The sequence below is a fragment of the Podarcis cretensis genome (genome assembly GCF_951804945.1).
Source record: "Podarcis cretensis genome assembly, chromosome: 11".
NCBI lineage: Eukaryota > Metazoa > Chordata > Lepidosauria > Squamata > Lacertidae > Podarcis > Podarcis cretensis.
The window spans coordinates 43,504,134-43,574,081 of NC_137180.1; the positions used below are offsets into that span (position 1 = coordinate 43,504,134).

Consider the following 69,948-nt stretch of genomic DNA (forward strand, 5'->3'; position numbering starts at 1 on the left):
TGCGGTGGGCTAGAAAGACCACTAGTCAACTAGAAAGCAGCTTCTGACATCAACTGACACGCTGAAGAAACACGTAGGTAGGGTTGTGGTGCAATGATCTGAAATAGCTAGCAGGCTTGCTAAAAGTCACAGCTGTCCATTGAATCTGCAAAACAAGTTTTGATGTTCAAGGATTTCTGTAGTGTCCTCGAGATTTGGCAGCATGCACACTCAGGTTTGTTTATACAGTATGTCATGAAGACTTCAAAATCCATAATACATGGCAACTGTGATTAATCATACTCCAATAATTCCAGGGTGACATTCATGAAGTTCACTGGGTAACCTTAGGCTAGTCACCATCTCAGCCAACATACCTCACAGGATTGTTGTGAGCATTAAAAAAGGGGAGAACAATACATGTTACCTTCAGCTCCATGGAAGGAAGGTGGGTTGTGAGTGTAATTTTATTGATTAGAACAGTGGTTCCCAAAGTGGAGTCAGGATCATCACATTTCTTCACTGGAAACACATGCTTCCACCAGTCTCTGAGGAAAGCAATGAAACAAATTCAATTCACATGCCCTCCACTCTGCCTCACTAGGAACTAAATTTTCTTTCACGACCATTTTTCTGCCAAATGCAATTTATTCCTTCCAACTGAAAGCTCTTTTAATAGGATGAAGCAGAAATGCCTATTATAATGAAATAAAGGCTAAATGCCTGTTATAATGAAATGAAAACCCATGCAAATTAGATTCAGGAAACTGCAGCTATTAGCTTTAATATTTCCCCTCCGAGACAACACAAAGCAAAAATATTGGCACAGTCCATAAGAAACACACAGAGTACATAGCAGCTGTAGGGTTTTTTAAAAAATAAAATAAAACCGGCATTTCTATATGACTGCATAACAATTATAACACCAGAGAATGAATATATTTGTCATGCTGAGCATTAAAACCACAGTGCTATTTCACTGCAACAGAAAATGCTTATTTAAAGTAAAGTACTTGTTTGAATGTTATGAGCAGTTTGTTTCAGACACAGAATCTCCAACATACCAGTCTCCACTGACCTCCTATGCCCATGAGGGCTTTCCCATTCATTCTGGCGAAGGAAGATTATCCATGTTTCACTGAGTACATATACAGTATGCTTCCTCCATTACAATGAATGGGAAGACAAATGTGCTAAAAATCAAGGGATGGTATTCAACAAAGTTTCACTCAGAGCAGATACACTGACATTAACGATGATGGATAAGTAAGGCCATTAAATTTAATGGAGCTCATATGAGTAAATCGTAGTTGACTGCTGCTCCATATATTGTGGCACTCCACACAAATCTCTGAACAGTGTGAGATTCCAGGGGTTACCCAGGGTTTGTGTTTCCATTTGTGACTGAGGCACAAGCAGAGAATGTGGTGTCTTTATGATATATGGCATATTGTAGAATTAATTATATATATATTACATAATAGTGTAGAATTTATCAACCACAGAACCTTCATTGCATAATAATAATAATAATGATAATAATAATAATAATAATAATAATACAAAGGAGTTTAAAGGAGAGTTCCAAAAGCAGCAGAAATCTCTATACCAACAAAATATATCTACTTGAGAGAAAACAGACGGAATATGGCTCTTTTTCAAAACTGTTGGACACTTTTCACTTATGAAGATGGAACATGGATATTCCTAAGTGCAAGGTAAAGGTACGGTAATTAAGTCCAGTTGCGAATGACTCTGGGGTTGCGGCGCTCATCTTGCTTTACAGGCCGAGGGAGCCAGCGTTTGTCCGCTTCTGCAGGCAGTTTTTCCGTGTCATGTGGCCAGCATGACTAAGCTGCTTTTGGCAAAACCAGAGCAGCGCACGGAAACGCCGTTTACCTTCCCGCTGGAGCGGTACGTACCTATTTATCTACTTGCACTGCGTGCTTTCGAACTGTTAGGTGGGTAGGAGCTGAGACCGAACAACAGGAGCTCACCCCGTCGCGGGAATTCAAACTGCCAACCTTACGATTGGCAAACCCAACATGCACAGTGGTTTAACCCACAGCGCCACCTGCATCCCTCATTGCTAAGTGTAGGAATTTTCAGATGTTTTTAATTGAGCTAACTGTAAATGGCATTGGATTGGTATATAAAAAGGTGAAAGGTAAAGGACCCCTGGACAGTTAAGTCCAGTTAAAGGCGACTATGGGGTGTGGCGTTCATCTTGCTTTCAGACCGAGGGAGCTGGCGTTTGTCTGCAGACAGCTTTCCAGCATGACTAAACTGCTTCTGGTGCAATGGAACACCACGATGGAAACCAGAATACACGGAAACGCTGTTTACCTTCCCACTACAGCAGTACCTATTTATCTACTTGCATTGGCGTGCTTTCGAACTGCTAGGTTGGCAGGAGCTGGGACAGAGCAACAGGAGCTCACTCCATCATGGGGATTCAAACTGCCGACCTTCTGATCAGCAAGCCCAAGAGGCCCAGTGGTTTAGACCACAGCACCACCTGGGCTCAAAAGAAAGGAACTGGTATTTATGACTTTGATGCCAACTTAGGTGCTTTAAAATGACTAGCCATGAAGGCATGTTTCATCTCCATCGCTGGAGACAGTATTCCTCTGAAAGCCAGTCTTGGGAATTGCAACTGGGCAGAGTGCTGTTGTGCTGTGCTCTGGTCTTGCTTGTGGGCTTCCCAGAAGCATCTGTTGGGCCACTGCAGGAACAGGATGCTGGACTAGGTCACAAAATTACAGAGCTGGAAGGGACCCCAACGGTAGGCCAAACCCTGCAATGCAGGAAACCTGCCCACAGCCATCCCAGGGTGGGATCGAACCACCAACCTTTTGGTTAACAGTCAGATGCACTAAATGGGACACAGGTGGCGCTGTGGGTTAAAGCCTCAGCGCCTAGGGCTTGCCGATCGAAAGGTCGGCGGTTCGAATCCCTGCGGCGGGGTGCGCTCCCGCTGCTCGGTCCCAGCGCCTGCCAACCTAGCAGTTCGAAAGCACCTCCAGGTGCAAGTAGATAAATAGGGACCGCTTACCAGCGGGAAGGTAAACGGCGTTTCCGTGTGCGGCTCTGGCTCGCCAGAGCAGCGATGTCACGCTGGCCACGTGACCCGGAAGTGTCTCTGGACAGCGCTGGCCCCTGGCCTCTTAAGTGAGATGGGCGCACAACCCCAGAGTCTGTCAAGACTGGCCCGTACGGGCAGGGGTACCTTTACCTTTACCTTTTACAGATGCACTAACCCATTGTGCCACAGGATACATCCTTCCTTTTTATTACATTGTTTGGAATTATGTTATTTATCGTGAAACACTCTTACTTATAAATTTGCTTGGTGTAATGTTGTAATGTTTGATGCTTATTTTAAGGTTTACTTCTCCCTCCCCACCCCCACCCCCCAGCAAAGTGCATTTAATTTAATTGAGATGAATATCTGCCTGGGCTCAAGGATGCTATTTTAGAAGTTCACTATTATCCAACAGGACAAAACTGAAATGCAATGTTATGCAACAAGTAAGTTGTTATGAACACACTTTTCATAACACTTTTTGCTTTGTTTTGTTACAGACACACTGTTCTATCTGCTTTAAAAAGAAGAAAAGTATTGTTTTATACTACTACATCATGGTTTTCAGCCTTGGATCGCCCTCCAGTGGTAATAGTGGCCTATATCACAACCATGGGGTTTTAACTTCAGATATAAATCTGCTACTGCAGAACGTTTGTGAACATAACTGAACAGGATACCAAGCAGAAATAAATCCCTCTCCATGGCAACTGCTCCTCATTGAAAAAGAAAAGACTTAGAAAGTATGCCATGGATACTTCAGCAATTGCCAGTGTTGTCTTAAAGGTAAAGGTAAAGGGACCCCTGACAGTTAGGTCCAGTTGTGGACGACTCTGGGGTTGCGCGCTCATCTCACTTTATTGGCCGAGGGAGCCAGCGTACAGCTTCCGGGTCATGCAGTTAGCATGACTAAACTGCTTCTGGCAAACCAGAGCAGCGCACGGTAACGCTTTTTAAGGTACCTGTTCATCTACTTGCACTTTGACATGCTTTCAAACTGCTAGGTTGGCAGGAGCAGGGACTGAGCAATGGGAGCTCACCCCATTGTGGGGATTCAAACCGCCGACCTTCTGATTGGCAAGCCCTAGGCTCAGTGGTTTAGACCACAGCACCACCCGCATCCCTAGTCTTAGGGAGGCCTACTTTCCACTTTTGAGAACCGTGAATATAATGTATAACATGCAAATACTTTTCAGAATTTGCAAATCATTATTTGTATATAAAAACTACGAAGAGCCCTGTGGTACCTTAAAGACCAAGAAGTCTACTATGGCATAAGCTTTCATGGACTAGAGTCTCTCCATCATCAGATGTATGAAGTGTCATTCTGAGCTACAACAATAGAGGGTTTGCATGTGTGTGGATAGATCTATCTATAGGTGAACATGAATGAATCTCTTCTCATTTTTATACATATACCTGTAAGTCAGAGTTAATACTTCATGCATCTGACAAAGAGGACAATAGTTAATGTAAGTTAATGTAATGTAATTAATGTCATAATTTTGTTAAGTCTTTAAAGTGCCACAAGACACTGTTGTATTTGCAAAAACAGGCTAGCAGGGCTGCCCCTCTGGAAATTGCTGTTTGTAGACACTAAACCACTGTTTGCTTCAGTTCAATGGGCTCAGACAGTCATCAAATCTAAACCACAAGAAAGAGTGTCTGCTCATTTTATATTGGCTCCTGGAAGATATATTAATGTCAGAGAGACTGAACTGAATCAAGTATAGCTCAGTAAAGAGTGACCAATTCACACAGTTGTTGTCCTGCTCTACAAAGAACAAACGCGATTTATGAGATTATAGTTAGAACCAGTGAAACGTCACAGATTAATTGAAAGCAGAGTATAATCCCACAAATAGCTACGAGCAAATGAGCTTTAAAAAAGGAATCCAGTACTAAGCCTGACACTTGAGGGATGCTTGTCGCACAATAGCATTAATTTGAGCTAAAACATGTTGGCTGCAATCCTATAGACCAAGGGTGCCAATTTGAACAAAATATTGGAGGGGCCCAGGTAAGCTCCACCTCACATAATTGATCACATTATGTGGTGCACACACACCATTTGAATGGCAATGCCTATAAACTGTGGGGACCCAGTCCCCTCAAATAATTTATTGGGTGGTGGGCTGGGAGTTGGTTCCTATTATGTGGTCCTTATTTCTGAGCAGAAATACATCAGAATGCAGCAACAAATTGGTTAGACTGATTTTTTTTTAAATGTTGATTTTTAAAAATTGAAATACATCAGAATGCAGCAACAAATTGGTTAGACTGATTTTTTTTTAAATGTTGATTTTTAAAAATTGAATTATTTTTAATGCACATACTTATGAAAAACATGGTGGGCGGTTATCACAGAAGAGGCATCTGCCTGCCCCCACCCCCAGAGTTCACCTTCTCCTTCAGAATTATTTTGTATCCACAAGAAATCTTACGTCAATTTAATAGGTTGTTAAATGATTAATCAGTTAAAAACCTGGGCAACTGATGGACTGAGAAGTATTTAATCAGGTGACAGCTTTAGCATGAAAATTCAAAGGTGGAAGGTGTATAACAATGGGAGATTCTTCATGAATTGTGAGAAATGCAATTGTATAAAGATAAATGACACTGGCTGCTTTGAACCACCTGAATTCGAAGATCTATTATTATTATTATTATGGCCCCTTACAGTCTGTCACATATTTTTGAGCAGTGACAGGCAGATGATCAGCAGTGGTTTACCAATGGACTACATTCAGCTATCTAGTGCAGAGGTTTTCAACCTTTTTGATTCCACGGCTCTCTTGACAAACTACAGTGGTAACTCGGTTTAAGAACAGTCCTGTTTACGAACGATTTGGTTTAAGAACTCCGCAAAACCGGAAGTAGTGTCCTGGTTTGCCAACTTTACCTTGGTCTAAGAATGGAATCTGAACGGCGGAAGGGCACTGGGAGGCCTCATTAGGGAAAGCGCACCTCGGTTTAAGGACAGTTTCGGTTTAAGAACGGACTTCTGGAACGGATTAAGTTTGTAAACCGAGGTACCACTGTACATTCTTTCTGCGGCACCCCTGTGGGGCTCAGGAGCCCAGTTATGTCACCCCTTGCCTGCAGAGCTGGCGGCCTCTCACCCTGTTTTGAAGACCCTTCTTTGTGGAGTGTTCCCTCAGCCTCCTCTCCTTGGGAGTCCTCTGGGCAGCTGCTGCTGCCGCCCCGGTCTCTGAGCTTCCTCGCTACCACAAAGAGAGGTGCCTCCTTCCACTGCCCCACAGGGGTGTGGGACTGGACGTGCTGTTGGGAATGGACAGACAACAGCAAGGGCTGGAGGACTGGTGGCTAGGCTCCCTTGCCTGCTTGCTTAATCCGAGGCCACCTCAGCTGCTGTCAACCAGCGCCCCCTGGCCAGCCCCCCCCCCAGGCACCATTCGCCCAGGGCGCTTGTAGCCAGGGCTGCTGCAACAAACAACTGTGCAAACCTTTGGAAGGCAGAGATGCAAGAGGGCATCAGAGCAGAGAGGGAAGGAAAGGAGGCCCAGAGGCCAGTGTTGTCCATGGCACCCCTGACCATCAGTGTTGCCCATGGAACCTCTGACCAAGTTGAAAACCACTGATCTAGTGAACAACCCACAGCTGAGGCTGTAACTTTGCAACCTGTTGCTCTCCCAGTAACCCTCTGTCCAGCCATGCTGTAGTGTTTTATTATAAGAGGACGATGATGATAACAATAACAACAACAGGATGCCGCGTCCTTTGACTTCGCTCCCTTTAGAACCAGGCTTGCCCTTACAAGAAGAAAAGGTTCCGGGGCTGAGCCCAGGCCCAAACGCAGTCCAGAAGTGTAGCCCATGTGTTCTGGGAAAGACCTGGCGAGGAGCCCAATCTCTGCACCGCCCGCCCGCCCGCCCCGCTCTCCCCCTTTCCTCGCCCCTCTGCTGTGTAACCTGACCTGAGCAACAAGCCCGCCAGCAGCAGAGGCGGCAGCTGTCGGCGGGCGGAGCTCCCACTCCCTGGCGCTGCAAGCGGGCGCCGCTCCCGGGGGCCTCCTGTCGCCTGCTCCCCTTTCCCCGGAGACGGGGCGGCGGCATGGCCCCGGGCTGGGCTTCAGGGAGCGCCCTGTTGCTGCTGCTGCTGCTGCTCTCCCTTAGCCGAGAGGCGCTGGCAGGTAGGGTCAGAAACCACGCTGCCTGGTTGGGGGTGCCCGCGACACCCCCTTTTCCCGCCGTCGCAAAAAAAAAGTCCGGGGACGAGGAGGGAAGGTGGGGGCTGCGCGGCGGATCTGGGCCGCGCGGCTTCTACGGGCTTGCAGAGCTACCTTTGCCGAGGGCTCGCTCGGCTCCACCCTTTGGCTCCGCGCTCTGCGCTCCCACCCGTCGGCCTCTGCGAGCGATTGGCCAGTCCCGGTTGCATTTTGCAAGAATGCGGCGCATGGGGCAGGCTGGCCCTCGAGGGCTGCGGCTCGTGCCCGCTGTAGCCTGGCAGCAGACACTTGGCTGGAGGAGGCGGGAGGGGAAGGCGCGCACGAAATGATAGTTTGGGGGCACGAAGCGTGCTTGTTGCGGCGCGCGAGCCTGGTGCCAGGTGCCCAGGCTTGTAATCGAAGCTAAAAGAAAACAAAGAAGACGCGTGTGTCTCCTGGGAGCTTCAACAAGTTTTACAACCAAAGCAATCTGCAGCTTGGCTGTATAGTATTGTTAACGCCAATAGTTTGGATGCAAAACTTCTTACTGAAATGGGAGATTGGATAAATAGACACACGCACACACCAGTGCGGAAGCAAAACTTGGTTTGTAAACCGGGACCTTAATCTCAGGTATTTAGGAGCAAGCCTAGGTATTTAGGAGGAAGCCTAGTAGTGGGATCGGACGCAGGTGGCGCTGTGGGTTAAAGCCTCAGCGCCTAGGACTTGCTGATCGAAAGGTCGGCGGTTCGAATCCCTGCGGCGGGGTGCGCTCCCGCTGCTCGGTCCCAGCGCCTGCCAACCTAGCAGTTCGAAAGCACCTCCGGGTGCAAGTAGATAAATAGGGACCGCTTACCAGCGGGAAGGTAAACGGCGTTTCCGTGTGCGGCTCTGGCTCGCCAGAGCAGCGATGTCACGCTGGCCACGTGACCCGGAAGTGTCTCCGGACAGCGCTGGCCCCTGGCCTCTTAAGTGAGATGGGCGCACAACCCCAGAGTCTGTCAAGACTGGCCCGTATGTGCAGGGGTACCTTTACCTTTACCTTTACCTAGTAGTGGGAAGTTGCACTCTGCACGTGTTCAGATGCCTTGCATTGCTTCTCGTGCTCAAAGACTAAGACCTGACATAATAACTAATTTCTGGAGTAGAATCCTGCTAGAACCTGAGAAATAATCTGCTGAGCCAAAGAGTGGACAGAGATGGCAAGTGCTCTTTTCCCCCCTCCCCCATTCTGGTACTTTGGTTGCTTTTTGACAACCAAGGATGATATCAATGTCATCAGCAGTGAATGCAATGAAGTGACTACACCTTTTTGCAGTGTACCAGCATCTAGCACAGTGCATTACATCAAGTTTGGAAACCCATGTACCAGGCGAGATGTTGACATGAGTTTCTTCTGCATCACACTATACCTGCCCCCACCCCCACCCCCGTCAGTGCCCTTTTTTTGGACAAGTTGTGTTAGCAAGATTAGCAAGTATTTGAGTTTCACAGGACTCTACCTAATGGATAACTTTGTGCGACTTCAAGCTTATTTACCTTGCCAGGTAAGTCCCTTAAGAGTCATGCCTTGAAGCAATCTGAGGCTTTTGGAATTACTTCAGAGTAGTCTTCAATAGGATGACATCAGGCTTAAGGCAAGTGCTCTGTTCAAACTGGTTTGCAGGCTGAGCTGTTCATCTTGCAGTTCTCCATTCCAGGAAAAGAACTTGCAGGATCAGATTTCTGAATAATTAGATTCTAAATTAATTCATGCTGAGCCTTACAGTATGATAGATGAGGCTTTAGCTATTTGACCATAAAGGACAGAAGATGTATTGCCTCTTTGATCTTTAGTATTTATGCTGCATTTTTTTTTTTAATCACACATCATTAAAAGGTTTTGGAAGCAAATCAAAACAGTTGAAATCAATAGTAGTTTTTTCATTGACAGTAATGGGATTTAGATTGCACCCTTTGGACGTGATTCAGAGGTACATGCCTGTAGCACATCAAATATATTTTCTGCTTTTCCCAATCAGTCAGAAGCTTCATCCCCAGCCCTATACCTCAAATTGGCTTTTAAAACACCATTGAAAAAAGAGCATTGTGGATTTCTGTTACGAGAGTTGCTGAAAGTGGCTGCAGTAAGTAGGCAAGTTACTGTTTTATTTATTCACACTAAACGATCAAGTGCTTACAAATGGGTGTTATGTGGCACCTGTATTAGTGCCAATTCCACTGATCAAAGCAGTCAAATGGGTACATGTAGGTCAGGCCATCTCATAGGTGAACTGCTCCCAAGTTGTTAAGGGCATTTGTTATGTACTGAGTCGAATAGGATCCAAACTGCAGCAGTCTGATTGGACCTAGAACAATAGGATCCAAAAGGCAGCAGTCTGATTGGTCCTAGAACAATAGGATTCAGAATGCAGCAGTCTGATTGGTCCTAGAACAATGCAGCAGTATGATTGGTTGGCAGGAACCACCCAATCATGCTCCAGATAGAAGTGAATCCACAACCTGATTGGCTTACAGTAGAATTCCGGAATTAGCCAATCATGTGCAGCCCATTGTGTAAATAATGTATATAAAGCAGATACTTTGAGGGGACTTTCATTCATTCCTCCTCACCACTATGAGCTGAATAAAGAGCATGAAATCACTTTGCGACTCTGAGTATATTTCAGCATTATATACTAATAGTAACATCTTGGCTTTAACCCACAGCGCCTAGGACTTGCCGATCAGAAGGTCGGTGGTTCGAATCCCCGCAATGGTGTGAGCTCCTGTTGCTCGGTCCCTGCTCTTGCCAACCTAGCAGTTCGAAAGCACGAAGTGCAAGTAGATGAATAGGTACTGCTCCGGCGGGAAGGTAAACGGTGTTTCCGTGCGCTGCTCTGGTTTGCCAGAAGCGGCTTACTCATGCTGGCCACATGACCCGGAAGCTGTACGCCGGTTCCCTCGGCCAATAAAGCGAGATGAGTGCCGCAACCCCAGAGTCGGTCACAACTGGACCTAACGGTCGGGGGTCCCTTTACCTTACCTAACACCTTGAGCGCAATCTGGTAGCAAATGGGCAGATCTCTGAGCGCAGGTGTTCTATACGCTGCAAGACCTCACTCCTGTTAGCTATTGTGCTGCAGCATTCTGCACTAACTGCAGCTTCTTGATGAAGCGTGAGGGAAGCCCCACATAAAGCGCATTGCAGTAATCCTGTCTGGAAGCAAACCAACACATGAACTACTGTGACAAGACTTTCCCGCTCCAGTAATGGCCATAACTGTCAAGCCAGGCTCAGTTGGTAAAAGGCACTTCTAGCCATTGAGGCTACCTGAGCCTCTCTGGTGACACAGCTGGAGCCAGAAGCACCCCCAAACTGCAAACCTGTTCCTTCAGGGTGTGCACAACCCTATCCAGAGTAGGCAAGTGGCCAATTTTCTTCAGCCAAATTGATACCTTGTGTTCGAACGTCTTAGTACTAAAACAAACCAAAAATGTCATGGGTAGGGATGTAAGATGGCATAGTTTTTGTTCCATCCTATATTAACTGTATGTTACAAGGCATTTGCAACCCTGTGAACATTTGCTGAGGTTTAAGACCCACTGAATTTTCCTGGACCCTATTTTTGGATAGGCATCCCCAGGATTGCTTTGTAAACGTTTTCTTTTGAGTATTTTATATTTTTTAATTTCTGCTTTGCTGTTATTTTGAAACATGCTAGAATGATGCTTGAAGTCCAGTTTGGGAGTGCAGGAGGACCAGGCAGGTAGACCTGAGGCAGCTTGGTTGGATGTGCCACTCTAGGGATGAGAGTGCCTTTTGTCTCCTCAAGCCCAGCCAGGGGAACTGGATTTGTGACACACAACTCCCAGACTTGTTGTTTTCATATCATAGAATCATAGAGTTGGAAGAGACCACAAGGGCCATCGAGTCCAACCCCCTGCCAAGCAGGAAACACCATCAGAGCACTCCTGACATATGGTTGTCAAGCCTCTGCTTAAAGACCTCCAAAGAAGGAGACTCCACCACACTCCTTGGCAGCAAATTCCACTGTCGAACAGCTCTTACTGTCAGGAAGTTCTTCCTAATGTTTAGGTGGAATCTTCTTTCTTGTAGTTTGGATCCATTGCTCCGTGTCCGCTTCTCTGGAGCAGCAGAAAACAACCTTTCTCCCTCCTCTACGTGACATCCTTTTATATATTTGAACATGGCTATCATATCACCCCTTAACCTCCTCTTCTCCAGGCTAAACATGCCCAACTCCCTTAGCCGTTCCTCATAAGACATCGTTTCCAGGCCTTTGACCATTTTGGTTGCCCTCCTCTGGACCCGTTCCAGTTTGTCAGTGTCCTTCTTGAACTGTGGTGCCCAGAACTGGACACAGCACTCCAGGTGAGGTCTGACCAGAGCAGAATACAGTGGCACTATTACTTCCCTTGATCTAGATGCTATACTCCTATTGATACAGCCCAGAATTGCATTGGCTTTTTTAGCTGCCGCGTCACACTGTTGGCTCATGTCAAGTTTGTGGTCAACCAAGACTCCTAGATCCTTTTCACATGTACTGCTCTCAAGCCAGGTGTCACCCATCTTGTATTTGTGCCTCTCATTTTTTTTTGCCCAAGTGCAATACTTTACATTTCTCCCTGTTAAAATTCATCTTGTTTGTTTTGTCCCAGTTCTCTAATCTGTCAAGGTTGTTTTGAAGTGTGATCCTGTCCTCTGGGGTGTTAGCCACCCCTCCCAGTTTGGTGTCATCTGCAAATTTGATCAGGATGCCCTTGAGTCCATCATCCAAGTCGTTGATAAAGATGTTGAATAAGTCCGGGCCCAAGACACTCTTCTCCAGGATGAAGAGGAACCATTGATGAGCACCCTTTGGGTTCGGTCAGTCAGCCAGTTACAAATCCACTGAGTAGTAGCATAGTCAAGACCGCATTTTACCAGCTTCTTTACAAGAATATCATGGGGCACCTTGTCAAATGCCTTGCTGAAATCAAGGTAGGCTACATCCACTGCGTTCCCTTCATCTACCAGACTTGTAATTCTGTCAAAAAACGAGATCAGGTTCGTCTGACATGACTTATTTTTCAGAAATCCATGCTGACTATTGGTGATCACAGCATTCCTTTCTAGGTGCTATATATAGACCACTTTCAGCTCTTCTTTGTGTTGCAACCAAAACAGCAGAGAGGCTTCCTATGGCACCTTACAGACTAACATGAGTCAGGTGCACATTGTATGCACGCAGGTACACATCTGGACAGGCTTCAAGCTTGAGGGGCCCTGGGCCTAGCTCCTTTGTAACCTGGGCCTGTCCTCTGTGGACTGTAATGTAATATAAGCCTGTAATAGATGCTGGGGAACCACCATTTTTATTTCCTTCAATGCCCCTGACATTTTTCCACTGGAGGAAAAACAGCTGCAGGTGGCAGGCAACCTCTCTCTCGAAGCGCTGATTACTGTTATTATGGTAGTGTTTTGGAGATTTGCAAATGCCATTCATTTGCAACGTGCTCACTAGAGGGTTTTACGGTATTATCCTGGTTGCTGTTATGCAGTAAAAAAAGATCCGTTCAGAGCTATGAGGTGCAGCTACATCGTTAACCAGTCTCCTAACAAACAGCTGTTGTGAGACCTATAAAACAAGTAAACTAACCGAGGCATGATTATTTAGGAGACCACCTTTTGCCACATACTTGTAATCTCCTCTGTCTTCTGTGAGAGAGAATGAAATAGCACAGAAAAAAGTGGTTGTAAAGTGCTTTGCACATATAAAGGCCGCAGCATATATGATTAAAAAATAAATTGCTTCCCATATTTCAAATGCGCTGTATTTCAAAACCTACCTGTTCAGCTTTCAGACAGTCTTTGGGAGAGTTAAATCAGCAACAGATGGGGAAATGAGATTGGTGGGTTTTATTTTGTTTTTCTGAGGTTATTTGACCCAAGTCTTTGGGGTGGCTGGTTGATAAATAAAATTCATTAAAAACATGATGCATTATGCGTGTATATATTTGACTAAAAGAAGAAACAATTTATTTCCTTTTAACTCATGTAAGCAGATGTGAGCTGTGGCCAGGTAGATTTCTTTTTTGTTTGTCTAAGCACAACATAGCAGTAGAGACTGAACCATGGTTACAGTTCAGACGTAATGGGAAACTGTGGTTCTGCAAACCTGGCTGTCTTGCAGTGAGTCCAAGGACTGAGCTCCACATTCTGAAAAAGGATTCTACCATTTCTGAATGCCAGTGGTGGTGTGCATGGAGGAAAGGTCCTGATTAACCACATCTCCTTGTTCATGGGAAGCTATTATGGCAAGGAGAATACTAATCTAGCATGCTAATCTCCTCTGTGCTGGTAGAGGGCCCTACGCACTTCTGAAGCCTCTTTCTATTCTTCCTTGTTTGACAAAAGCTGCCACTCTAGAAATTGCCACTCCTCAAGTCTGTCAGGATTAAGGAGCTCACCTCATCACAACCTATGCTGTTAATGGTGATAGAATGTGGAACACAAACTCATAGTAAACATCATGCAAGCCATAAAACTTGTGGACTGGGAGGAAGAATGAATTCTGCACATTTTTTACTGCTAGGTGTACCATCTGCATATAATGTGTGGACTCCATTATTTATAGGCAAGCGTGCAATAACGCTCTCTTCTGATCTTTGCTTTTTAGTATCATTTTACGGCGAAAGCTATGTGCATTTAAACATTGCCGAACCATCCTCAACAACTTCACTGAAATTACATTTTCAAACAAGCAGACCAGATGGGTTACTTTTTCTCGCTGCAGGAAAAGACATTTATTTTTTGGTGGAACTACATTCCGGAAATGTGCAGGTAAGATTCTGTGTGAACAAAGGTGTCTTATGAGCCAGACAATTTGCCTGTCTAACTAAGCACTGCCAATTTTGAAGCAGCCTGACCTTGCCATTGCTCTGCTTTGCCCGCACACCATTCAGGTAAGCAGCAATGGTGCTGGCAGCAGGGGGGTAGTTCCACGGCACCGCCTTACTAGTTTGGCTCTTCCTGAAGGCCATTGAGATCCTTTTTAACTGGTAAGGCCAGGCATTGAACCTGAGGCTTCGAGCACAGAAAGCATGAGTTCTGGGCCTTCCAGCATTAGGTAATGCAGGCTCCATTTGATTGAAATTAAAGCTATAGGAGCAGATTCTATGGTGTATTTATATCTCAATATTAGGACCAAATGGGACGCGGGTGGCGCTGTGGGTTAAACCACAGAGCCTAGGACTTGCCGATCAGAAGGTTGGTGGTTCGAATCCCCGTGACAGGGTGAGCTCCCGTTGCTTGGTCCCTGCTCCTGCCAACCTAGCAGTTCGAAAGCACGTTAAAATGCAAGTAGATAAATAGGTACCGTTCCGGCGGGAAGGTAAACAGCATTCCTGTGCACTGCTCTGGTTTGCCAGAAGCAGCTTAGTCATGCTGGCCACATGACCCGGAAGCTGTACACCGGCTCCCTCGGCCAATAAAGCGAGATGAGTGCCGCAACCCCAGAGTTGGCCACGACTGGACCTAATGGTCAGGGGTCCCTTTACCTTTACCTATTAGGACCAAGGCACAAAAGACTTCTTATGCCCTTGACATTTCACACGAGCGCTAGATATGTATACTGGAGCAACTATTGACACATTTCCTTCTCGTCATGAAGCAGAATGCTGTTTCTAGGACCTTTCAACTATAAGCCATCTGTTCTTCTAGAATAAGAGCGTTGTTTCATGGTACAGACAGGGAAGCTTTGAAAGTGGTTAGGACCTACAGTCATTCACATAAGGCCATGGCTGCTTGGGTGAAGTGGTGCCAGTTGAATGACTGCAGGAGGTTTTGGAGGGGAAAATGTAGATGGCACATTTTATGATTCATTTGTACGACGTCAACTGACTTTGCAGAGTTTTCAGAGCTGCATTACGTATTACGTCCTGATCCAAAGGACTTTGCATTCTAAAGTTCTGTGGCTACTCTTTTTCAAATGGCAACCCAAAAAGAAAATGGGAAGATAAGGTCATCTTGAGCTTTACCAGCGCTAATTCATACAGTTCATGTGACAAGGATAAAATGCCATGAACATGGATGACATTATATTTGTAAATGCATAAATAATACAGAAAGCACGTTTTAAATTGCAGTTAAGTGATCAGGGCTAAGATTGCATCATGCACTTGAAATGCTTATCGATTGATCTGAAATATTTATTTACCACCTTTCTACTTTGTTTTAAAGTGCTTAAGGCAAGTTATTTCCTTTATTATCCTAGTCTGATTCAGATGCAATGCTAAACTATGACTTAGTGTAGGGGGTAGGCAACTTTGAAGATCTGTTTCTTTTAAAGGCAAGGTGTCTGCACTGATCCCAAGAGTTGCCTCGTATCTATATCTATGTTTCATGCATGCAGTTAGTTTAAGCTGCAATCTTAAGTGCACCTACCTAGGAGTAAGACCCATCGAACCCAGTAGGACCTACTCCTGATTAGAAATTGTTGTGCTTATGCTGTTTATTAGCTTTTCCTTAATGCATTTCCTAACTCACTGGAATAATTAAAACTATATCCTTTTTTCTGTAGGTGAGAATCAATCTTGGAGCAGGAGAACAAGTCCTCCGTTCCCAAGGAAGTTCCCAGCTGAATGATTTAACGCGGCACCTTATAGAAGTCCATTGTGAAAGAGATAACGTTATACTGGTGACTAACAAAAATGATCAAGCTGCCACAAAATTGCCCGGTGTCCTGTTTGAACTAAACTTTCAGCACGGCCTCTATGTTGGCGGAAGTGGTGACCTTGATGTTCCTTACCTTGATGGCGCACAAACAAATTTCCGAGGATGCATTGAAGATGTGATATTTAACCAGCATGACATCCTGTCATCCCTGAGACCTTCTCCTAGGTTTAAAAATGTCCATGAAGTGTCACTGGGCTGCAGCGATGAATTTTTTGCAGGCGAAGAGGAACCTATTAGTTTCTTTAGCTCGAAGTCGTATGTTTCTTTTCCACTTTGGAACACCCAGACTGAAAGGGTCTTTGAGTGTACAGTGCAGACCACAGCTCAGAGAGGCTTGCTGCTGTACAGTTCTGGTCCAGCAGGAGACTTTGTTGGAATGGAAATTGAAAATGGTCTAATTAAAGCTCATCTTGGAAAGGGAAAGAACAGATTTCAGCTTTCTTCCCTTAGCCCTGTCAATGATAGCCAGTGGCACTCTGTCAAACTGAAAATCTCTGCAAAATATATTGAACTCATGCTAGGCAAGGAAACAGTGAAAAAATCATTACCCTCGCACACTAAGCTTCCTGTCCTCAAGGAGGCCTTTTATATAGGTGGAGTGAATGATATTATCCGTGCCAGAATGCTGAAGCTGGGGTTAACCTCACTTTCTGGGAGATATGCTCAAGGGGGATCATTCATAGGCTGCTTGAGAGATTTGAAAATTAACTCGGAAAGGAAATCCTTGAAGGATGTTCTTGTGACTAAGGATATTTCACCAGGATGCAAAACCAAGAGCGCCTTTAGTACAAATCCAGTTGTAGCGCCTGAAAAACAACCCGTTGGAACAGCAGCTTCCATGTCTGCTGTCAGTGCTGTAGCATCCAAACTCCATGGGAAAGAGAGTCACGACCACTTCGTAGTTGTAAACAACTTGATTGTTCCAGAGGGTGGGCAAGCAGCGCTTGAATCTAAGCACATTAAAGTCAACGTCGAATTCAAGAAATTAGGGATTCGGCAGTCGCAAATCCTTTTTAAAGTTAAAGACCAGCCATCTCATGGCTATTTGAGGTTGGATGTTGAGCCAGAGCAGGAAGAGTCTACATTCACCATGCTAGATTTATGGCAAGGCAGAGTTCTGTACGTCCATGATGGCTCTGAGGAAAGCTATGATTATTTTACTTTCTCAGTTTCTACGAGCAGTAAAAAAGAGATGCCTCCATATTTGCAAGGAAACAAGAACTACATGTTCACCATTACAGTGAAGCCAATAAATGATGCTCCAGAGCTCTCACTCCCCAATGGAAACTTGTTTCTTCTTTTTGAGCACTCAAAGAAATGCCTGGGTGTAGATGCAATAAATATTTTGGATGATGATACAAGTGCTGCTGATCTCAGTATTACAGTCCTGAATGCAGATGCTGGATTTCTAGAAAATTCGAAGATGCCTGGCAAGGCCATTACTGCCTTTCCTTACAGAGACTTACAAAATGGTAATGTTTTCTTTGTCCACACTGGAGCCAAGAACTCCAGGATTGTTCTGCGAGCGAGTGATGGGGAAAAAGTCAGCAACACAGTTGTGTTACGTGTCATGGCAGTTCCCTTAGAGTATAAGTTGGTCAACAACACAGGGGTGGATATACTACAAGGCGAAGCAGCTTTGATCAGACCCAGCAATCTGGCCATCGAAACAAATGCCTTCCAACAAGAGTTGGATATACGATACGAGATCACAGAGCCGCCCCGTTATGGAGAAATTCAGAGACAGCAAGCTGGTGGAGAATGGAAAGAGGCAAACTCTTTTTCTCAACGCTCCATTGAACGTGGCCGCGTGAGATATGCTTCTACCTTCAAAGAAATTCTGCAAGATAATCCCCTTGAACACTTTAAATTCAAAGTTAGCATTGGCAGCAAAAGAAGCGAAGAGTTTCTGTTCCCGGTCATGGTGAAATGGTTGAGGTACAATTTATTGAGACATGTGCCACTAGTAATTGACAAATCAAAGAGGGAGTACCTTAGCTCAGATCATCTTCTTGCTGTGATAGGAAAAGTAGAAGTGCCAGGAAATGAACTTTATTACAAGTTGCAGTCCTTGCCTGAGAAAGGAAACCTTCTGCTTTATAACACACCTTTGCAAATAAATTCAGCATTTAGCCAGCAGGACATTTCCGATTATAACGTAGAATATCAGTTAAACGAGTGGCCCCACGAAGAAATGGAAGACTCGTTTCAATTCTTAATTTCTACAAAATATGTGGAATCAAATATCTATGATTTCAGAATCAGCATTAAAGTAGACCCACGAAACATTTTTTTGACGAACAATGGCCTCAGTGTTACTGAGGGTGAAGGGAAACTGATCACGAAATCAGAATTATTTGCACAAACCTTCACCAATAAGACCTTCCAGTATAAAGTTACAAAGAGTCCGCGTCATGGAAAGTTGATGCTTATTAATCTTTCAGATTCCCAGGAAAGTAACAATAACATTAGCAGTTTCACAGATCTGGATATAGTTGGTAGATATCTCATGTATGTACACGATGGTTCTGAGACGCAATATGATGAAATCCATATCACAGCAACTGCCAAGGAGTCGGAGGAAAAGGTGAGCTCAGACTCAGAAATGGAACCCCCTTTATCGGCAGAGATCAAATTTAACATTTCTGTCCAGCTGAAAAATGATGAGAAACCACTTCGTGTCATAGATAAGGTATTTCATGTTGTTAAGAATGGAAGGAAACTGCTGACCTTGGCTGACCTTTGCTACCATGATCCCGATACTGATTTTGATGATAATCAGTTATTGTACACCAGGCGTGGCATTCCTAATGGAGACTTGGTTTTCGTCAATGAAACGTCTCGTAGGCTGTATCAGTTTAAGCAAGAGGACCTGGCAGAAGGGCGAGTGCTGTTTATGCATCGTGGGGCAGACTACGGTCGCTTTGTGCTGTTTGTAACTGATGGGAAGCATTATACTTCCTCACTTCTCGAAGTAAGTGCTTCCGACCCTTACGTCCGTCTAGCGAACAACACTGGGTTATTGATCCAGAAAGGACGAGAGGGAGTGATCACCACAGCTAACTTGAGTGCTGCCACGAACCAAGATATTAGAAGTGAACACGAAATTACGTTTGAGGTCTCTTTACCTCCAAAGTATGGACAGGTCTTGGTGAATGATTTAGCAGTGGGCACTTTCACTCAGCATGACCTCAAAGTAAGGCACGTGACGTATAGACATGATGATAGTAACAATTTGGTTGACACATTTAACTTTACAGTTTATGCTAAAGGTGCCCAGTTGGATGCCGAAATGAACATCCGCATATTCTTGGAAAGTCATCAGCGTCCACCAGTGATCGTAAATCACGGCAGACTTTTGGTTGAGGAAGGGAAACCAGTCAAGATCACTAAAGGGAAATTGCTGGTAAGCTGAAGTTGTCTAATCATTTTAACAATATACAGTGGTACCTCGGGTTACATACGCTTCAGGTTACATACGCTTCGGGTTTCAGTCAGACCCAGAAATAGTACCTCAGGTTAAGATCTTTGCTTCAGGATGAGAACAGAAATTGTGCTCCGGCAGCGCGGCAGCAGTGGGAGGCCCCATTAGCTAAAGTGGTGCTTAAGGTTAAGAACAGTTTCAGGTTAAGAATGGACCTCCGGGACAAATTAAGTACTTAACCCAAGGTACCACTGTATTTTAAAGCCCAGTGTCAGGTGGTAAAGGAACCATCCCCCTACAGCAGGTTGCCAGGAACAGATAAGACAAGGAAAAGTCCTTACCGGCTGCTTTTTATTCAATATTTACAGAGAGATGTTTGGAATGCAGCCTCTTGGAGTAATGCTGTTGTCCCAAGTGACTCTCCACCCCCTTTTTCTCCCACTTCCTCATCTGTCACCACCTCCCCTATGGGTGGCCCTGAGGGCCCTTTGCTTCTGAGCCCTTTGCTTTCCCACTTTCAAGGCTCGCCTGGTTCTTGGAAAGGGGGGTGGTCTGGAATGCTTTCTAAAGACACTGTCCATCAGCTGTCGCCCCCCTGGTGCTTCCTCTTCCTCCTCTCTCATTATTTCCCAGCTTTCCCCCTCATCTGCCTCTGATCTGTGACCTCCCTCAAACCCCTGTTGTAATTCTGAACTGTCTCCTTCTTCTCTGGAAGGGTCAGGCTGGAGAGGCGGTCTCCCCCATTCCTCCTCTGCCCAGTCCCTGACACCCAGAGGAAAAGCCAAGCGGAAATGTGACCCATGAGCTGAAAAAAAAGGTTCCTGTCCCTGTTATTAGTAGGCGTGATGCTTCTTGTCTTAATGCTCACTATTTTGCAAGCATTGGTGTTTGAGCTGGAGTGAAGGATTGTATGGTCCATTTTTAAAATACTTTGGGGTTGTTGTTGTTTTTTAAATAGTTCAGTGGCTGAATACACGGTATTCGGATATCGCATAGCAGTGCTGGAGAAAGGAGCCTAGAAAGGAAACCCTCAGAGTGGACAGCACTGGGCTACAGGGACCAAAAGTCTGACTCTGTATAAGTCAGCTTCATACATTTGTATTCTGTGCCAGAATGCAGATTATACACATGCATAGTTTAGCAACAGCTGCCCAAATGGTGCTGTGTCTCTACCAACTCTCCACCAGCAAGCAGCTTTTACAAAAAGCCTTGGACAGACTCAGTGAATAATCTCATAGATGGAGGAGTGTTGTGTTGTACTTTCTAAGGATTAAATGTGAAAACTGTTTTAAAAGAAAGAAGGTGGTTATTCTATGCTTTTAATGCACTGTACATGTAACTTTCAAGGTCGTTCATGAAAACAGTTTGCCATCAGAGATAGAGTTCAAAGTAAGGTCATCTCCAATGTATGGGTACCTTCGGAAGTTTGCATCAGAGGAAGGCTACCTCGGAGCAGAAGAAAATCCAGTTTTGTCCTTCAACCAGGAAGATATCAATGATGGTAACATCCAATATGTGCAGACTGTCTCCGGCCAACTCCAAGACTGGCTTTCCTTGGACGTGACCAATGGAATTCGGGGACTCAGTGGAATAGAAATTGCTGTGGACATCATTCCAAAAGTGATCCCATTAGAAGTACACAACTTCACAGTCACCGAAGGGGGTTCAAAAGTCTTGGATGAAGACGTTATAAAAATCCCTAATAGCCATTTTGCAGGGCTCAAATGTGAATTTGGTTTGATTGAGCCACCGAAACATGGGTGGATTGCAAACTCTAACTTTCCTGGAATGGCACTGGCTCAATTTACCAGAAAACAGGTGAGATTACTGAAAACACAATTCTGTTTTAAATTATTCTTTAAAAAGCAGTTCAGATTATTATTTGGGAACTGTATAACTGGGAGTGGTCAATATTCCATTGATCTCGACAGTATGTTGCTTCTGACAATGAGAAACCTCCCACATTTTAAAGAAACATATTGTCTTCTATTATTGTATATTGTATTGTTTATTGCATATAAAACAGGACAAGAATGATGTGAAAAGTAACATGACAGTTACTTAGGACCATGTAGTGGTTGAATCCTTGCAGTTTCATTTTTGGAACAGGCTAGATTCTTAATTTGGTTACTCTCCCTTTTCAGCTAGAACAAGGATTCATCTTCTATATTCATGATGACAGCGAACAGCTACTTGACAATTTCACCATCATAGCAAACAGCACAGAACTGTGGAAGCAAAGCTTGCCTCAAATGGTATTTGTGACTATTTCACCAGTAAATGATGAACCCCCTGTTATAAGGCGAAACAAAATACTTCGGGTAAGACCTGCATTATTTCCAAAGTTTTTCATCTGGGTTATTTGTGACTTATTTCTGTAAAAGACAGCATGCACAGCTAGAATTGAAAAGGTCGTCCTAAATTCTGTAGAATTACCTTACATGCATGAAAAACATTGGCTAGTATCCAGTTAAGTTTTATTCAGAGTGGAGCCATTGAAATTAAGGAACCTAATTTAGGCCCCATCTGCGCTACACATCTAAAGCCATTTCATACCACTTTAAACAGTCATGGCTGCCCCTAAAGAATCATGGGAATTGCAGTTTGCTAAGGGTGGTGAGAGTTGTTAGGAGACCCCACAGAACTATTATTCCCAGACTAACCTGGAAAGAGAGATTGAGTCTTAAATCATGCTATGCTTTAAAATGCTTCTCCATATTTAATACCCCAACCCTCTGGTATTCAATAGATTTGCCCTTTTATCCCTTCACAACATTTGTAACCCTCCCCTGAGTTATTTCCAACTTGTGCAATGTGCTGTTAGATATTCTGAAGGAGTGGTTAGTTCAGCAACGATCAGTCATTTTGACAATTTACCATTTGAAACTTTCTTCACCTTTTCCTTTTTGGAGGAATAATCCATCTGAGTGAATGATTCACAAGCCCTTTTTAATCAAAAGATTAATCACATGCTCATGATTGGCCTCTTGGGGAATGATATACGGTATGTGGCTTCTGTTTTGGATTATTAAGCCTTTGAATATATTCTAAGCAGAATTGGTCTCCTATATCCTGCCTGTTTCAAGTTAGCAGGAATGCAATTTTATCTAGATGGCATCAACTTGGATCCTCACCAGCCTTTCATGAGTGCAAGGCCTCCTTCCATTTCTGGAGGAAACTGGGACCCTGTTTCTCGGCTAGAGAAACCAGGGGTAGTGCAACATTTTTCACTTATCTCCCCTTCCCCATTCAGATCATCTGCTTTGTGTGCAGAATATCCCAGGTTAAATCCCTGACATCTGCAGGTAGGGCAGGGAATATTCCTTTCCTGAAAATCTTAGAGAGCTGCTGCCATTCAGGGAGACAGTACTGAGGTAGTTGGACCAATGGTCTGTCTGGGAGCCAGTGTGGTGTAGTGGTTAAGAGCGGTAGTCTCGTAATCTGGAGAACCGGGTTCGCGTCTCCGCTCCTCCACATGCAGCTGCTGGGTGACCTTGGGCTAGTCACACTTCTCTGAAGTCTCTCAGCCCCACTCACCTCACAGAGTGTTTGTTGTGGGGGAGGAAGGGAAAGGAGAATGTTAGCCACTTTGAGACTCCTTCGGGTAGAGATAAAGTGGGATATCAAATCCAAACTCTTCTTCTTCTTCTGCCCCAGTATAAGAGAGCTTCCTATGCTCTTATGTCACACACTACTCCAGAAAGTTCCCCAACCTTCCAGAACAGATTTTCAAGAAGCCACAGGAAGCAGAGGGGAGGGAAGATCTGCTGCTTCCCATTCACTTAGTTAGGATCTAAGGTGGCCATCATTTCAAGCATAGGTACAGAAGTTGATCAGTAGTTCAGTAGTATAGTATATCTGTATAACCACAAGGGGGCCATATTTCATTTTTGTGGAAGCTTCTCCAGTCATCAGAAAACAGAATCATAGAATTGTAATGTGAGAAGGTGCCCTGACGATGGTTCATAGCATTTTAGTATTTAATTTAATTGTACAGCAGTGAGGCGTAAACACCCCCACCCCGTTGTAGAAACATCCCCATGGAAGCAGATTCAGTTCAAAGCAGGTGACTTTTAGAATTTAAAGAATAAATAGACAGAATTAAATGATTGTGGATACATTTTGAGCTTTGGATATCCATGAACTCCAACAATCCCTTGTACGGTGGCATAATTTATACTCCCTCCCTCAGATCCACTCAAGTAAAAAAAAGAGAGAAAAGAATCTGGTATTATATTTGTAGAATGTGTTGAGACAAAACTAGGAAAACAGATAATGATCCTTTTTTGGAATGCCCTGAAGTTTATGGGCTGGGCCATGAGGAAGGTAGTGATGTAAAGATTGGGAATCCATGGCAGTTCACATGTTGTTGGGCTCCCCCACTCCCAGAAGGCATGGACAGTTACAGCCCCACAAACTCTGGACAATAACCTCACAGATTCGCCAGCCCTGCTTTAAACCCGTTGAAATCAGGACTCAGTCATAAAAAACATGTCCCATCGATTTACTCAGAACAGACCTGTTGAAATTAATGCACCTAACTTAGCCATTAATTTCCATGGGTCTCCTCTGAGTAAGACATAGTTGACTATGACCTATGTAACAGAATACAACAATAACACTGATGAAATCAAATCAGTAGAGGTGGAGGGAGGAGTTTGGGGGTGGGGGGGTGAAGTGAAAGGGACAAAAAAGCCTGGTTATAAAGGAATATATATATATATATATATATATATATATATATATATATATATATATATGCATGCCAAAAATAGGATCTTCTTCAAGCAAATGTCTCCCTGTATGATGGCTACATCCATTTCTAAGGGTTTCCTGCCCATGTTGGATTCAGTGACATCTGGCATTTCTTAACCAGTTATGGTTGGTTGGTAACCACTGTAATACTGTAGTAACACCTTTCCAGGATTTGGGGAGATGGTAAACACCCACTGTGGTCCCAGAGTTACATTACAACAATAGAAAAATTCAATATTAAAATCATTTCATCATTTTGAAGACATTGAAGTTTTTAAATTTTCTCTGGGCATAGGAAAGCAGGAAGCTGGAGAGTTAATTTTAAATTTAGTTAATTTTAAGAGTTAAATTTAAGAGAGAGTTAATTTTAAATTTGCAATACTGGATCATTTCTTATGGCAAGAAGGGGTTCCTATTTGCTTCCCGTCAAGAAGGGTTGCAACTAGACATTTCTGCACAATAACCTACATTCTTTTTTCTTTCCCTTTTTGAGGCAGGGGCTACTTTATTGTCTCACTCTAAACACACATTCTGGTGATCCCATTTCACAATTAAAGTATCTGTTTTCCCTTAGCAGAGGCATCATCAGGTATCATTTGATGTGGTGGCGGTGTTTCTATTGAATTCAACATGAGAATGAATTTTGTCAAAGATTGCTGTGGTTCTTTTAAATATTACATGAAACCTTATTGCCCAACAGCAGCTTAACATCGGACGCGTTAAGCTACAATAAAATGGGACTACAATAAAATGTGAAATTATAAGTATGTACAAAGGATGAAAGACAAAAGAGGGAGACATTAGCCTTTTCATGAAACAGTGATAATCAGCATGTGAGCAGATCCACATTGATTAGTTCTGCCTCTGACATCATGGATGCCAGATTACCTCTCACCCAATATCTGTACATCTAATGTGAATGTCGGGTGGGGCAAGCCTGCTTGCATGATATAACTCCCACTCACCCATTGATTCAGCCCAGGAGCATTTCTTGTGAATGGTGCTATTGGGCGTAGGGTGTCTTTTCTCAGTCGTTAGCTTCATTCATTTTCTTTTGCAAAGCTTGCATTTGTTCTGAAATGTTGTGGCCAGGGTACAAGTAACTATGAGTGCAGGGGCAGTCGTTTGCACTTCTCAAATCGCAGTCCCTGTTTCCATCCGAGGCCACCACCACCAGTGACGGGAATTTCCGAAACAGTTTGTGATAACAACATACTGATGGGACAGTCAATGAGGTGTCTCTTCCGGGTTTATCCTTATATATTTATAACCAGAGGAACAATATTTAGTTAATTGATCAGAGTAATTGATTAAAAACAATTTGAGGGGATTGTGCAGAAGTGGAGACTTTGATACTGTCCCAGGAGAAGATTATCTTGGAGGTCCAGAATTAGGTGTGAGCAAGACCCCCTAGCATGAAGCAAGTTTCCATGACTGTTTTACCAGTGACGTGGAAGAGACTGGGGGTCGGCGAGGTGGTGAAGAGCTGGAAATCTGTGTTGCAAGCAGTACTGAGGACCATAGCAAGCCTGGTCTGAACAAAGACCTTGGATTCTTATCTCATTATACATGACAAAGCCATTTTTCACCTTCTCACCCCTTGCTTTTTCCTGTAAGACCTATTGCAGTCGTTAAGAGTCGTCAACAGGCTCATCACAGCTATCTGCCAATCACCCATTCCCACCACCCTTCTGAGTAATACCCCTCCCCACCTTCTCACTATATAGAAGGGTCTGGAAACTTCTGTTTCAGTGTATCTGAAGAAGTGTGCATGCACACGAAAGCTCATACCAAGAACTAACTTAGTTGGTCTTTAAGGTGCTACTGGAAGGAATTTTTTTTGTTTTGACCATAGCAAGCCTGTTATTGTGCCAGAAAGCAAACCTACTGAATAGGGAAGCCAAGGTCTAGTTTGGGAGATATTTAGCTCTTTGAGGCATTGCAGAAATGCTAAGTGGGCTCAGAGTAGTCTTATAAGAAAGGGAGTTCCCCTCACATTTTTAATGAACTAAAAATATGGCCCTGATTATACAGTCATACCTCGGGTTGAATGCGCTTCAGGTTGAGCGCGTTTGAGTTACGCTCCACGGCAACCCAGAAGTAACGGAGTGCGTTACTTCCGGGTTTCGCCACTTGCGCATGCGCATGCGCAGACGCTCAAAATGACACACGCAGACGTGCCATCGCTAGTTACGTTTGCTTCTAGATGCGAACAGGGCTCTGGAACGGATCCTGTTCGTATCTAGAGGTACCACTGTAATAGGGCAGCAGATTGTATTTTATCTTTTAAAGTAATTTTTACTGTGAGTACGTATAAAGATGTTTAGATGTTGAATGAGGGAAGTATTGTTTCCTGTGCATGAGAAAAGGGGGAACTGGCCTTCAAAGGTGATTTGATTTATTAAATCTGCATAAATTTTTGCATTAGAAAAATAATAGTTTTAAAGAATAAAACCATACTTTGCTGTTAGATGATGCACACAGAAGACATCAACTTAGAAGAAGCATTCTCCCATCTTTCTCACACAGAATGGAACACCTCTTCAGGAATGACATACATATATGCAGTTTAAAAAGTTAATTAAAATCTGCTGCCCCCATTTTTTTTTTCAGTCAGTCAAAAGTAACATCTCCAAAGAGCCATCACGAGCTGACTTGTCAAACAGTAATGAGGTGGCCTTTCTTTTAAGCCAGCTTTGTTATTTGCTCTTTGATGTTGCAGACACTTTCCCATAATTGTTACACAGCTGCTGCTAGATGGAGCCAGCTTCATTGTGTGGCAGGGGGGAAAATGTCGCAAACTGGAGAACAGAGCAGCCTCCGAAAAAACCAGAAATTAGTCATGTCTGATGAGTATGCATTTATGACAAGGCTTAGCGGATTGGCTAAAGAGCGGTTTGGGGATGGGTCAAGAGAGCTTGCAGAACAGCAGGCAAACCCTGGCCCAGAGGGGTAACTTCTTTTAATCCCTTGCATCAAGAACAACAAAATGTTGTGGCACCTTAAAGACTAACAGATTTATTGCCGCATCAGCATGTGTGTATGTTTCTTTCCCCCTTTTCCCTTTTACTATCTTGCGGCCATGTGCACATTGCAAGCGGATATCCAAGGTATTATTGCTTCTGGCATTCTTCCAAGCCATTTTCTCCTGGCGCCTTTCTTTTGACCCAGACTGTGAGGTGCAGAGCATCAGCATTAGCCCATCTATTTCCCTGTTTGTTTCAGTCATAGATTGGCCTGCAGTTCTAGACTTCAATGAAACACTGCTGCTATTGAGATAGGTATCGAGACAGAGTGAGTCACGCAGACTATCTTTGTAAGCATTCAGCTGCTCTCAGGCTATACACAATTCCTTCTCCTACTGGTTCAATATCTTATTTAAGTCTTTGTAGTTTGAAATGATTTTAATGATGGACCTTCCTAGGTCTTGCCAACCTGCTTTAGTTGCAAAGCTGTACATTTAACCACTTGGGGTAACCGGAATCAATTTGTGTAATTATTTCCTGTTTTTCTCTTGTGTGTGTGTGTGGTTTTTTTTAAAGGTCTGGGTGGGATCAGTCACTGAAATAACTGTGAATGACCTCTGTGCAGAAGATAAAGATTCTTCTCCTGCAGAACTCTTGTACTCTATTTCTCCTCCAAGCAATGGTCACTTGGCACTCAAGTCTTCTCCAAACAAAAGTACCCTTAATTTTACCCAAGCTCATATTGAGGAAGGACAGTTAGTGTTTGTCCATAATGGTATGTCATGTTCATGTATCATCTGTTGAGTGTTGTGATTTATTTTTTGGATATATCTCTTACATTTTAATTCATTTAAGGATGCCGGTATAACCCAACATAATAATATAGGACAGCCTTTGCAAATCTGGTGCCCTCCAGATGTTTCGAACTACAGCTCCCATCAGCCCAAGCCAACATTGATGTCAGATGGAAATACATACTAACAACTCAGAAATCAGGAAGCTAAATTTTAAGACAAGTAAAACCCCCATGGAAATTATTCTGTCCATATTCCATTGATATGAAAGTGGGATATGGGAGGAGCAATGGTATACTATATGACACTTCTCAATCACCTTACAAAGATTGCTCAAATTTTCTTTTTTCTTTTGCAAGCCTAACAATTCCAGAAGAATAAGGGTGCTGAATGAAAAGTGTAGTCGTGACTTGCTACCACCCGAGTCGTGCAAACCAGACCTCCACCACCCATCCCAGTTTGCATATAAGTGCTAAGCCAAACCATGGCATAGTGTGACCGTCTGAGTGTGAAAGATTTTGGAGAGGACATCCCTGCTACTTTGCTCTGCTTCCAGTTCTGGTACTGGTGTGAAGCTGTGAGCTAAGCCATAGGTTGGCTTAGCTTGTTGTCTCAACTCAAGCTCATGGTTGGCCTCCTCCAGACAAAACAAGATCGATAGGCAAGGCTTGTTTTTGGTTTCCAGCTTGCAGTTTGACTGGAAGAGACCAACTACAAGCCTGGGTTTGGATGACAGACGAAGGCAAGCATGGCTTCTCTTTCTGCAGTCCATCAGGATGAGCAAACTTGCCATGATCTCTTCAGAAGCCCACATTCTTGTTCATATGTGCTAAGCTATGGTTTGGCTTAGCAGTACGTCCAAACTGAGCCATTGTCTGTCCCTTTTCCACTGGATCTCTTTTGAATTCTGAAAACTTCTGATGCATTACAAACTAATCCCACCTTCTGTAGATAATGCCACAATAATTTGTCTTGTTTACTCCACTGAGAAGGAAGTAGAGTCAATCACCCACTCAAATCTTTCACTTCGATATGGACACCAGAACATAGGGACCCAGTCCACATGTCATGGTAAACCATAGTTAATAAAACACAAAAAATACATTTCCTGGACTGTATGTCTCCCTCTGCTAATATGTGGAGAAAACAAACTGCGTTCCCTGGCTTATCATTATGACCAAACAAGGCATTTTGGTTTGGTTTGCTTGCAACAAATGACAACCAGCGAGTCAAGAACAAACCTTAGCTACTTATCATGGCTTGTTGATGGTAAAACAAACCACAATTCATGGTTCAGATAACGATTAGCTGGGGATCGTGGTTTGTTTCATCGGTATGCTAGCAGGGAGGAACAAACATACCAGAAAGGAGCAATTGTGGTAAACCTTCAATTATGGCTTACCATGATATGTGAACGAATCTGCTGACTGAAAATACTGAAGTTCAGATTTTTAAAAAAGAATAAAAAGGATTCCATTGTCCAAGGTCCACTTGTAGGTACAAAGATTGTCTGTACATAGAAACCCATCATAGTCATTCCAGATTTATATATTTTTTCTTAGTTACTTAGTTTTACTTTCAGAAGTTTCTGGATAATTTTTGTTGTTATAAGAGTCTATCCATCTTCCCTCAGGGGCCATGTCTGGAGGCTTCAATTTTCAAGTGACAGACGGTCTGAACTTTGCACCTCGACAAATTTTTAGCATCACAGCTCGAACTCTGGTTATTCGCTTAGAAAATAACAATGGACTGGCTGTCTTTCCAGGTGAGACTTTATATTTTTATTTTTAAATATCCAGGAAATAAGAATAAACTCTGGGGCTATGGAATGTCTAACCCAATATTCAGTGTTTAGCTCTTACTTTATGAGAAAGGAAAAAGGGTTTTGGGTGTTGCAAACATGGAGCTCCCACACCATGTTATAAAACAGGAAGCTGCTTTGCATCAAACCAGCCCATTGGTCCAACCTGTTCAGTATTGCTTGCTCTGATTGGCAGTAGCTCACAAGAGTTTCAGAAAGGAGTGTTTACCAGCTGCACCTGGAAATGTCAGGGATTGGACCTGGAGCCCTTTATATGCAAAGCATGTGCTTCACTGAACTGTAGCCTGCCCCTAAGCTGGGGGTTGAGGGCCTGTGGTCCTCCAGATGTTGATGGACTACAGCTCCCATAATCCCTCACCATTGACCATGTAGACTGGAGCTGCTGGGAGCTGGAACCCAAGAACCTTTGGAGTATCACATGTTTCCCATTCCTGCCTTTCCCAACCTAGTGTCCTCCAGAAATTGGACTCCCAACTCTCATCAACCCCAGCCAGCTTAGGCAATGGTCAGATATAATGGGAGTTGAAGTTCAATGGGAGTTGTAGTTCAAGTTGTAGTTGACTTTAGGTCAACAATAATTAATATCTGGTAATAGTCATATGCACATTCACTCAAGTCACGTATGAACTCTCTCAAAGACTATATATTGTCAGACCCTATAGGTGGATGCTGCTAACATGAGACATTCTGTATGTTTCCCATTATGAATCCTAAATCTTGGAAGCAGAGGAATATATGAAATTCTCTCTCTCTCACACACAAATTTACTTAATTTGCGTAATTCAGTATGCTTACAACATTTGGGTTTTACTTTGGTTCAGCATATTTTTATTTATATATTTATTTTATTTACAACATTTGCACAATTCACAATAACTTAATGTTCTCTGGGTGCTGAACAGTAAAAACTACCAACCATGAAAATAAAATGCAGAGCTGCTCATAATGAGCTGATTTAACAAAAGAAGCAAAGCATGAGACTTGGGTTTCAGTCTGAATAAATGTGATCGTATTAAGCTGCATGGGTAAGGCTTTTAAAATCTAAACCCCTGTCCCCGCAGTTGCTTTTGGTCTTCCGAGATAGCTCCAGGCATAAGCTTTTATAGGGGTTTTTATGGTAAGCCAAAGATAATTATAAGCAAACTATTCCTAGTGCAGTTTTGAAGGAGCCATTCCACTATTCCACTTTCCCCATGTGAGAATAGTAATGGATCTCTCCATACATTCAGCTCTGCTCTGCTAGGGCTGCAATAACTGCCAAGATTTTCTCTTGAGCACTTTTTGAGTTAGAAAAGTGCTCATATAAATTAAACACAGCTTTGGCTACTTTGATTCACCTCTCAGTTGTCCTGCATTTCTTAGACCAGGCTCTGCCAAGATGGCGCCTTCTATATGTTTTGGACTACAACTCCCATCACCTCCTGCCTGCCCGCTCTTGGTTGTTGTAGTCCAAAAGTTGACAAAAGCTGTCTTAGGCTTTCTTGCAGTCTTCCTTCCCCCCTGTTTTTGCTCAATTGTTATTAAACAAATGAGAATCTCTCAAATATTGAAACAAAAAAATGTGCTGTGCTTCTATCTTAATTCAGGTTCACTTTTAAAGTTTACTTTATATATTCATCTGGATATCAATCCTGCAAGTTATATATGGAGCTGTGTCTGCTTGTTGGCATTAGATTGGTATTCAGTCTTCAATCCATGTTGCTTCCACCTCCAGAACAGTCAAAGATAGGGCCTTTTTGGTGGTAACTCCACATTTTTGAACGCTATCCCAAATGAGAACAGTTCCATAAAATTGGGCCCACATTACTGGGCACACGCTTCCTCGTGAACATGAGCCGTGGATCTTAGCCACAGGGAACCAGTAACAGTGACCTCCTGAAAACCTCAGTGATTGGGCAAGAATATCAGGGATCAGGCAGTCCTTGAGATGTCCTGGACCCAAGTTGTAAAGGGCCTTGTAGGTTAATGCAAGAACTTTGAACCTGACTGGTAGCATACATCATTTTGCAGCAGCTGGAGGCTCTAGAGCAGACCCAGTGGTAGTCCCACATAGTAAAGTACATTGCAATAATTGAGTCTATGGCACAGCTAGCCATTGGGGCTACCTGAGCCTCCAGTGATAAAGATGGATCTAGGAGCACCCCTAGACTCCAAACCTGTTCTTTCGGAGTGAGTGCAGTCCCATCCAGAACAAGCAATGGGCCAATCTCTCGGACACAAGAGCCACCCCACCCAAAGTGTCTCCATCCAGAGTTCAAGCTCAGATTATCAGCCCTCATCCAGTCCATGATTTCACTCAAGCAAGAGTCTCTAGATCACACAGCATCTCCTAACTCAGATATTATGGAGAAGTTGTGTGTCATGAGTATGCTGATGACACTTTGCTCCAGAACTCCTAATGACCACACCCAGTGGCTTTAGATGTAGGGAACAAGATTGTACCCTGCAGTACAACATAACCCAAGGACCGTGTTGGTTAGGCTGGTCCTTTTTAAAAAAATCCTGTCCTTTTTCTAAGTAGTTGAGGCTGGGAAATGTAGTATCCCTTCCTTTTATCTTCATGATAACCCTAGGAGGTGGTCTTAGTTAAGTTGAGAGAAGGTTAGCAGTCCAAGGTCTTCCAGTGGCTATTATGGCTGAGTAAAACAAAGTTAACTGAATAACATCCTAAAGCACTGCCTGTTTCAAGACACTAAAAGCATATACAGTGGTACCTTGGGTTACATACGCTTCAGGTTACATACACTTCAGGTTACAGACTCCGCTAACCCAGAAATAGTGCTTCAGGTTAAGAACTTTGCTTCAGGATGAGAACAGAAATTGTGCTCTGGTGGCACGGCGGCAGCAGGAGGCCCCATTAGCTAAAGTGGTCTTCAGGTTAAGAACGAATTAAGTACTTAACCTGAGGTACCACTGTACTTACATCTATGATTCTAAAATACATGATTCTGTGATACTGCCAATTTCAAGACAATTAAATGATTTGCAGTTCATTTCTTATACTAGTTTCTTATACTAGTTTAAACTGAACTAGTTTAAAAGTTTTTTTTTTTATAAAAAAAGGTTTCTTTATTCTTACTGTCCTTTCTGTAAGTTTGGTTGAGTTCCTGCTTGGCCTCTTTGACCCATTATATAATAGCCATCTGTTGAGTGCATAATGTAGCAACAAAAAACGTTAACCACATAAGCATGGATGTTATTATTGGTGAAATACATCATTGTGGATTGCAGACAATATTTTGCTGGAGCAATGTATCAGTTTTGTTTTAATTACCTTGATTTCTCCAACCCAATATTGCATTTCTAGATTTCGGTTTAATGCTTTATAATTCTCGGTAGAAATAAAACAAGTTACTTAGTAGTTCTCCTGCTGATCAATTTCCCCTTAAACTTTGCTGCACTGAGCTTCTACAAATGAAGAGAGAACCTGTTCTGAACAGTAACAAAGAGCTGATTCAAACATGCAGAAATTATGGGTGGTATTCAGTTAAATTATGGGTGGTATTCAGTTAAGTTTTACTGAGAAGACACCCACTGAAATTAATGAACTTATTCATGTTCATTCATTGCAGTGGGTTTACTCTGAGTAAAACTTAGTTGACTACCACCCTAGAAGTTGAACAGTTCTTCCTAGACCATACTACTTCAGACTGGGAGTTCAGTTGGCTTTTGTACATTAAATTGGGAGGGACCACTGCCTTGTCCTTGGGTGGCAAAATGTCTTGAGCCAGCCAATTACAATTGCACGTTAAGCAATTTATATGCTAAAAAGTGCTCAGTGCAATATTAATATACTGCTTATAATTATTCAGGTTCTAAGAAACCCATTACATCTCACCATCTAAAAGCTGTCACCAATGAAGTAGCTGAGTCGGAAAACAGAACTATACTATTTACTGTTGCAAAATCCCCGAAACTTGGAAGACTCATCAGTGTCTCTGGTAATAGCACACAGGATATTACAAGTTTTACGCAATCCATGGTAAGAGTCCGTTTTACTATGGGTGTCGGCAATATGGCTTTGTAACAAATACTTCTCTGCTGTCCGTTATGTTTACACACTTATTCGAGGGGAATTAGACAGTATTTTCACAGAAAAATTCCTACCCTTTTCATTTGATCAATATGGGCAGAAGCTTGTTAGGGACAATATTATACAGCAGGGATTCCCAAAGCGTGAGCCATGGAATTCAGATGGTCTGTGTGGCTTGCCTGTACAAATACAGTTAAATATCACACAGTTGCTACAGCAGCCAGAAGAATTACTAAGTGTTCCACCAAGACCCACAACAATTCATGAATGGTTTGGGGGTTGGGGGCATTTGGGAACCACTGTTATATGGTGTGCTAAGTTTAATGTGAAGGGTCAACATTTACTAAACCTATGTAAGAAAAGGGAGTGGAAGATTATGGCAATATATATATCCTCAACGTTATAGAAACCAAGTTTGCATTTGTTCTGGGGAAACCTTATAAATTTGAGGGAGTGCAGTGTATAGTTGCTAAGAGGCTGAACTACAGGAAGTTTCTAGTTCAAATATTGCCTCTGCTGTAAACTGATTAGTAGAACAGTTTCAAACAAATTTATTCAGAAGTAATAACCTTTTTTTTTTAAAGAGGGCTTTACTACCTGCTAATTTAAAAGTATGATTGCATCCCAAGTGACTTCGGGCAAGTTACTCTCTCCTGAGCTAAAATGTGCATATGAGAAAAGTTGCTCTAAAGAAATAAAACAGACTTTGTTTCTTGGTAATATGATGCAACAGGCACTATCTTAGAAGAAAGAGGGTTTCCCCACACTATCGTCTTACACAGGAGGGAATGCGTATTTTAAGTCAGCACTTGCCACCTGTAGTTTTCATAAGTGCTTGTGTTGGTTTTAAAACAAGTAAAATTCTGCTGAATTTCTGAAGGTTCCTTAGATCAGAGTTAATCAAAATATTTAAATGAATTAATCAGCTAAATGTTGTCGCCCTAAGAATACGGTTACAAGATTGCTGTAAAGGGGTGTGGATCCGAACCCCACATTGGGCAAAAGATTCTTACATCGGAGGAGGTTGGACTAGTAGATGAACCTTGAGGTCCCTTCCAACTCTACAATCGCAGTAATGGCCTGGCTGGGACGTACCTTTCTCATCTGATTGACCATAGTTTCCTGGTTCGGACATAATGAGAAACTATGGTTAGTTAGGTCAAATCCCATTTAGAATAAAGCAGGGAAGAGGCAATGCAAGGACAGCACACAGGGACAAGGCTTGAGCCTGTCTCAGTTTATTAAGCTGAGATATATACAGCCAAACCATGTCAACAAATGTGATGTATTTAAAATATTCTAAAGCACAATATTACTGACTCTAAATTCTGATTATTGACTTCAGTTTTAATTAAGACAGTCTTGTCGATCCTTCCTTTACTTTTCTGAAAGCAGCACATTTCCATAGTCATGTTGCAGGCAGCAGAAGCAATGGTGCTGCCAGGTTGTGAGGTGGTTTGGGGCGCCAGCATCACTTCCTTTACCCCCCAGCCCCCTCATGCTGCCCAAGTTGCTCCTTCCACCCTGCTTTCCAAGTAGCGGCTAGATGTTTCTTCCTTTCGTTTTGCAGTGGGGAGGGGATAAAGGAAAAATAATCTGCTTGTTACCTTCCTGCTACCAGGATGGTAAGAGGAAGGGGGGAGAATGGATCGGCTTTTCCTTCTTTCCCCCAAAACAGAACAAAGAAAAAGGGGCATATTCTTCCACCACTCCTTACCTGCCATGTGGGGAGTGAACAGTGTTAGCATTTCACTCCTCCGTTGCTGGATGTGTGATTGTTACATCACATGTCTGTGTTTCCTTTCTAGGCTTGGAAAGTGTGAGAACGGAAGCTAGTCTTATCTCTTCTACTCTATTGTACTGTCGTACTTTCTTTCTTTCTCTCTCTCTCTTGGAGAAGAAAGAGGAGAGACACCATGATTGCTTTTTGCTGTATATGTTGTTGTTGTTGTTTAGTCGTTTAATTGTGTCCGACTCTTCGTGACCCCATGGACCAGAGCACGCCAGGCACTCCTGTCTTCCACTGCCTCCCACAGCTTGGTCAAACTCATGTTGGTAGCTTCAAGAACACCGTCCAACCATCTCGTCCTCTGTCGTCCCCTTCTCCTTGTGCCCTCCATCTTTCCCAACATCAGGGTCTTTTCCAGGGAGTCTTCTCTTCTCATGAGGTGGCCAAAGTATTGGAGCCTCAGGTTCAGGATCTGTCCTTCCAATGAGCACTCAGGGCTGATTTCTTTAAGAATGGGTCGGTTTGATCTTCTTGCAGTCCATGGGACTCTCAAGAGTCTCCTCCAGCACCATAATTCAAAAGCATCAATTCTTCAGCAATCAGCCTTCTTTATGGTCCAGCTCTCACTTCCATACATCACTACTGGGAAAACCATAGCTTTAATAATACGGACCTTTGTTGGCAAGGTGACGTCTCTGCTTTTTAGGATGCTGTCTAGGTTTGTCTGTCTAGGTTTGTGCTGTATATATCGCTTAATAAATACTTAGAATGCACACACCAACGCTCCACTTTGTTTCTGCTAAACTCTCCTGAGTGAGCGTGCACATAGTTTTCTGATATGTGTCGCTGGAAACGTGCTGGGACTGAAGATTTATGGACGTCCCGAGCTGCGCTTCATAAGGAAGATGCCCGGAGAGGTTTGTCTCATTCCGGGGGCTGCGTGTGCCCCCCCGGCGTGTTTCGACAAACAGATCACTTTTTCTAATATTGTTTTCAGTGCTTTAGGTAGAGATGGTTAGTGCACCAGCTTTGCAGAATTAAAGATGTCAGGCACGACTGTCTGCAGCATCACTCAGACGTCTTTATTGCCTCCTCTGTGAAATGTTTAGGGGGGGGGGAGCTGCTCAGGGACTGTCACTAGTCTGACCCTAGTGGTGCCACTGAGAGGAAGGAAGCTCGCTTGTGTGCTAATGTGCCTGCCTGTTCTTCTTGCTGTTGCAGTTTACAGTGGTACCTCGGGTTAAGTACTTCATTCGTTCCGAAGGTCCGTTCTTAACCTGAAACTGTTCTTAACCTGAAGCACTACTTTAGCTAATGGGGCCTCCTGCTGCCGCTGCGCCGCCGGAGCATGATTTTTGTTCTCATCCGGAAGCAAAGTTCTTAACCTGAAGCACTATTTCTGGGTTAACAGAGTCTGTAACCTGAAGCGTATGTAACCTGAGGTGCCATTGTATATTGTACCATATGAAGTATTCAGACATGAAGACACCCAATAAAACCACAATGTAAAAACTAAAAATGCACTCCCTTATGGGTTTTCACCTTCCCGAACAGTATTCCTAGGTAAGGGATTCTGGATTCGAAGGCATTCTTCCTTTCACTTGTGAAAGCACCAAGGTCTCCCACTGAGCACTCGTTGCCATGAACCAGTGGATTTGTTAGCCGGCTTGAGGGTAAACCTTTTGTATTACACATAGAATTAAGGTTTTGCGGTCATGGAGTTCCCACAGCACTTTCACAGGATTATAGGTTTTAACTCTGAGGTTTGGCCCAATTCCACATGTGAAGTAATTCTTTTCTGTAGGCCAAAGAATTAGCTGGAAACTTGTTTTGGACCAGTTCTGCTGTCTTACCTGCATGTTCCAGTAATTTGTTTTTCCTCTCTCCTCTGGACAGGTAGATGAAGGGATGCTCATCTATGAGCATGCAAATAAGGAGGCAGTTTATTGGAATGCACAGGATTATTTTACCTTTACAGTCTCCTCCCCACCAGCAGCTCTGGATCCTCAGGTGTTTCTCATTAATATTTCTTACGAAATTAAAGGACATGATCGGACCACTCAGCTACTTGCAAATACAGGTAAAACCAGTATATTGTTTTCAATCACATTTGTATGATTGAGGAACTCACGACAGCTCACCCCTTTCTCTCTCATAAAACTAGAATCTCGGGCCATTTAAGGAAGCTGAAAGTTTGACAGTGAGTAAAGTACTTCTTCACACAGTGCATAATTAAACTATAGGCCGCAGGTGGCACTGTGGTCTAAACCACTGATCCTCTTGGGCTTGCCGATCAGAAGGTTGGTGGTTTGAATCCCTGCAACGGGTTGAGTTTCTGTTGTTCTGTCCACTGTGGCAGGAAGATTAATAGTGTTTCTGTGTGCTCTGGCTTCCATCACGGTCCTCCTCCGTGCGCCAGTAGCACTTTATTCATGCTGGCCACATGACCCAGAAAGCTGTCTGTGGACAAACGCCGGTTCCCTCAGCCTGAAAGCGAGGTGAGCACCATAACCCCATAGTCGCCTTTGACTAGACTTAACCACCCAGGATCCTTTTTTTTAGTTAAACTATGGAATTTGCTTGCATAAGATTTAGCCACCTGCCTAGATGGCTTTAAATGAGGATTAGACAAACTCATGGAAGATGAGAAACAATGACTTGCTCTACTGCCAATGTCTATATATCTGGTTGCTGGGAATCTTTAGTGGGGAGAGTGTTCATGTACCCAGGTCCTCAATGCGCGCTTCCCACAGGTATATGGTTGGGCACTGTGAGAACTGGAGGCTAGACAAGATGGGCCTTTGGCCTGATTTAGTGGGAGTCTTTCTATGGTCTTAGGTTCTTTTTATCTTCATGACTACTCAGTGAAGTAAGAGGAATGAGTGGCTCAAGGTCATTTCATGTATGTGCAGGGACTAGAGCTCAAGTTTTGCTGACAAATTCGAACACTTATCTTACTCCACACTGGGCCTCCTATTTATTTTGGCTAGTTAGAGCAACTCCTCTGCGCAAATTATTAAAAGTATAATTTGTTTCCTTCCATTCCAATGGCAAACTAAGTAAACGGCTACTTCTTTCCCAACATTTCCTAAACTCGTTCTCCCCCTACATCTCCTTTTTTAGTCTTTTGTCTAGTTTCTGTTTTGGAAATTATAGATCCTGCCTCAGATAGAAAGAACTTCAGAGAGAAGTTTGTGTTTCCCTACTCATTAAAATATTATAATCTATCGTAGCCCTCTAAATCATTATTTCTTGCTACTGTGAATTAAAACTACTTTTTCTTTCTTTGAAAAAACAATAGGTGCTGTTGTCCATGAAGGAGGCAAGGTTTTAATTGACAAAACTAACCTAGATGGTTCAAATTTGCTCTTTAAATTACCCGAGACACAACGTTCTGCATATGAAGTATGGTATCAAGTGATATCATTGCCCCTGCATGGCAGAATTGTGGTGGGAGAAAGAAACATTACTAGGGAGAAACCCAATTTCTCCCAATACATCCTTAACAAATTTGGAATCACCTATATACATGATGACTCTGAATCACTCATGGACCAATTTATTTTTGCTGTGTGGCTAAACCAGAAAGGCAAGTCTGCAGTGAAACCCGATTCTGGTATTTTAGAAGAGACATTTAATATCACTGTTGTGCCCGTGAACGACCACACTCCAGAGCTAAAGACAAAGCAGCTACATTTGAATGTTTTACAAGGAGATACAGCAGTTCTAGGACCAGAAAACCTAAAAGTGGAAGACTTGGATAACACCCCGGAAGAGATCAAATACACTATCATAAGCAATCCCGCGAATGGCTACCTAGCATTGCAGATGCATCTCAACGAATCCATCAAGGATTTTACACAAGCTGATGTCGATGGTGGCAGAGTCTGGTTTGTGCAAGATGGAACTTCTTCCTCTGGGGTCTTCTACTTTAGCGTGACAGATGGAAAACACCGTCCACTGTACAAGCTTTTTAACCTTGAGGTGACACCCATGTCCGTCACCTTGGTCAACCTAACAGAGGTGGTGCTTTCACAAGGGCAGAGCAGTGCTGCTATTACGAATGTACACCTTTCGGCAACCACAAATGGGAGAAACGCTGAGATCAGTTTTGAAGTAACAGAACCCCCCAGATACGGGCATTTATTGATCGGCAACGAGCGCGTCACCAAGTTTTACCAAGCCGATTTATATGCAAGTAGATTAGTGTATTGTATGACGGACCTCACCGCAACTGGCGATAGGCTGGGATTCATGGTGTCCACATTGGACAGTAATCTAACAGGACAAGCTATGAACATCACGATCCAGCCTCTTGTGCGAACGGTACTTGGCTTGAACATTCCAAATAGGGCGACTTACCAGCTAAAAGCCAGCGACCTGGATGCTTCGCAGCTGGCAAACTTGACAAACAGCAACCCCAAGTTTGAAGTGATGGTGCCTCCAGCTTATGGGAAAGTGCTAAGGAGGTCATTAAGCAATTCTAAAAGTGAAGCTTCTAAAAGTGAAGCTGCATTCACACAGAGCGACATTGACAAGGGTGCTATATTCCTCAAGGCAGATGCCAATATGACAGGGGTTGATGTATTAAATGATTCCTTCACATTTGTGCTCAGAGCAGACAAAGTGCAGCCTGCCATGGGCCAGTTTCACTATGCCATAGTGCCACACGATCCCTCGCTGATTCAGATGATTACACCGGAAATGCCTCTCTTAAGTACTAGTGCAAACATTTTAAAGACTTACACCGTTACAAAAAATGAACCTGTGATTTTTCCAGAGGGTGACAGGCACACTGAAGGACCAAGCCACACTCCATGGCATAACCAAAATCACCAGGGGCATCAAAACGATAAAGAGGCATGGTTTAACGAGGAGGTTGCAAGAGGCAGATCTGCCTGGGCTGAGACCACCATCAAAACAAGCTCCAGAAGCACCTGGGCTCAGCCCCCTCATAGCAGCAACCGACTGCTCATCATTGTACCGCTCGCCGCTGTGGCAGTTCTGTTCATTGCGAGTGCAGTGGCCGTTTGCGTCTTCCTAATGTGTCATAATCCCAAAAAGACCAAGCCTCTCGTTGCAGGCCAGCCACCAGCAGCTCTCGGCAGCCCAGGCTTTTGCCAGGAAAGGCGTTTGACTGTCCCCGTGGTCACAATGACACCCCTGCTAGAAGGCACAGGCAAAACAACCACCTTCCCGTTCATGGCGGTCAGACGGGAGCATCTTCATCCTGTGCCAGTTGCCCCAGCTCCAGCCAAAGAAAGTCTTCTGCAAAGCAGCTGGTCGAGACTTGACCCGGAAATGATCCAGCACTGTCGGAAAACCAACCCAACTTTGAAGCGCAACCAGTATTGGGTCTAGTGTGCTATTGCATCAACTGAGGAACATGTGGGCTTTTTCCATTTTGACACTGGGTTGCTTTTGATGGCATGTATTTATTTTAGGTTAAAATATGCATTCCCTGGTTGTTGCCTCATTAGAAGCCCTGGCAGGTCAAGTGAATATCTTAGTGGACTTTCAGCTAGAGCTTCAGACCCTGGGGCTGAGTGTGGCCACCCAGGCAACTTTACCTGGCTTCTGGGACTCTCCCCAACCACCCTCCTCAGTAGTCCTGCTTTGCATCCTCCCTGAGTCTGTTTGCCTGGCTAGAATGAGTCCTCTGAAAAGTTGTCTGGATGGAGGGCAGAGAGGGATGTGTGAGGATGTGTAGAGACAAACATAGGACTCAGCTACGTTCGTAAAGATAAAGCGCTTTATATGTGTTAACAACACTGTGACGCCAGATGGCACTGTGGAGTCCCGTCTTTCGCCAACGGGATTTCGCTGTATGAAGTTTACAACGTGTTTAATCGAATTGCTTCTTTGATCTGTCTAGATCCAGCCCTACAGGACAAAAGTAGAATTAGCACGCCTTGTTCCATCCACGTCCATTGCTGGCTCCCAGCCACCACTGGCATGCAGCCCAGAAGGGAAGGTAGTTTTTTTAAAAAAGGTAACCCACCCCTGAACTAGATACTTAAGGTCCAATCTTGTTGGTCAGTGCACAAGCAAAAAACCCCCAGAAAGAGGAACAGGGACCACTTCATCCCACTTTGGGTGGCTTGGCAGTATTGGGGGAATATCTAAGATGATGTGCCTACTTCCCAACATGCCTCAATGCTATTCTGCTTGGAGCAGCTGGTATTTCCAGAGTTAGTGCATGCAAAAACTCTTGCATCAGGGTGAGGAGCCTTTATTCTGTTGAGTACTGCATTCTCTCAGGGGTTAACCACCACATGCTAGGGGTAGTTTGGGCTTGAGCCAGAAGTGGGCAGAGTCAGACCTGAAATGAGTGAACCTCTCCCTTTCTCTCTCTCTGCCACCTTTTCTTTTGGTTTCTGCCCCCCTTCTCTCAATCCTTTTCCCTCTTGCTACCCGCCAAGACTTAAGCAGAGGGCCACATCCCTGTAGAAATAGCTGGGGACAGAAGTGTCCTAAAGGCAAAGGTAGTTTAGAGGCTGAGGTTAGGGCTTAACTCTGCAGTTCTCAACCTGTGGGCCCCCAGATTTTGTTGGACTACAACTCCCATCACCCCTGAGCTCTGGCCTTGCTAGCTAGGGGTGATGGGAGTTGTAGTTCAACAACATCTGGGGAGCCACAGGTTGAGAAAGGCTAGCTTAACTGGTGAACTGCAAGGAGGGTGTATTTTGGGGTCTTAGAGCTACTCTAAATCACAGCAGGGAATTGGTGCAACATTCTGATAAGCACTGTGAAGCTTCCAGATTGGCCAGGCTTTTGCCTTGTCAACAGATGTTGGAACAAAGATGGAGCCTTGATATCTAACGTGACTTGCAGGGTTTGTACCTGCCATAGTTTGCTGGTTTGGATGTAATGGCAAGTTATGGTTTGCCCCAGACCAGGAAGTTACGGATCAAGTGGAGCACACGGGGGAAAAGGGCGTGTGCAAACACAGGGCTTTTTCAAGTATTGCCAAGCTATGGTTTGGTGTGACAGCCAAACCATAAATATCTTATCAATCACATAATACTTTGTATCCTTCTATGCACATTTGTAGACTTAGGGTTTCATGGGTAAAATATGCAATTTTTGACTCGAGAGTCTCTATTTTCAGAAAAGTGTCCATTTTGTTACTTTTGCAATCAGCTGGGGAATGTGTGCAAATGCTTCTATGCAACAACAATTTTAAAAAATCAAACTTGATATCAGCAGTTTTGCACCCTCTCTCGTATACTGAGCCTACTTGCTTTTAAAAAGATTTGGATATTCTCCTCCCCCACCAAAATAATGGGCATGGTGCTAATCTCTACCACATCCTTCTGACCTTGGCACAATCAGAAGGCACAACTGGAAGACAAAACAGTGTCATGGTGATTTTGAAAGGTATTTGTTTAGGTCTGTGAGCAAGGAAGCCACAATTCTCTTGAGCAGATGAAATGGATGGCATAGGGCATGTGCTGTTGTGTGTGTTTTTCGTTACAAATGCTGAACGTAGTTAAAAAAATACATGCTTCACCTCTCACCCGTATAGCAAATCTGCATGGTCGTCGGCCAGTCTGCAGCATTATCTTTATGTTTATGCCTTAGTCTAGAGCAATATATCCTCTTGTATATTGCCAAGCCTGGGCCAAAATTCTGTCTCGAGTTGCACAAAATAAGAACTGATTTAGCTTGAAACAGGTTCAGTAAGAACTCTGTATTAGAACAGCAGAAATGAAGCTGTTTTGTTGTATCACAGAATGTGTTCTTCAGACTACTATATGAAGTTGAAACAGAAATACACTGTAAAACACAGCAACACTTACCACAAGTCTGTAGAGTCAAGCGTGAGCCACCCATCACATACTACGGTCTGCCAGGGACTTGACGTCCAGTTTCTCTTGTCCTAGGTTGCCAACAAGATATACCTGTTGGTCTGTGTTCTGCTGTTGGGTTATGCGCTGCGGGCCACTCTGAAAATTTCAGTTTCTCATTTTTCCGATCTTCAGTTTCCCACATTTCCTAATCAGTTTGTGAATTTTCTTGTGAATTTTATTTTTAGTCTTCATGAAAATTCGCCAACCCTTTAGTGTGAATTTCTCCCAATATGCTTAGTTTTATAAAGCAATTTCCCTCAGTATAATGCATTTTCATTTGTTATTTTCACAAATACATGCTTTTCTATACGACCTAGTGCATTCACCCCCTTAATCATTACTTGACAGGTGAACTGCACTGAAAAAAATTAGAGAAATGTGAATTTCAAAGGATGGCTCAGTTTTAGTTCACATATTGTTTTGGAAAGCGAGAATTAGGTTTGCCTATAAAGGTAAACTGGATCAAATTTCTCCACCACCCCTAGTTGTGGGGGCCTGATGCCATTCATGCTTAAATACCACAGAAGACTGCTGCACAGTCAGTGCGTTATTTTATTCTTGTTTGGTTGAAATTGCATTGCTGCAAGCTTTCAGTTATCATTTCTAAGGAAAATACGCTTTTTTAAACAATTCGGGTAAGCTTTATTTGAAATGTTAAGGAGAGTATTTCTTCTAGAAATCATGACTTAAAGCTTGCAACAGTGTGATTTAGCTACCAAAGGGTCCAACCTTTCCCTCTGCTTTAGATATTGACAAAATGCATGCTTGTTTCAAAAGGTGCAGAAATGAGAGGTGACTATACGTATGTGTGAGTGTGTGTGTGTGTGTGTGTGAGAGAGAGAGAGAGAGAGAGAGAGAGTACTTAATAATACATCAGAATATGTAAAAAGACAAAATAGCTTTGGGACAGTCAGCTGGTTAGTTAATGACATTTCTCATTTCAAAAAGTAACTATTCTCATCCCAAGATGTACGTGTCTAGACCCACACATGGCACTGAGCTGCTATTGTTTTCTTGTTTTAAAAGAAAAGCAGCCTGCATCGTTGCAAGACGCAGCTTGCCATACACCGGAACTGCTGTTGCATTGAGAAATCTTTCCAGTCTGCTATGTGCTGTTGGTACAATGCCACAAAAGTCGGCTCCACTGATTGCAAGCGGGAAAAGGAAAACAAATGAAATGAATGAAATGGGAAAATGTTGCATTCTGGCTGGATTTCATTTTTTTTAAGCTTGTAATACTGCAGCCATAAAAGTGGAGGAGGGAGAAATTAAGACTAATCAATCCCCTCCCACATCCAGTACTTTGCTGGTTTTGCACTGGCAGTGGGGTAGAAAGTAGAGTAGCACTTTTGAGCTCCCCTGTCCTCTTACATTTTGATTGGGTTTACTGAATTCTGCCATATGAGCTTCGCTGCTGGCGTAGTTTCCTTCCTGAATTGTTTTTTGGGGAAGACTTGGGATGCTTGGGATTCATGCTTTCCCCAGATCTGTCCCCAACACATACTCCCTGTTAGTTTCTATCAGCATTGGCGTTGTGATTTCAGGGAAGGCAAGGGTTGTGAAAGTTTCTTTGGTAATGGAAAACAGGATTTATGGGGTTGGGCCTCGCTATGTGAAGGCAAGCTTCTCTCTTTGTCCTCCGAGGAGGAAACCCACCCCATCCTACGGTCCAGGTAGACATCTTCCCATGAATTGCAAGATAAATTGTTCCTTGCCCCCTGCTGCTTTTTGTTACACTGGGATTTGAGAATAGCGTTTGATTTCCAAAATCACAAAGCTGAATTGTGATAAATTGGCTTTTATACACAAAGTATATTTTATACAAGGAAAATGTATGTTGCAAAATAATTTATGAAAAAGTAAAACTATAATGTAGAAATGCAATATGGTTTTATTCCTCTGCAAATAAAATCTAACGTCAAGTTCCTTTGTCTTTTTTTAATTTGTAGCACATACTGAAATCTTGGTAGGTTTTGCCATATATTATGTGCAGTACATTACACCCATGCTACTGGAGGTGGCTCATATTATAGCCATGTCTTCCATTGATCCTGGGGCGAGGACACATGTATATATTATTGAGGCTCCAGTTACCCCTTGCATCTGTTCTGCTGTCTTATTTATTGCTGTACAGTGGTACCTCGGGTTACATACGCTTCAGGTTACATATGCTTCAGGTTACAGACTCTGCTAACCCAGAAATAGTGCTTCAGGTTAAGAACTTTGCTTCAGGATGAGAACAGAAATCGTGTGGCGGTGGCGTAGCAGCAGCGGGAGGCCCCGTTAGCTAAAGTGGTGCTTCAGGTTAAGAACAGTTTCAGCTTAAGAACGGACCTCTGGAATGAATTAAGTACTTAACCCGAGGTACCACTGTACCTCAAATTAGGGGTGCCAACAATTCATTTGCTGTCAGAATGGGGCCATGATAGGGCAGTGTGCCCCTTTGAGGCAACCTGAATCCTTATCCACATGAATCCTAGTCAAAACGAACATAATTCTGAGCCATCTTATCTGATGAGTCGCAGATCCCTGTGATGTGGATCTGCTGGAAGGTGCCACAACTGAGCTGAATCCATTCCCTTCTGAGGTTGTGCCAGGACACTGACAACTAGGAAAGACAGGTTGCAAATCAAAGAGGGGCATAATTTAGCATCCTAAGATGTGTAGTTCCTCCTTGAACAAAGCACACACTCTCCCCAAACATCCCTCACCCGTATGAAATCTGAGCAGCCCAAGCAGAGCTGCTTCTTGCTGAAAATAATTGTCACGACAAACACAATGGATGCTGTATTAATCAAAAACTTGGTTCGAAATGAAATGAAATAGGCAGCTCTTGCCAGAACTCCCCATAAAAGTTTAGTTTCAGCACAAAGCTTTCATTCATTGCAGTCGGTGGAACCCCTGGCTATAGAACTGTTTGTGGGGGAAAGACTTTGTGGCAAAGTCTTCACCGTGTTCCTTTTCTCCACTTCTAGAGCTGCTTCCTTGTTCCTCGTTCCTTTGTTGCAGACGTTATACCTACTGTGTGTGTGTGCAAATCCCACTAACCGCTGATTAAGCTGTTTGTTTGCGAGTTGAAAGGTTTAAGCTGAGTAATGTTTCCTTGACCTCGCGCGGTATGAGAGACGTAAATCTCATGCGAGGCTGGAGGGAAGGAGACCGGGAAGATTAAGTGCTGGAATGGCGCTTTTGCTGGGTGTTTTTCAAACTTCTTGGAAAGGAAACAAGTGACTGAAGGGCTACGTGAAATGCACGGAATTTGTTGCAGATGATTGATGTTAAACCCCATGTATGCTGCAGAGTAATCCCAGCATGATTTGTGTATAACATGCCGTGTAAAATACTTAGAACACTAAAAGAGAGACAGAGAGAGAGAATGAGAGAGAAGCAATGCAGAGAAATTTGAAGCACACCATGTTTAGTGAACAAAAGGTGAAGAAAGGGCTGCATTCAGAGGAGTAGATTATCATAGATTCATAGAGTTTGAAGGGACCCCAAGGGTCATCTAGTCCAACCCCCCCCCCCAGATTGTGGCAGCATGGTGTAGCAGTGGTTGGAGTGTTGGTCTGGGACCCAGGAGTCCTGGGGGTGAGCAACCTTTCTTCAGCCTGAGGGCAGCAATCCATTCTGGGCAGCCTGCTGAAGGCCACATGCTAGAGGTCGATGGGGCCAGAAGCAGTTGTGGGTAGAGAAGTGCATGGAGATTGTCTCTTTATACAGTAGGCTAGTTTCTTTACACTTGCCTCTCTATCCTCCATTCGGACTTGGAAGAGGCATTATCAGAGTTCAGGTTCATATTCCAGCCAGGAAAAAACATTCAGGGAAGGTGTGAAACAAGGCCAGTGTGAGGTGTGTGACATGGGGAAAGTCCCAAGGAAAGTACACAAGGAAACCGGGAGGGCCACATTTGTCCCCCAGGCTTGAGGTTCCACACCCTTGAAGGACTGCCAGGTACTGCATGTTGAATGGTCTCTTTAAATTTGACGGTTCATTATTGTTTCACAAGATGTGTATTTCTTTAATGGCCAGAGCAAATAACGTAACCTAGTTTTACAGCTGTGAAGCAGTATAGCAGGTACTGTTAAGTTGTGGTAATTAAGCTGTTGGGTATGGTATATGAAGAGCAGCATGTAGCCCTCTCAGTACCCTGGTGGATGGGTCATGCTTATTGATATATTGTAATTTAGTGTAAAAGTAGTCTTTGTTTTTGTTATTAAAACCTAGCAAAAGTTATTTTGTGTTTCTTGAATGTGTGGTCTCCCCAGCATGCTTTCTGCAGTGCAAGTAATCTGTAAATAGCCAACACTGCACTCAGCCATGGAGTTTACTGGCTGTCTTTGGGATAGTCATTATCTCCCAGACTAACATACATCACAAGGTTGTTGCGTGGCGAGTTCCCGCCCCCACCAGGATAAATAAAGACACAAGACACCGTATGTAAGGTTAATTGGGCGAATTAGGCCACAACTTTATTGAATTCAGGAATGAGAGGCATTGGCATAGGCATTGGTCCTAACGGCTATCCGGCTCCAGCCCATTTGCTGGAGACACGGGGAAGGGTTAACCTTATATCGGGGGAGACTCCCGCGAGGCACGTCGACTAGGAGCTCCCCCGGGTCACCGCTCTGGGGCGTGCCTTTGGCCCACACCTCCATAGGCTTCGGACAGGGCCACGCCCCCCCGGGGTCCTTTAACGGACCACCCTTCGCTCGCTGGGGGGAGGTGATGGCGTTCCTCCACCCCCCCACATCGTCTTAACCCCTTCTTACCAATGCCTACCGCCAATGCCGAGAAGTTGTGACGAGTTGCTACGAGGTAGGCGAAAAACCAAAAGGCCCGAAGTTGCCAATTGGGAAAAATTCCTACCATGCCCCTTGCGGCGACAGACCGAAGTCCATAGCAATGTCAAGACCTGCCTGAGCCTAAACCCGAATAAAGGGAGGGAGGGTGGGAAAAACGTGGGGGCGAGCCAGCGAAAAGAGGGCGAGCCCCCTCCGCGCTGGCCCTAAATAGTGGAAGCCACGCCCCCCAACCGACCAGCTGATTGGCTGGCTGGGGGGGGCCGGCCCGATGAGGATTCCCCTGGTCTCGCGAAAAGAGGGCCACGCCCCCCCGGGGTCCTTTAACGGACCACCCTTCGCTCGCTGGGGGGAGGTGATGGCGTTCCTCCACCCCCACACATCGTCTTAACCCCTTCTTACCAATGCCTACCGCCACACGAGCAAACGCTCGCCGCCAATCCTCTCATGCCTGAAACCAATCCCTTATCCCCTTAGCTATGTCCTCCAGCCATCTATCGTTTCCGGCATCAGACAGATGCACGCCATCAAACCGGTAGAGGGCCTCACAATTGAAACGAATGCCTGGGTGTCGTATGACCTTTCCCCCCAGGGCTGCCACTCTACGCACCACCGCCCGATCCACGGCTTTCCTCGCCCTATTTATGGCCATCGGGCACCTGCAATCCCTCCAAACCCGCCTCTCCATCAAGGAGGCCCAAATGATTGTGAGGTTTGGGTAAGCGGCCTTAAGCTCCTCCAAGTCACCAAATATGTGCCACTGCAGATCGGCCGCCTTCCTATAGGCTAGGTCGTTTTCACCCAATTGTATAAGTAAAGCATCCGGGGGGCCCTCTCTCGCAACTCTGATCTTAAATGCGGGCAACATCTCAGCCCAACGCATTCCCCTCCGTGAGACCCAAGATATCGTGATGCCCTCAGGCAAGCCCAGTCGCGGCCCCAGACCGGAATTGATGGCGCGGACCCTGGCCCAATGCACGATGCTGTGCCCGATTATCCAGACGCGCACCCCCATAACTCCTGTAAGAAATCAAAAGACAGGCATGGTCAGTAATTCCTTGGCTGGGATGTCATGAATTATTTCTCAGGTAGCGCTTGTATGCGTCCGATTTCCAGCGGCCTAGATCCTTAATCCTCTCGGCCGAAAGGCCCTGGTGCATTGCCGTGGTGGCCGCTCCAATCCTAAAGGAGTGTGCCGCGAAAACTGCTGGTGGGAGGCCACAAGCTTTAAGTGTTAAGCGCATGACCCTGGTGAATTGGTGCCGTGTCAGGGGTACGCCGTCCGCATGGATCAATAAAGGCCCCGCCATGTTAGGTCTCATAGACAAGAAGCGTCTGGTGTCTTTCACCGGACATGGGCCATGTTCCCCTGTTGCCAGTAGCCGGACCAGAGCCCCCTTTCTGAACTGGTCTGTCTTGGAACTACGAATCCGCACGACCAAATCGTCCTGTGAAAGCGCAATGTCACTCAACAGTAAGCCCCGGGAGGAGCCGTGCAGCCCTTCCTCAAAAACCACCTCACCCACACGCATTGCCCCGAAAAAGGCAATGGAGTATGCCGCTGAAAACAAGCGCGCCTCATATTTTGACCAACAGACCGTTCTCAACCTTTTGTGGATCTGGGAAAGTATGTCCAAAGATATAGGCCTCCTTGCATCCTGGGCTGGGGGCTGCAGTCTACGCCAGCCTTCGAGGGTCTTACGTATGACGAACTCAGCGCATGGGTCTGACGAAAATAACGCTTTGCAAAAGAAAGAAATCGCTGCGGCCTGTAGGTTGAGGGTTTTTGGGGCACGTCCCAGGCGCTTCAAGTGCACTAAATAAGACAAGACCTCAGACCTAACAGGAGGGGCTTTGCTCCTGGCGGCGTTGGATTTCTCACAGAACTTTAAGAAATCTGACCACGCCTTCTTATAAGATCTCAATGTGGAGGGCGCCAATGATGCTAATACTCCCTGAATCACTTCTGGTTCCCAGTACTCTGGTCCCCAAGTCTCCACAGCTGTTCCGGGAAGGGCTGAGGTAGTAACTGAGCATCCGGTGCTAACGAGCGGAAGCGGTCCATCTGAAAACGAGATAGGGCGTCCGCGATATCATTGTTAACACCAGGCACAAATTTGGCAGAGAAGTGGATATTAAGTTCTAAACAGCGGAGAACAAAGGAACGCAGGAGGGCACCAACTCTAGGGGAATGCGCGGCCTGCCTGGTGATGACTGCAACTACCGCCTGGTTGTCGGTGTGGAAGCAAACCCTATGGTTGCTAAAGACCTCTGACCATAAGTGGGTTGCCACTACAATCGGGAAGAATTCTAGGAAGGTTAAGTCTCTGGTAATGGGCCCTCCCCTCCAGGCTTCAGGCCAACGCTGGGCACACCATTGCCCCTTAAAGTATACGCCAAACCCGAGGGAGCCTGAAGCATCCGAATGCACTTGAAAGTCCACCTGCAGTGATAAGTTCTCCTGCCATAGAGAAATACCGTTGTAGTTCTCGAGGAACTTCAACCAAACTTGTAGGTCAGATTTTACTTCCCTAGAAAGCCGAATCCTATGATGAGGGGAACGCAGGCCAGCCGACAGCCTAGCGAGGCGACCACAGAAAGGACGGCCGGGGGAAACCACGCGGCAAGCAAAATTTAGATGACCAAGAAGAGATTGGATCTGCCTAAGGGTAACTTTTTTAAGGGGGAGGAGTTGCTGAATGAGATCACCAAGTGCCACCAGCTTCTCTCTGGGCAGTTTTGAGGTCTGCGCTACAGTGTCCAACTCGATGCCTAAGTAGACCATGGTAGTAGCTGGGCCCTCCGTTTTGTCGTCGGCTAGGGGAACCCCCAGCTCGCCTGCTAAAGATATGAAAGCTTTGAGAAGCTCTGCACACCCATGCCTGCTATCAGCTACGAGGATAAAGTCGTCTAGGTAATGTGACACACCCTCTGAGCCAGATCTAAAGCGAAGGGCCCAGTCCAAGAAGGTACTGAATGCTTCAAAGGCTGCGCATGCCACTGAGCAACCCATGGGCATAGCCTTGTCCACAAAATAAGCCCCCTCAAACTTGAATCCAAGCCACCGGAAATCTTCCGGGTGCACTGGCAGAAGCCTAAAGGCCGACTCGATGTCGCATTTTGCCAGCCACGCTCCCTTACCAAAATTGGCGAATGACTTTGACCGCTTGGTCGAAGGTGGCGTATTTCACTGTACAAAGCTCCTGCGGTATCGCATCATTGACGGACCCTCCCTTTGGATAGGAAAGGTTGTGAATCATGCGAAACTCGCCGGGCGCTTTCTTGGGGACTATGCCTAAAGGGGATACATGAAGGCCAACGATAGGCGGAGCTAAAAAGGGGCCGGCAACCCTGCCTGCTTTGATTTCTTTGCTAATTTTCTTTCGGGCAACCTCCGGCATCTCCCTGACTGACTTCTGATTAGGGGGATCGCCCGAATTGGGTGGAAACGCTACCGGGATTCTGAAACCAGAGCTAAAACCTTCCCATAAGTACACTGCAGCTGTTCTATTGGGGTAGATGTCTAAAAGGTTTTTTAACGGGGCCAGCTTGATGGGGGAATAGGCCAATGCCAAATTGAGGTTACTGCCTGTTCCCTTGAGGTCCGAAAGAGGCTCCCTGGCCACCTCTGGGACCGTGATTGTAGGAGCCCCTACCGCCCCGAAAGGGCTGCCTCCCTTTAATGCAGGCAGTAGCTGGGTGATTACCCCAACATCTTTCACATTCGTGACTGTACTTACAGGCCGGCCTTGCACAAACCCCTTTATTAAACTCCCAACATAGGCGCTTCTGCTTGGCGGCGGTCCTCCAAGATCTTGATGGATCCTGGTACTTCTTTTCCACGAAGGGGCCCACATGGTCCGACCAATAGTTTTGGTCCCTCAGGTCCCAGCGCGTGGAGGGTAGCAAAGAAGCATTTCTACGGAAGTCTTCGTCGTAATTCATAGCAGCAAAATCACCGGCTAATTCCCGCGCCCTCCGAACATGGGCCAAGTACGCGATCAAATGCATTGCCCGTTTAGGATAAGCAGCGCTGACCACACCCATAAACACCTGGAACCCATTGAGCCAATTGTCGAAAGTGCGTTCGACTCTTGGTGCTCTGTATTTGCGCTTCCCGTAACTGCGCCTCTTTTCCCCTTTCCCTGTCAGTTTGGCAGGGGGCAACAATCTGAATAAATCAATAAAATCCCCATTGAGGATTTTATCCCTTTTTCTTTGGGATAAGTGGTTGCCTACAATGAAATCTGTGGAGGAATGAGTGGAGGTTTTTACATCTGGCACCAGGGAGCCATCCTTCCATTCCAATGTTCCATTGAAAGTCTTACGATAGGAGTTGGCCCTCCTTTCATGTGCCCATGCGGGAAGACCCACGCAATCCTCCCCATGGCCCCAATACTCCTCCCTAGGAGCATCGCTATCAGAATCGGATGAGGAAGAAGTACCTGAGTCCTCCTCGGATTCCGACCGCCTGCTCTTCTTGCTCTTCTTAGACGTGTGCTTCCTTTTTTCTTTCCTCTTCCCCGAAGGGACCTCCGGGGGGGCCTGTTCCGGGATGCCACTTGCAAGTACCGCCTGTCGATCATGCACCTCCTCATCCGAAGTTGATTCCGACGCGCCCTCGGCTGGCGCCGTCTGCGGGGGCGGGATCTGAAAAAGACTAGATGCACCTAGGTCTTTCTTAGGGTTAGTAGCCTTAGAGCCCTGGGTGCAAACCTTGCCCTTCGCGGCTCCCCTCTGGCCTCCTCTTGCCTTGCCTGAGGAGGCCGGCTGAGAGCTGGTGCTTTTCTTACGCCGACCTGTCGCCTTTTTTGCCGCAGCCAACACCGCCATCGTGGATGTCGAAGTACCAGGAAGTACTACCTCACTAAGTTGAGAGTCTTCAATGTAATCCTGGGAGAACGGTATTGGCGCAGAAGGCGCCGATGGTCCTGCTGCCGTTGTCATTGGCGACACGATTACCGGTGCAACCGATGCGGGCGCTGTCGCGATTGCCGTTGAAGTTGCTGCCCCTGGCGCGGGTGCCGCTTGACCTGCCGACCTGCTTTGCTTATAAAACTCCTGGAAGGCAGTGAAAAACTGGGCCAAAGCCTGAGGGTTACTAGGAATAATAAACGGTTGAGACTCCTCCTGGTTCCCTTGGTTCCCTCCAGATCCAACGCCATTTACCTGATTGCCCTGAGCCGACATATCCTCAATCAGCACCCTGGATTAAGCAGTGGTCTGTAATGTAGTTCAGTATTGACTGCACTGGACGGACTTAGCTGAAGCTAAAATCACTGGTAAGTGTCACTGCCGAATGATATTAGCTCAGTACTGTCTGCTTCAAGTAGAGTGATATTAGCTCAGTACTGTCTGCACTGTAATAGCTCTGGTTTTGTTTTTTTTTAATTTATTATTATTATTATTATTTTATTATTATTAATATTTATCCACTTATTTATTTAATTATCTATCTATTTATTCGTTTTATTCTAGCCGGAGTACCCAAGGGGGAAAACTTTAGGGAAGTTGCGCTATACCCTTACCGCAGTAAGGCTAGGCTGCCCGTGCCTATGTAATTAATTAGATGCCAAATAAAACTCTTGCAAAGAAGCTTAGGACTAGATTACCTTTGAAACAGCTTATGAATTATATAAAATAGTAATTAAATGATTAGAGGCACACTTGGTTTAATTATGCTATGCCCAAGACAAGCACTTTAATTAAAATTAGCAGCGTGAAAGTAATCAAATTAGATCAAATTCAAAGAAAATAAAATCTAAGTGAAATGAAGTAAAGTAAAATAAGAAGGAAAATGAATCAAATTAAGATTAATCAAATTTAATTAAATCGAAATAAATTAAGGCCAAGCCAGTCGCGGTAAATAAGGCCAATCACAACAATACCAGCAAGAAAATTAAAGTAATAATGCAGTAAATCCCAGTAATACCGGCAAATAAAATCAAGTAATAAGGCAGCAAAGGAGTGATAACTGAATTGCCTCTGCTGCACCTACTGCAAAGGGTTAACTGCTATTTGATGCTGTGCCAAAATAAATTGCCCTAAAATTACCCTTCAAATTTACTAAAGAACTGAGTTAGTATTTATTTAAAGGATAAGAACACTAGTGAGGCAATTGCCCAAACACACGCTCCCACGCGTGACCGCCTATCCCAAAATGGCGGCCGCTACGGAGATCACGTGGTCCAGCAAAATGGCGCCCGGACCAGCTGGTCGCTAAGCAATGGTGCCAACCGCTGTTAAACAAATCAATCCGGCGAAAAGAGGGCGAGCCCCCTCCGCGCTGGCCCTAAATAGTGGAAGCCACGCCCCCCAACCAACCAGCTGATTGGCTGGCTGGGGGGGCCGGCCCGATGAGGATTCCCCTGGTCTCGCGGGGGCTGCCGCCAGCCCCCGCTCACGTGGGGTGGGCGTGACGCCCGCAACCCCACCTCCTGGGCAGGCCCGGAAGTGGCTTTGTGAGGATAAAATGGAAGAGGGAAGAGCCAAGTATGCTGCTTGGAAGCTCCTTGAAGGTAAGGTGGGATGCAGATGTATTCATTAATATTAATATGTGATTTCTTTAGTTTCCAATGGACAGTGGAGCCAAAGAGATGGAAATGAGCACATTTGCACTACAAATTTAAACTGGTTTTGAAATTGCTTAATCCTCATAGCTTTTACCCCACCTACCCTGAACTCTGTGAACGGTCATTTGGGAAGTTTGCTAATTGACAGAAAAAGAAGAGAGAGAGAGAGAGAGAGAGAGAGAGAGATATTTAAATCATGTAGGAGTTGCCATTCCTTCCTTAACAGATATTGCTTATCAACACACTTCCTCTTTCCAGTTAAATGTTAAGACCCTAAAGGGATATGTATCAAAGGTTAAAAAAGGCAGTTGAGTATTCTACTTGGAAACTAGAGGAGAAATAAACAATGTTCACTAATCAGTCAAACACTGCAGCTATAAGCACTCACTGCAAAGTATGTCCCAGTAAGGCATATCTTCTGAGTATACTGCATTAAAAAAAGACTGCAAGTCCTATTGTTTTCAGTTAAATTCAGGCATTAACACTGACATTGAAATAAATGAGATATGAAAGTGTTTTAAGTTTGTATCTTGCCCAGTATCCTTCACATTGGTACATAGTTCGTTTCGCATTACTTAGATAACACAATAGCTGGCAGTGCCAAGAATAACAGACCTCAGAAGGAGATGTTAAACAAACATGGAAGAAGTGGCAGCAATTGCTCACTAATGATATGTGACTGCAGGATATTGGCATTCCTTTCTGACATGCTCTCTCCCTTATATACTACCAGACAATGAAGCTAGTTGCAATATGTGCTAGGTAGGGAAATAAATGAATGTGGCAAACCCACATAATCTCTGTTGCTATCTCTTAGGCTGACTCTGCGCTATGTAGTTGGTGAGATGGGGCTGGGTTCACCACAATCCTATATATCTGCAGCTCTTAATTTTATGCTTAGCCAACCTGATTCTTATTTTTCTGCAGGCCCATAAATTTGCACAATGTCTGGTCACATGACACAAAGATCAATATTACTTGAATTAAGGATTGTAATGTGTGGGGTAGGCAGGTAATTCTTTCTGTGGTAACATGGAATTTTCATACGGCTATAAACTTGGCTTCAGGTCATCAAAAACAACCCTGTTAAAATATAAAAGTACATTAAACCAGATGGAGAGAGACTTCTCAAGAATGAGAAGGTGCCACAGGGCTTTGCAGTGAAGATGGTTAAAAATCATTAAGGATGCAATGGTAAGACTGGGTAAGCAAAGCCTGACTCTGCAAGGTGCTGGGTGCGATCTACCCCAGCGCCTAGCGGATCAGGGCCTTTGGATGTTGCTGAGGGGAGCAGGGCCCATAAGCATCAGCTCAGCTCTGCAAGGCGTTGGGTGAAACCCACCCCAGCACCTAGCCGAGTGGGGTCTTCTGGTGCTGCTGACTTGCATCTAGTAAATAACTTAAGTGCCTACTCAAAAGAAAGCCGCACTGAGTTCATTGGGCCTTACTCCCAGGTAAGGGTGTGTGGGGCCACAGTGTTTTATCTAGGCAGCCAGGGCTCCTCCAGATGACAAGATGTTTTTGGACCTAGTCAATGAGGACCACTTGCTTTTTAAATTTCTCCCATGTATACAGAACTCCCCATGCACCTTTTGGACTATCTGTAGGTTTCCCCCTCTGTGTCAAATAATGGGGGTCAAATAAGCAGTGGCGTAGCGTGGGGGGTGCAGGGGGGGCCGGCCGCACCAGGCGCAACATCTGGGGGTTAGGGGGCGCAAATCCACAGGTTAGGAGGCGCAAATTACTTGCCTTGCCCCGGGTGCTGACAACCCACACTACGCCACTGCAAATAAGGGTTGTTTACTTTTTATAATACATGGAAGATGGATCTCCCTCGGAAGGTTCTGGACTCTCCTTCCTTGGATGTTTTTTAGCATTGGTTGGATGGCCATCTCTCAGGGATGTTTTAGTATTTCATTAGGTCCTTGTCATTTTATGTAATTGTATTTTGTATAAATTATAAAAATTATAAATAAAACATGTTCTACTTAAATACAAAACATTCAAATAGCTACCGGTACCTTTCTACCAGCAGGATAGGGAGCAGGGGCATGGGTGTAGTCAGGATTTTTGCCAAGCTTTTGTTAGGGAGGGCAGAACCTCAGATTTGTATTGATTTTTACTTATTGGGGGGGGGGAGTTGGACCCCTGGCTACTCCCATGGGGGGCACAGGAAGGAAACAAGGTTGGAAGGGGGCCACAGTAGGAAAAAGGTTGGGAAGCACTGCTGTAGACTAGCTAGGGAATTAATTAACATTCCATTGGCTTTTGAAGATGCAGCTGTTTACCCAAATGTTCCCTTGATCTCTCAACCTGAGTCTCCTGTTTTAATTGCTGTGTTTGCTTTAATGGGATTGTATTTATTGCTTATTTAAAGCATCGATGTTCATATTCCAGTACTATTAGGGGATTGTTTTCTTTTGTATTTTAATTATGGAGGTTTATGTTTTAATGTGTGTGTAATTGGTTTTTCATACTTCGCTGAACTAATTAGAAGCCTATTTTGTCATCAAGCTGCATATCCATTAATTTATTAATTCATTCATAATTAATAATGATTTAATTGGCTGAGTTCAGGTCTGAGCTGGATTTTGGGGGCAACTCCCTGGATGCTGGGCGAAGGTGGGGCAGCCATCACAAGCTATCTAATCTATCCACTCAAGGCATCATGCACACAAATGAAAGTAGGTACCACTCGGTCTAGGACCAATCTTGTATCCCCCCCCCCCCGTGTTGAATGTATAAATGCCAGGGTTCTGAGATCACAGAATTTTAGAGATGGAAAGGACCCTGAGGGTCATCTAGCCCAACCCTCTGCAATAATAATAATAATAATAATTTTATTATTTGTACCCCGCCCATCTGGCTGAGTTTCCCCAGCCACTCTGGACAGCTTCCACAAAGACCAAAAATACACTAAGATGTCACACATTAAAAACTTCCCTCAACAGGGCCGCCTTAAGATGTCTTCTGAATGTCAGGTAGTTGTTTATCTCTTTGACATCTGATGGGAGGGCGTTCCACAGGGTGGGTGCCACTACCGAGAAGGCTCTCTGCCTGGTTCCCTGTAGCTTTGCTTCTCGCAATGAGGGAACCGCCAGAAGGCCCTCGCCGCTGGACCTCAGCGTCCGGGCGGAATGATGGGAGTGGAGACGCTCCTTCAGGTATACTGGGCCAAGGCCGTTTAGGGCTTTAAAGGTCAACACCAACACTTTGAATTGTGCTCGGAAATGTACTGGGAGACAATGTAGGTCTTTCAAGACTGGTGTTATGTGGTCTCGGCGGCCACTCCCAGTCTCCAGTCTAGCTGCCGCATTCTGGATTAGTTGTAGTTTCCGGGTCACCTTCAAAGGTAGCCCCACGTAGAGCACATTGCAGTAGTCCAAGTGGGAGATAACTAGAGCAATGCAGGAATCTCAACTAGATCATACATGACAGATGGCCATCCAACCTCTGGTTAAAAACCTCCAAGGAAGGAGAGTCCACAACCTCTCATGAGAGTTTGCTCCATTATTGAACAGCTCTTACTGTCAGAAAGTTCTTCCTAGCAACTGTTATTCAGAAGCAATACTAGAGGCATGACATATGTAGTTATCAGGGTAGTGGCCTGGATTGGAAGCTATGACTGCATGCATTGATTCCTGAAAGCTGTTCCAGCTTTGATACTGAACTATTGCCATGTTTTCCTTAGCAAATCTTCCCTCAAAAATGGATACAGGCCAGTTGCACATATCTTTATAAAATTCAACATCTGAAAGCTTTTGTTCCTTGGATTCCTGGCTCATGCACAATCAGTTTGTAACTGGAGAAAAGAATGGTTAAAAGTGCTGTGCAGATCTTTTTCATGCCTATAAAAGGTGCCCCAAATTAGCCTGAATTTAGTTAGCTTCCCTGGAGTCTCTGCAGACAATGACTAAGGCTCAGGCTTCCTTTCTCAGCAGTTGGATGGTGCAAGCGATTCGAAGTTGCATTTGCCCGGCATCCTCCTTCCTTAAAGACATACGTCTGGTTGTGCAATTCAGACTTCCACTGTACAGTCTGATGGTATTAAGTGACAGATTGTTGAAATTTATAGCTGAAACACACAGTTTAGAATTTCCGGTCTCCTATTGCAATGCCTTTCTCCACACTCTTATCGTAATGGAGGGAAAGAAGAAACATTTGAGAAGGATGGAAGGAAGAATAGTTTTTTAAAATAAGACAGGCCAAACTGGGGAAAGGTTATGTGAATGTGAGGGATGATTGCAACAGGGATAATTACTCTTTTGAGATTGCATAAACTCTTCTGCTAAACTTTTATGCTAGTGGGCGGCCTGCCTGCAGCAGAAAGGCCACAAATGGCTCTGTCCTGTCGCTCTCCAGAACTTCCTGAACTGCAGGTCCCATCATACCTTGGAATGGGCCATGCTTGCAAAGGCTAATGGGAGTTGGAGCCCCACAACAACTAAAGGGCCACAAGGTGCCCACCGCTGGGTAGGCTGTTATGTACTGAAGTTCTCACTCTGGGCCAGCAGGGGGATACTGTAGATAGTTTCACTCAGGTCCACATATGCAAATAAGGGATTGAAAGTGACGTTCAGTGATTGGATAGTTACAGAAAATGGTTACTGTTGCATTGTAGTGGAGCTCTATATAAGCAGGCTGGCTGAACCCTTTAGTTCAGTTCTGTTCTGGCCTGTGAATAAACAAGAGCTGTTTGAAGAATCGCTGTGTCGTCTGATATGTTCACCCACAACTTAACATAGGCAATGGCAATATATGGCATGTCTGTAAAGGAGCCTTTGGCATAGAGTCAAATCTCATACTCTAGTGACATTATCTCGTACGTTAGATTTATGCTGTGGCACACCTGCCAAAATATTTGCCACCACTGATTTAGATGATTTTCTGCAGCCAGGGCAATAACGTATAAACCCATTTTCCTTTGAATTGTAATGATATTCTCCCAGATGTCTCCCACCTCACAAGAGAGGCCAGAGAAGACAGTGCCAATCACTCGAGATCTGGAGGGCCTGGAACAAGACAACCATTATGGGTCCTCATCCCTCCTTGCTGCAGGAGACTTTTGTCAGTGGACCCCCTTTTGGCACATGGGCCCCTGGCTGATGACCAATCATGCCAACCCTTGATGCCAACCCTAGCGCCAACCTGCCTTGACAATTTGGCCCAGGCCACAATTTAAAACTGAGATTTTTCAGGCATTAGGTAGGTGTAAAAATGCATTAAACAGGAATCCAGGCTCTTTGGACATTTGGCAATGACATCCGAGTTCCTTTCAACTGGAAGACTTGCCACAGCCAAGAATACTGGCTGGAAGACGTGGTGGGAGGGAGAAACATGGAGGAGCCTTACATCATTGGTCCATGTAGCTCAGTATTGTCTCCGCTGAGTGGTAATTGCAGCTCTGTGAGTGGTAAGCTACAGTTCCCATGATTCTTTGGGGGAAGCTTTAAATGTATGGTGCGCCTGTGAAGTAAAATGTGGATTAATTTGCTTTTGTGCTATGTTATTCCCATAAAATGCAAATAAACCTCATTTTCAATTAACTTTTTGTCTGCCTTCTCTGCTTCCAATAGCCAGTTTTACCACATAAGCCATTTCCCATACTTAAACTAGCCATGAATCAGGAGATGGTGGGATGGCCTTTTCCCATTTTTTGACACAGTCATAAAGAAGGGGAGGAATGGCATCCTTCCAAGGCACCGAAAGGTCGTTCTCTTTTGGGATCATTCCCCATGGCATCAATTTAGAAGAATGGGAATTAGGCTTGGGTGGATATTAGGAAGGGGTGGTATATAGCAGGAGGAGTCTGTGTCATTCAGAATAATGGGCACTGTATAAAAACAAAACAAAAAAAAACCCAGCCATATTGAAACGCTTGACTACAATGAGTCAAAGAGAATAAACATACTGACTGTACAGCATTCTAATGAATATTCAGCTAAGCAGAAGTCAGTCTTCAGTACAATGCCCAGATCAGCTCAGATATTAGGCTAGAGATCTAATAGGGAAGGTCACAAAGACCCACACATAAAAGGAACAAAAAAGAAAATACAGTGGTACCTCGGGTTAAGAACGTAATTCGTTCTGGAGGTCCATTCTTAGCCTGAAACTGTTCTTAACCTGAGGTACCACTTTAGCTAATGGGACATCCCGCCGCACCATTTCTGTTCTCATCCTGAAGCAAAGTTCTTAACCCAAGGTACTATTTCTGGGTTAGCGGAGTCTGTAACCTGAAGCGTCTGTAACCTGAAGCATCTGTAACCCAAGGTTACAAGGTTGTAGATGTCTTTTGCACACTCGTCATAATATTACTTAGCATTTATGCAGCATTTCTGAGCGTTCAAAGCTAGCTCTTATGGATATCTTCCCCTGGACACCGGTTGTGGGAAACCACAGGAGAGAAGAGTACTGTTGCACTCAGGACCTGCTTGCAGGCTTCCCACAAGCATCTGGTTGGCCACTGTGAGAACAGGATGCTGGACTAGATGGGCCATCGGGCTCTTCTTATATTCTTTCTTCATATACATTGTCTTGTAACCTATGCAACAGTCCTGTAAGGTAAAGGTAAAGGACCCCTGACAGTTAAGTCCAGTCGCAAACGACTCTGGGGTTGCGGCGCTCATCTTGCTTTAGTGGCCGAGGGAGCCGACGTTTGTCCACAGACAGTATTTCCGGGTCATGTGGCCAGCATGACTAAACCGCTTCTGGTGAAACCAGAGCAGCACACGGAAACGCCGTTTACCTATTTATCTACTTGCACTGGCGTGCTTTCAAACTGCTAGGTTGGCAGGAGCAGGGACCGAGCAACAGGAGCTCACCCCATCGCAGGGATTCGAACCGCCAACCTTCTGATCGGCAAGCCCTAGGCTCAGTGGTTTAGACCACAGCATTGCAGCTAGGAGGACTGAGGTTCCATGAAAAGCTCTAAATCACTCTTTTAAGATTATCATTTGGAGAAACAGCAGTGGGATGGAAATGTTGACCCCACCCTGATAACAGGTGCCCCACTGGACCCATTCCCTTCAACATGCGCGTGTCTGGCATGGGAATCTGCAAGGGGGAATGCAGCTACATGTGGAGCACATTTAGCTAGGTGTGTTTACATGTCTTCTCTTTGCAGATGTTGATGCTCAATTTGCGGGCACTGGGCACAGGCTCAGCAGGGTGTGTATTTTGGGCACCAGAGCCAGAGTTGTGCCCAACATTGCGGGGGCTGCATGTGACGACTGTCGCATCAGGAGAGACTGACTAGGCCTCCTCCCAACATTTGTGTGCCAGGCTGTGTTGGTTGGCCCAGGGTGACTTCCCTTCAGGCTGCATGGTGTCCAGAGACGACAGAGGGACACCCCATTAGGCCATGCAGCGTCCGGAGATGCCAAGGGCCTGGGGCGACATCCTGGCAGGCCATGTCATGTCAGGGCGACATCCCACCAGGCCTCTCTCCCTCCTCAAGATTGGGGGGGGGGGAGAGTTGAGCCCTGTGTGATAGGACATGGTGGGGCTGAAGAGGCCTCAGCCCATAGAGTTGGTGTGCTTGACTAGAGGAAAGTGAAGCTAACTCATATTACCCTTTGCTTTTATGAATGAGGTAGGCCACAAGTTTAGCCCATGTGATGCCCTCCCATCACCCCTAGTCAGGATGGCCAGTGATCAAGGCTGATGGGAGTTGCAGTCCAGCAATATCTGAAGGATATGGAAGGAACACTGAACGAATAAAGAGGCTTGTATCACTTTTGACCCACTGCACATCACAGGCAACTGGTATCACCGCAATGCATCATCGTTTTCCATTGTCGCACAGGTCACACAGATATATTTCACAGCAGCAACTTTAACACACGCACACACACATGTTATGGCTTCAGCACCTGCTGTGCTGTCTGCTGATGGCCTTCTCAACCTCTTCTTAGGAATGTTTTTCTCACTCTTATCATCAACACAAGCTCCAAGGTCTCACACAGACTGTTACTTTGGTTCATCAAAATTCCACAGCCTCACACAGAGTTGGACTTTTCCATTGCTGTATTCCATTTGGGCTTAGGAGGCCTAGATTAACAGAACCAATCACAATTGCATGACATCCTTTTAAAACCATGTGTAGCCATGTGGCCATCAAACAACAACAATAAAAACATCAGCAGTAAAAACAACACCAGATATGTCACATATACACACTGGACTTCCTGAAAAAGGAATTATTAATTGTCTTCTGTGTGCACAAGTTCTTCCTGTCATTGCATGTGTCACCACTAAACATGGTTAAATTGCTTCCTGAAAGGTGGGTTACCTATTCAGCACTGGCAATGCTTTCCGTAAAATGACCAGTGGCTACATTTGCAGCGCACAGGTTGACTGACTCTGCAGAGAATGTTGCAGAGAAAATATAAGCAGCACTGTGGTTCTGGGTTGTGGCCAGGCTGATGTCATTTCTGCTAAAGACAACAATGGAAGCTTAGAAACCAACTGACGATAGCTGCACAGCCACAAAGACTGGGTGGCTGTGAGGAAAGGGAGACACATCATTGCAGAACTTAAATTGTGTGCTGGAATTTTCTACCATAAAAGGATCTCACGTATGGGTGTTAACCAAGACACATTGTGTTCCTTGCTATATTAAAGATGTGCATCATTATTCATACATATTTGCATTAGTTTTCTGATCAAGTACAAATGGGAAAATTCTGTAATCTCTCACATCACATTCTGGGCTTCCCCTCTGATACAATAATACAGAGACATGGGGCACATTCACCTTTAAAACACATGACTTCCCCCAAAGAGTCATGGGAACTGTAGTTTGCTAAGGGTGCTGGGAATTGAATATTTGTGAGGGGAGATCTGAAGGGCACTGAGTTGTGGGAAATTTAAATGGTAGCTCCTAGACCCCTCACTGGGGGCCACCTAGTATTGCAGGGGAAGCACTAGAAAAATGGCTAAAGAATTCGAGGGTAGGCGTTATCTGTGGGCCCTGCTAGTTTCTGACAGCTACTAAAGATACTATCAATGGCTACAGGCCACAATGTCAGTGACTACTAGGCATGATGGCTCTGTTCTACCTCCCCATAGGCCTCTGACTACCAGTTGCTGGAAATCGAAAATGGGGAGAGTGTTGTTGCACTCAGGCCCTGCTAATGTCTTCCTACAGGCATCTGACTGGCCAAAATAAGAACAAGATGTTCTTAAGGATAGCACATGCTGATACTGGGCTTACTAGTGAGCAGTCTAGAACTGTTTGTGCTAAGCCCTTGGACTAGAAAGGAATACAGTGGAACCTCGCAAGACGAATACCTTGTAAGACGAAAAACTCGCAAAACGAAAGAGTTTTTCGTTTTTTGAGTTGCTTCGCAAGACGGATTTCCCTATGGGCTTGCTTCGCAAGACGAAAACGTCTTGCAAGTTTGTTTCCTTTGTCTTGCAAGTTTATTTCCTTTTTCTTAAAACCATGCATTCACTTCGAGGAGCAACTCACAGCACGCGGTGTGGTAGCCTTTTTTGAGGTTTTTGAAGACTTTGGTGATTTTTGAAGCTTTTCCAAAGTCCGTGCTTCGCAAGACGGAAAAATCGCAAGACGAAAAAACTCGCGGAACGAATTAATTTCGTCTTGCGAGGCACCACTGTAGGTGCTTTCAACATCCCTCTCTTTGAAACTGATAGGCAACAGGGAGCTTCTGGACTGGACAGGCCTTGTATAAATGCTATGAGGCCAACTTTTTTTGCAGTTAAGGATAAGGCAGTTCTTATCAGCTCTGCTGTATATTTCATGCTAAACAAAACACAGTTTTCTGCTTATTTATCAATAAAGAATTGTAGCAATGCCACAAAAATCCTTTTGTTCCCTTCCATCCCAATATTTCCTGAATACACTCATTTGTTCATGGATGATGATGATTCTCTGTAGAAACAGACTTGCTCTGCTTCAATTGCCCTTCAGTTCCAGGAATCATTCTCACAGCATAGCTGTGGCTGTCACTGCACAAACACTTTGAAAACGGGGAAAACATCTGACCAAAAAATGTAAAGTGCCTGTGGATTAAGTGCTGTTAAAAATCCATTTCCCCACTGCTGAGCTAGTTAACTGGAGCAGACAGGAAGCTCTTCCAAGCCTGAAATAATAAACAAAATAATAAAGAAGTAATAAGCGCTGCTGAGAAGGAATGTAAATAATTTGATTGTGCCGATTGTCATATAGGTGGAATTAAGCAAGAGGAAGAAAGAGATCATGGTGTCAAAGGGGTTGCAATCCTGAGCACAATTACATTCCTGAAATTCTGAAAATCCCAATAGGATTCCAACTTCAATTTCATTTATCCATTCATTTATTATATTTCTATGCTGCTTTTCACCCACGTGAGTCTCAAAATGTCTTACATACAATAAATAAGAACATCACAATTGCAACATAAATCATATAAAATAATCATCAAATCATCAGTAAAACAACCACTTTCTATAAAACACTAACAAAACAACTTTTTAAAAATAGCCTTAAACAGCACAACTACAAGAAAAGTCATACAGTGGTACCTCTGGTTGCGAACGGGATCCGTTCCGGAGGCCCGTTTGCAACATGAAAAGAACGCAACCTGCAGCGGTGCGTCTGCGCACATGGGTTCGATTGCTGCTTCTGCGCATGCACGTGATGTTGTTTTGCGCGTCTGCGCATGCGTGAGCGGTGAAACCCGGTAGTAACCCTTTCTGGTACTTCCAGGTCGCCGCGGGACGCAACCTGAAAAAACATAACATGAAGCAAACGTAACATGAGGTATGACTGTACTGTCAAACAACATGCAGGATTGTGGTCCAGGTTAGGACACTTGAAATCTTGGAAAGCTTTCATTTTCAGGATCCAATGGAGCTCATGTGCTGGAGTTCATGTGTTGCAACTACAACCCTGTATGCTTACCTTTAAAAGCAGCTTCAGAAATAGGCAAGGAGTGCAGGCCAAAGGGGGTCATTGCCGCTTCCTCCACACAAATGTTGGAAGATTCAGGACAGACAAAGGAAAGCATGGTATACAATTCACATGGTACTGTGGTACCTCTAGTTGTGAACTTAATTTGTTCCGGAGGTCCGTTCTTAACCTGAAACTGTTCTTAACTAGAGGCGTACTTTCGCTAATGGGGCCTCTTGCTGCTGCTGCGCCAGCGGCACACGATTTCCATTCTCATCCTGGGGCAAAGTTCTCAACTTGAGGTAACTCTTCTAGGTTAGCGGAGTTTGTAACCTGAAGTGTTTGTAACCTGAGGCGTTTGTAACTCAAAAGTACCACTGTATAGAGTTCTCTCGCATTAGAGGCAGTGATGGCCACCAATGTGGGTAGCTTCAAAAGAGAATTCGACAAATTCATGGAAGATAAGGCTATTCATAGCTCCTAACCTTGGAAGATATGTTCTACCCTCCATGGTTGGAGGCCATATGTTTCTGAATGCTAGTTGCTGGAAACCACACGAGGGGAAAGTGCTGTTGTTCTCAGGTGCTGCTTTGGTGTTCCTAACCTTCTTGTAAGCTTCCTAGGTGTATGTAGCTGGTCACGGCCACTGATGGGAAATGTGAAAAGGGCTCAAATAGTGGACTGGGTCAGAGGTGGGAAACCTCAGGCCTAGGGACCCACCCACCCTTCTCTGTGTCTTCCATGGCTGAAATGTGTCCCTTGAACTGTGAAAATGCCTGTGTGTGTGTGTGTGTGTGTGTGTGTGTGTGTAAGTAACCCGCTGGCTTTTGTGGCTAGAATGTAGCCTGCTGAGGGCCTTTTTGGTAGTTGTGCCCTCCCATCAAGATGTCAAGGAGATAAAAAAACTATGTGACTTTCAGAAGACATCCGAAGGCAGCCCTGTATAGTGAAGTTTTTAATGTTTGATGCATGTTTTACTGTGTAATAGTAGTAGTAGTAATAATAATAATTTATACCCCGCTCATCTGGCTGGGTTTATTTTGGGGGGAAGCTGACTTGGGGCAACCAAGGGTACACATATTATTATTATTATTATTATTATTATTATTACTACTACTACTACTACTATACTATTATTACTATTACTACTACTACTCTACAAAGAGGCACATCCATAGCTCTGCCCACTTTTTCCCTGGCATCACTCACCACTGGCTTGTGGCTCCCATTACGTTGCCCTTTCATCACATCCAGCAGGACTCACTGAAACTAATTCTAGAAAAAAACCAAAACTTTTAATCTTGTCTGTATACACCCTGGAGTCCAACTGGCAGGACTCTCCGCCTTCTGCAATTCTAACTGAACCAAGCATAAATATTTGAGTCTTTGCCACCACACCTCAGTGATATTTAAGTTAAATGGCTAGGGGAAACTGACAAAAAAAATGGTTGCAAAATGAAAGATAATCTCATTTTTTTTTTGAAAAGGATTCTACAAGGAGAGAATATAAATTCCAGGAAACATACAGTACATGAGAAGAATTTTGCTTGTTCTTTGCTTCTGGATGACCTTTAGAAACACTGTATACTTTGGAACATTAATAAAACAATTATTATAAAGAGTTTCAGAGTGTTGCAATATGGATCATATTTTACTGCATCAATTGTGTGTGTTGCTTCCTGCTGCCCATTGCTTTTGAAAAACATTGCTCTCTGCATAATTTCCCTGTTAACAACAAATACATTGATATTCTCTATTGTATGTCTCACATGATTTATTAGCCCACGGAAATAAAAGAAACACGAGTTTACCAGCCACTGTTTAGCAATCTAAGTCATTTGTCACCCATCAACACATTTAAAAGGAAAGAGAGCTTTACAAAAACTTCCTTACCAACTTGGTTGTCTAACGGTAATACCTGCTTGTCATAGGCAAGTGGCTATTTACAAGCCACTTTCCCCCTCAGTGTATTTCAAAGGCATGTTTACCTTGCAAACAGGGGTCTGGAGAGCCACACTAGGGTAAAATGCGTGGGTGTGTGGAAGTTTCAGAGAGAAAGCAATGATAGGGAAAGAATTAAGCCCTCCCCTCCCATTCCTTCTCTGATGCAAAGCACCTTCAGGGGCAATTAACATCCAACTGCAATTGTCATGTGTGGTTTGCACCAGGTCTATGTCCAAAGAACGTATTTGCTCACAGCAGCTGTCTCCTGTTCCCCTGTTCCCCAGCCCTAGATTCTCCTTATGCTGTATCCATCCTTTCCCTTGAGGTGTGGAGGCAGCTTTCCTAGCGGTGCGTGTAAGAAGAAGAGGAGGAGGAGTTTGGATTTGATATCCCGCTTTATCACTACCCAAAGGAGTCTCAAAGCCGCTACCATTCTCGTTTCCCTTCCTCCCCCACAACAAACACTCTGTGAGGTGAGTGGGGCTGAGAGACTTCAAAGAAGTGTGACTAGCCCAAGGTCACCCAGCAGCTGCATTTGGAGGGGCGGGGAAGCGAACCCGGTTCACCAGATTACGAGACTACCACTCTTAACCACTACCCCACACTGGCTCTCAGGCTGAAATTTCTCAGAAGAGAATTTTCTCAGAATTGTCTCTTTTGGCCTCTTCCTAATGCTTGGAGAATCTGCTTTCCCAGAGAATATTCAGTGAAGACCATCAGCATAATCACTATTTCGCCATCTGCAACTGAGAGGGAGAATTTTAGGGGCCACTTTCACCCAGCCCTAACATACTGAAATCCAGTAAAGCATTACATCTTACCGAAGAGAGATTGCTGGTCAGGCATGGTTCTCCACTGCCCTTCCCCCCTGGAATTGTACAGTTATTCAGATGGTGATGATGACAATGATTAGTCAGTCTTGAACAGGTGCTTCCCATCACCATGTTCCCTTATTTAGGCCATGTTCTTAGAAGGCCAGAAACTTACTATTTTATATCAAAGAGGTTCATTCCTGGAAGCCAGCCAAAATCTTAGAAGTATCAAGCATAACAAAGACAGGAAGCAGACATCTCAAGCGCCAAAAATTCCAAAGCTTGCCAAGATATGCATTTGAATGTGTGTGTTTCTTGGGGGTGGTGAGGAAGGAATGGAAGAAGAGAGTGCTGCAGACAGCAAGGTAAAATCAGCCTTAAGTATTGAGTACAAAAAGGTCATTCTCAACAGATGTTTAAACTGCTTTTAAAAAGAAGAAGTGGTAAACGAAAGTGTATCCAGGTGTTCTGGGTTTTGTATTTCCAGATTGGGTTTGTATAACGAAACAGAAAAAGAATAGTGGCTGAATTATTTTAGTGTTTGTGACCAAGCTCGTATACTCAAGGTGGGCTATGTGTTTGCATTAGCTCTTAGCTCTTGCCTTGTTAACTTGGTTTGTTGTACCTTTTGGACTTACACCAGAGAGATGTAGATCATGGGTGTACCCAGTATTGTCTTTAGGGAAAGAAAACATGGAGGCTGCATTCTATCCATGCAAAAGCCAGAGGTTTCTACATTCCCCACCCCACCCCATTCTTTACCCAGGCAAGCTTGAAGCACTATCACAGTTCAAAGACACATTTCAGCCAGTGCTCAGAGAGGGTGTGGAGCAGGGTGAAAGAGGGTATGTGTGGTCTGGAGGGAGCCTTGAGAGCTGGAGAAAGAAAGAGGCCTGCAGGTCTGCATTCAGCATGTGGGCTGGAGGTTCCCTATCCCTAGTTTCTGATTTACCTACTGCTTTTGGAATTTTAACAAAAGAAAATGAAAAGCTAGCAGTTGCTCTGTTCTTTCTCCAGCATTGGAAGGAACACACAGGTCCTTTGTGATGAGCTCAGCAGAGGCTAAATTGTTCATCTAGTGCTTGGAAGACCTGCAGCTCAAAATCCTATAGGCACATAGGACTCTGCCCTATAATAGTCCATCTACCTCAGTATTGTCTACGCTGACTGGGAGTGACTCTCCAGGATATTGAGGATATTGTGGTGGGGTCTGCCTGGCCTGCCCTCACTATTAAACACTGTGTGTTCAGATGAATGTCTGAACACAGCTTGTGAAACCAGCTGATGAGTAAAAAGATTGGCAGTGAAAGGCTTTATAGTCCATGTCTTTAAGCTCTGCGAAGGGTTGGTAAACCAACTTCCACTTCTTTAATTGATGCCGTTTCCCCTTCTTGTCTTAGGACCATGAACGACCACAGCAGATCAAAAAAACCCAAAGACCTTAGGCATCAGTTAAAGCTAGAATTACTTAAGTATCTCCAGTTTTAACCAGATGCTGGAAGCTTACTAATGATGTAGCCATTGGCACCTCCAGCAGGAGAGTTCCAAAGCCAGGACACTACTACAAAGAAGTCCCTGTCTTATGTCTCCTCATAATGTA

General features: G+C 44.5%; 1 protein-coding gene across 1 annotated transcript; it reads left to right on the plus strand.

The window, feature by feature from the left end:
* Positions 1-6,716: 6,716 nt before the first annotated feature.
* Positions 6,717-45,249, plus strand: LOC307226163 (chondroitin sulfate proteoglycan 4-like). The gene is made up of 10 exons (XM_079994654.1): positions 6,717-7,217; positions 13,895-14,058; positions 15,797-19,357; positions 20,723-21,193; positions 21,520-21,696; positions 27,673-27,871; positions 29,524-29,655; positions 33,525-33,694; positions 37,371-37,554; positions 38,776-45,249. Exons 1-10 carry the CDS (start codon positions 7,139-7,141, stop codon positions 40,833-40,835), a joined length of 7,197 nt encoding a protein of 2,398 aa, XP_079850780.1. The 5' UTR covers positions 6,717-7,138; the 3' UTR covers positions 40,836-45,249.
* Positions 45,250-69,948: the final 24,699 nt, after the last annotated feature.

Excerpts from the sequence above, each read along its gene's own strand:
- LOC307226163 (XM_079994654.1), top strand. The coding sequence starts at position 7,139 with ATGGCCCCGGGCTGGGCTTCAGGGAGCGCCCTGTTGCTGCTGCTGCTG. Across the intron at positions 7,218-13,894 it reads TAGCCGAGAGGCGCTGGCAG|TATCATTTTACGGCGAAAGC; the intron begins GTAGGGTCAGAA and ends TTTGCTTTTTAG. Across the intron at positions 21,194-21,519 it reads CTCAATTTACCAGAAAACAG|CTAGAACAAGGATTCATCTT; the intron begins GTGAGATTACTG and ends CTCCCTTTTCAG.